The 72,089-nt window shown below is 34.2% G+C and overlaps 3 protein-coding genes and 2 long non-coding RNA genes across 8 annotated transcripts in view; 2 read left to right on the top strand and 3 right to left on the bottom strand.

Moving 5' to 3' along the window:
• Positions 1–1,462, bottom strand: part of LOC132722354 (uncharacterized) — a 3,930-nt gene extending 2,468 nt beyond the window's left edge. For all 3 annotated transcript variants that reach the window (XR_009624599.1, XR_009624600.1, XR_009624602.1), the window contains exon 1: positions 1–1,462. This exon is cut by the window's left edge and continues 221 nt beyond it. This is a non-coding gene — a long non-coding RNA (uncharacterized LOC132722354).
• A 12,750-nt stretch (positions 1,463–14,212) lies between these two features.
• On the top strand, positions 14,213–26,277 carry LOC132722386 (uncharacterized). 2 transcript variants are annotated; one of them, XM_060706885.1, is made up of 4 exons: positions 14,213–14,398; positions 18,590–20,357; positions 23,100–23,197; positions 26,025–26,277. In XM_060706885.1, exons 2-4 carry the CDS (start codon positions 18,594–18,596, stop codon positions 26,260–26,262), a joined length of 2,100 nt encoding a protein of 699 aa, XP_060562868.1. In that variant the 5' UTR covers positions 14,213–14,398; positions 18,590–18,593; the 3' UTR covers positions 26,263–26,277. The 2 variants fall into 2 exon arrangements, with proteins under 2 accessions (XP_060562868.1, XP_060562875.1); XM_060706892.1 differs by lacking the exon at positions 14,213–14,398 and adding an exon at positions 16,086–16,206.
• Positions 26,278–28,382: 2,105 nt separating this feature from the next.
• LOC132722401 (uncharacterized) lies at positions 28,383–72,081 on the top strand. The gene is made up of 22 exons (XM_060706905.1): positions 28,383–28,425; positions 28,872–29,047; positions 29,688–29,819; positions 31,736–31,902; positions 32,431–32,630; positions 34,002–34,262; positions 34,799–35,124; positions 38,005–38,149; positions 38,590–38,747; positions 39,468–39,750; positions 40,164–40,320; positions 56,431–56,570; positions 59,688–59,899; positions 60,679–60,751; positions 61,372–61,484; positions 63,280–63,436; positions 64,174–64,407; positions 65,165–65,368; positions 65,980–66,161; positions 68,553–68,754; positions 69,447–69,598; positions 71,754–72,081. Exons 1-22 carry the CDS (start codon positions 28,383–28,385, stop codon positions 72,072–72,074), a joined length of 4,038 nt encoding a protein of 1,345 aa, XP_060562888.1. The 3' UTR covers positions 72,075–72,081.
• LOC132722376 (innexin unc-9-like) lies at positions 49,470–53,401 on the bottom strand. The gene is made up of 3 exons (XM_060706875.1): positions 53,266–53,401; positions 50,445–51,491; positions 49,470–49,877 (listed from the first exon to the last, which is right to left on the bottom strand). The coding sequence occupies exons 2-3, from the start codon at positions 51,464–51,466 to the stop codon at positions 49,547–49,549; spliced, it is 1,353 nt and encodes a 450-aa protein (XP_060562858.1). The 5' UTR covers positions 51,467–51,491; positions 53,266–53,401; the 3' UTR covers positions 49,470–49,546.
• Positions 58,599–58,973, bottom strand: LOC132722369 (uncharacterized). Its single transcript, XR_009624603.1, has 2 exons — positions 58,861–58,973; positions 58,599–58,724 (listed from the first exon to the last, which is right to left on the bottom strand). It is a non-coding gene; the product is annotated as an uncharacterized LOC132722369 (long non-coding RNA).
• Positions 72,082–72,089: the final 8 nt, after the last annotated feature.

Raw genomic sequence — 72,089 nt, 5'->3', positions numbered from 1 at the left:
GAAATTAAACAGATACAATAATTATCTTGTTATGGTGACTGTCCAGCTTTACAGATAAAGGAAAATATGCCTTAATGGCATTGTTTTGGACAAAGAGAGGCACCTATTAAGAGTAGAACCACCAACTTTCCATTAACTAGCTAGCTATACAACTATAAATGGAAATGCCTTTATTGAGACTTACTTGTGACCTCAAAAACAAATTTTACCTGACCATACAAAATGTCTGTCTCTCTCCACACTGAAACAACTTCCATTCTTACAAATCTGCCAGCACAGAGGTGTAGAAAGCTATTCCATACCATATCCTTCTTGCGAGTATATAGTCACTGGACCTCTCGAAGAATTGATAGTCTTGATCAACTTCCACCATGCATGTCAAGTTCTTCATTACCATGTCACAGGTGTGCTTTAACCATCCATTATCTGACATCGATCCATCATCACATTTTATGCCACTTAAGCCATTCAGCCTCCATGGTCTAAAGGTTTACTGAAAAGTCACTGGGTTAACAAAACAACATTCCAATCTCAAAAAGTTAACATTGACCATATTTTAAACAAATTCTTAATTAAAATGATAACAATTGTTTTGTTGGTTCTCAAGTCATATGGCGACTGGGCACCTTTATTGGTAGAAAATATGTCCCAAACGTACATTGTTTCAGGCAAGGGCTGGTACCAGAGTAAAACAACGGACATTCCAGTCTACATGGTTATAGACTTTAAAGCTACAAAAGACAATTTAATCAACTAAGGAATGTGTAACTGATTTATCACTTAACTATTGAAAAATTGAACCTCAATACATGTTGCACTCAAGCTGTCTTGTGACTTACACAAATTCAAAATAGATAATTTACCAATGCTCCATCATTTCACTTTCCAGCACAATCACATTTCACCAATGTCACAACAATCATTTCACCAATGTCACACAACCATCCACATTCCAACATAAATCCTCCATCACAACTTCCGACATGAACCTAGCAATCCAGCCAACATGTTTGGGTTTTCTGAAATGTCACTGGTGTTAACAGAACAACATTGCAAAATTTAACACTTTAAGCTAAATTCTTTTGAAATTAAACAGATACAATACTTATTTTATTATAGTGACTGTCCAGCTTTACAGATAAAGGAAAATATGCCTTAATGGCATTGTTTTGGACAAAGAGAGGCACCTATTAAGAGTAGAACCACCAACTTTCCATTAACTAGCTAGCTATACAACTATAAATGGAAATGCCTTTATTGAGACTTACTTGTGACCTCAAAAACAAATTTTACCTGACCATACAAAATGTCTGTCTCTCTCCACACTGAAACAACTTCCATTTTTACAAATCTGCCAGCACAGAGGTGTAGAAAGCTATTCCATACCATATCCTTCTTGCGAGTATATAGTCACTGGACCTCTCGAAGAATTGATAGTCTTGATCAACTTCCACCATGCATGTCAAGTTCTCCATTACCACGTCACAGGTGTGCTTTAACCATCCATTATCTGACATCGATCCATCATCACATTTTATGCCACTTAAGCCATTCAGCCTCCATGGTCTAAAGGTTTACTGAAAAGTCATTGGGTTAACAAAACAACATTCCAATCTCAAAAAGTTAACATTGACCATATTTTAAACAAATTCTTAATTAAAATGATAACAATTGTTTTGTTGGTTCTCAAGTCATATGGCGACTGGGCACCTTTAATGGTAGAAAATATGTCCAAAACGTACATTGTTTCAGGCAAGGGCTGGTACCAGAGTAAAACAACGGACATTCCAGTCTACATGGTTATAGACTTTAAAGCTACAAAAGACAATTTAATCAACTAAGGAATGTGTAACTGATTTATCACTTACAGTTGAGTTCACACTAAAGGTTACACAAAGTGCACTAGGAGTGCACTAGATGTGCACTACTAGTGCACTACAAAGTGCACTAGTAGTGCACTACTAGTGCACTTCATAAGTGCACTTTGTAGTGCACCAGACCTATTATATGTATTAAGCAGTTACCTTTTATTTCACTGAAAAGCAATTTGACTTTTACAAAAAGATAGAAAATATAGATATCTGTTTAATAGTTTTTCAATAAAAATTTGAAATTGTGATTATTGGATTTTGTAAAATATGGCGTAAAATATTAGAACAATAAATTTCAAAGTCATTAATTTTTCTGATTTTGTACTTTAAAATTTAATTGTTAGAATAAGTAATTTAAATATAAATAATTATAACTTTAATGTTGATAAGTGCATAAATAAAAAAAACTTAATTGATATTTAATATGATTCTATTTTATTAATAATCTGGTAATGAAATATGAAACATTGAAATGCTAAATCAAAACAAAATTAAGTCAGTTCTTTTTTGGGGGGGGGGGAATTATACCGTAGTATTAGTTATTTTTGATCTTAACTTATGGTTGTTTTAGTTAAAGGTAATGATTTTAAGCATTAATAGCCTTTAATACATTAAAGAATTAATATATTTATAATTGGCCTAAATTTTGTCAATTTTATTTCATTTATGATCTCTCTTACCTTCTCAAACTGAGATTTACCTAAGATTAATATAAATGATATATATTATTCTGAAAATAAATATTTATATATAATGGTGGTATGTATTGATATGTGTGGATTAAGTATTGATATGTACCTGTGGGATACTAGTATACTTAAACTGACATGGATATTAACAAAAAGATTAGAAAATCTGTCAATTCCAGTTTTTGAGACGACACCAATCTTTTTTCCTTTTTTTTTCATGCATTGTAACATTATTATGCAATATGATTAATTTTATGAGTTTATTATAAATTGCAAAAATATTCATTTTTCTTTTTGTACTATTTGTAATGAAATTTATTTGCACCAACATCCAGAGAATACAGAATTTACATTGCCTAATCTGGCTTATGTTATTTTACCCTGAGGGGCTCTCTTATCAGCAGAGTACTATATCAAAACACCTATACACAGCATGACTTTTGACACTTAATCTCCTGTAACTGTTTTCTGCTCATGTATGATATTAAATTAAAAAAAAAAAAACAGAAAAAAAAACAGATCTGCATTAAAGTGAAAAGGAAGTTGCAAAAGTTTTATAATCATGTATTTAAATAATATTTTCATTAAAATATATTATCTTCTAAATGCGTAAAAACTGACAAGGCAAATTTGTCAATTCTATAATAGAAAAAAATAACAATTCCCAGTTCAAAAACTAAAAGATGCTGCAAATTTTAATGCAGAATTGCAAGAAAATGTAAAAAAATATTGATACAAAGTCTTTGAGAATAGTTAACACTGATATTGGTTTTAAACCAGTTTTTTATAATAAGATTAGAAAATTCCACTTCAAAGACAATAAATGACAATAATATCTAACGTGCGTTTATGACATTAAGATTATTTTTTACATTTGATTATACAAAAAGTATAGTCATTTATCGATGACTTACATGTATTTTGGGGGAAAAAAGGAAATTTTCAATAAATATTGCATACATCTGCATTTTTGTTATTTACCCTGAGGCCCCCTTATCAGCAGGAGACCAGTGTAATGAAAACAGTCGCTCTCAAAAAAATACCAATACACAGCATGACTCGAGACTTTCCTCTTGTATAAAATTAAACATTTCCTTTATACATTACATTTTTAATGTAGAAATCTTGAATAAAGTTATCAATTTTATTTATTTTATGGAAAAATTTTAATTATGTATATCTTTAAAAAGTATGCAAGCATTTTATGGTTGAAAAACATAATATCACAGTGTATAAAATGTTTTAAAATTAATCAATTAATATTCTCTTTCAATCTTGAACATGAGGAATTGCCTCTTAAGTTATATATTATCACGGATTTATATTAATAGTATATAGTAATATAAATCCGTGATATTATTATGCAGAATGGCAAGAAATGTGGATAAATGGATACATATAGAAAATTCCGCTTTAGAGAAATAATATCAGAGACATAGATAACATCTATCTATGTCTATGATAATATCTATTATGCATTTATGCCTTTATGTTTTTTTTGTATATTTGATTATACAAAAATTATGGTCATTTACTGAGTGCCAGGCTTATGTCTAACATGCATTTTGAGAAAACCAGGGAATTTCAATGCATTCTTATAAATCTGCAAAATTGACTGTTCTTTGTTATTTACCCTGAGGCCCTCTTATCAGCAGGAGAGTGGTATATTGAAAACAGTCCCTCTCAGAAAATACCAATACACAGCATGACTTGAGATTTTCCTCTTCAATAAAAGTATTCCCTTTATACATTAAATTTTTAATATTAAAATAATGAATAAAGATATCAAATTTATTTATTTTATGGATAGTATTTAAATTATTTGCATAAACATATGCAAGCATTACACAGTTGAATACTAAATTATCACAGTATATTGATTGTTTTAAAATCAATGTATTAATATTCTTTTTCAATATTGAACATGATGAATTGTCTCTAAGTTATATATTATAGAAATAATATTTTAGCTTAAATATAACCTTTCCTTGATTTGTTTGAGCTTATGAAAAAAGTTTATGATATAACAAACTAAATTAATCGGGCCAGAATTATCACATTGATTTATACCATTTGTACACTAGAAAAATTGAAATATATGGCCATTTAAAAAAGCTTTAAAAACACTTATTTAATTATCCATTATGGAGCATATTTAAATTTAACCTTATTAATTCTATAAATTTGATTTTAAGGGGTATTATTTTTCACTTACAGTTAAATACTGGTTAATAAAAATATGATTACAATAAATGAAAAAAACATTTTAATTTTAAGCTTCAACATGATAATCACCTAAAATGTTAAAACTGCTGATTTTAAAATTTACTTATTTATATTCATGAATAGGCCATATATATATTTTCCCAATTTATTTTTTTCATACAGCAGCGTAACAATGGTATACAATTATCCAATAAACCATTTAGGTGTCACCTTCCCTGGCCAGCCTGGTCATATGGTCTAGTGCACTAGAAGTGCACTTCTAGTGCACTTCTAGTTCAGCTCTAGTGCACTAGAAGTGCACAAGGGTGGGAAGTTTAGTGTGAACTCAACTGTAACTATTGAAAAATTGAACCTCAATACATGTTGCACTCAAGCTGTCTTGTGACTTACACAAATTCAAAATAGATAATTTACCAATGCTCCATCATTTCACTTTCCAGCACAATCACACTTCACCAATGTCACAACAATCATTTCACCAATGTCACACAACCATCCACATTCCAACATAAATCCTCCATCACAACTTCCGACATGAACCTAGCAATCCAGCCAACATGTTTGGGTTTTCTGAAATGTCACTGGTGTTAACAGAACAACATTGCAAAATTTAACACTTTAAGCTAAATTCTTTTGAAATTAAACAGATACAATACTTATTTTATTATAGTGACTGTCTAGCTTTACAGATAGAGGAAAATATGCCTTAATAGCATTGTTTTGGACAAAGACAGGCACCTATTAAGAGTAGAACCACCAACTTTCCATAAACTAGCTAGTTATACAACTATAAATGGAAATGCCTTTATTGAGACTTACTTGTGACCTCAAAAACAAATTTTACCTGACCATACAAAATGTCTGTCTCTCTCCACATTGAAACAACTTCCATTCTTACAAATCTGCCAGCACAGAGGTGTAGAAAGCTATTCCATACCATATCCTTCTTGCGAGTATATAGTCGCTGGACCTCTCGAAGAATTGATAGTCTCGATCAACTTCCACCATGCATGTCAAGTACTTCATTACTCTGTCCCAGTCCACTTTCTTACATCGATCCATCATCACATTTGATGCAACTTCATGGTCAGTGAAATACCACATCCATCATCATATTTGGTGCAACTCCATGGTCCATCATCACATTTGGTGCAACTCTATGGTCCATCATCACATTTGGTGCAACTCCATGGTCCATCATCATATTTGGTGCAACTCCAGGGTCCATCATCATATTTGGTGCAATTCCATGATCCATCATCATATTTGGTGCAACTCCTTGGTCCATCGTCACATTTGGTGCAACTCCAGGGTCTGATCATCATATTTGATGCAATTCCATGGTCTGATCATCATATTTGGTGCAACTCCATGGTCCATCATCATATTTGGTGCAACTCCATTGTCTGATCATCATATTTGGTGCAACTCCATTGTCTGATCATCATATTTGGTGCAACTCCATGGTCTATCATCATATTTGGTGCAACTCCATGGTCGGAAAGATCACATCCATCATCACATTTGGTGCAACTCCTCAGTCTGAAAGATCACAGGGGTACCAAAACAACATTCTAATTTCATAGTTTTAACTTCTACAAATTACTTTCCAACTAAACGGACAACTCTTTGTTATTTAATGGTTTAAAGTTATGTGGCAGATGAAAATATACCATTTAAGTGCAAGGAGTAGCAAATTCACATTCTGAATAGAAACACTGACCTTCCAGTCCAGCCAACTATAGACATTCAACTGTAATTCTCAATTGCATAAAATAATCTTTTTAAACTTGGTTCTTTTCTTAATTGGAAAGCCATTGAAATCAAGTAAAATACTCAATAATACACAAAATTGTTCACAAATTTACATGTTACAAAATTACAAAATTGTTTACAAAAAAGTTATCATGATAAATTCCTTAAAATAAAGTAATGTATAGTAAAATACCCAAATGCTCCATCATGCCACATTCCAACACATACACTTTGCCAATGTTATAGTTATACACAGCCATCCACATCCTCGTGTATCCACCACAACTACAATGTAGGACCAGGACTCTCCAACATCTTCTATTCAAATGGGTTTCCAGACACAAAATATTGGAATATATTATTATAATTATACAATTAGAAGAACCCGGCAGCTTCCAAGTACTGTAGATCTACAAGTACAAAAATAAAGGTATTAAAACACAAATATATTAATTGATCAGTTTCATAATACATTTAAGACTTCTAAACTAAACTAACTGCAACGAACATGGCATTGAAAGGAGTGGCTTCTACTTTAAACAACAAGTCTAAAGGGAGTGGGGATTGGGTAAATGAATGAATACACATTATTATAGCTATTTATTGGTGGGTAAGGTAAAGGCAAATATTCATATCAAATACACTAGCATCAAATCAAATACAATACAGCACTATATGGTTAAGATTATAATAATAAAGAGAAAATCAAAATTCGGCACGAGCTAAAATCACGAGTATACTGCGCGCACGTGGGAATATTACACAGACTGGCCAGACTCGCATCTAAAAACATAGACCAGCATAAACTCATTTTTATCAACAACAGTATTTATACAACCAAGAAATCTATAAACATTTTGACATATTATGTAGGTAGGCCTAGGGATCACACAAAAAGGACAAAAAAGAGAACACTGTTAATGTGATAGGTTTTATGCAAATTTGGGCACCTTTAAAATTCCTAGTAAACGCAGCGCGAGGCCATGCGAGGCCAGGCAGAATCGCATTATAAAGCAATTGGACCAGTATAGACCCATTTCAAATTTCATAACATATCAACTAAAATAACACAAATATATAATATAAATATTTGGGAAACAACAACAATTCAGCAACTAACTATAACCAGCAAAAATCACATTTAAAACAATTTTTGTACCATCATAAACCATTTCAACTTTTATAACACATCAACATACTGTGTATATGCACAAATCACACAAAAATACATTTGTTGGTAAATATAGGTAGGAAACATGCACCGAATTCGTGCATGTATTATGGGAGACATTTTAAATAGTTTGTAAAAAAACAAAAACCGCCGATGTAAAGAACGTTGCGCGACCAGAATCAGACGAACATCGGTAAGTTAGACCTTTCTCAATTCAACATATAAACTAAAATAACGCATGTATCATCATATATAAACATCAAAATGTACTCTACTTACAGCTAAAAATAGCACATCATTTCCGATAGACCATTTTCACGTGCAAACGTACGCGGCTATAAAATATAAACAGCAGGTAGCTGGAAAATAGATGAAGAATTTAAACGACACAACTCGTAAAAAATCAACACACTTACTGTTCTATCAGGGAACACCCGTCCTTCCACCTTCTCGGCGCGACTTTCCCTCCAAAAATGATGTTTGCTGTTGATATTACTCAAACGATCACGTGATCAGCGTGAAAATTTCGTCACTTTCCGCCGTACTTCGGGAAAAGCGTCGTTTCTCTGACCTTTTCATTGTTAAACAGGGGGTGTCGAATCTATAGAGGTACGATAAGTTCGATGTGAAAGGGTTAAAGTCAGCTTGGTTCAAATATTTGTTGCATGTTTTACATTTTGTTCGAATAATAAAGTGCACGCAGAGCAGGCCATATAATAGTCTGTATAACCTGCCCTTTTCTCTCCGTTCAAAAGTAACGACGGGAATCATACTAGCCATATAATTGTGTATGATGGTCAAAGTTATAGAAAGAGTTCTTTCTCTTTTGTATATAATTATGTCCGGACATATTTTTTTAACAGAAAGGTCCCCAAACTATTATACAGATGAAAGAATATATTTCATTGTAAGGAGAAAGCTATTGAGGTTAGTTTAACTTCAAATTTTGTTACTGGCCAGCAACCTGATTTTGTTTGTTTGTTTTGAGATTTACGTCACATCCACACAGTATAGGTCATATCGCGACGTTCCAGCTTTACTGGTGGAGGAAGACCTCAGGTGCCCTTCCATGCATTATTTCAGGCACGAACGGGCACCTGAGTAGAACCACCGACGTTCCGTAGACCTAGCTGGATAGCTTCCTCACATGAAAGTATCCAAAGTCCCTGTCGGGATTCGAACCCACAGCGGTGAGGGACAAGTGGTTTGAAGTCAACGACCTTAACCACTCGGCCACGGCCAGCAACCTGAGAATACAATAACTGGTAAAAGCACGATTGTGTAATACAAATAGCAAAACTATAAACGCAAAAAAAAACATAAAGAATTATTTCATATATCCACAATATTGACGTATTTCTTAATGTGCGCACGATAATTGGTTCGATAAACTAACTGTACGCAAAACTTTTGGTTTCTTACGATAAGTTTTATGCATAACCGACTGATGTCTGTTCTCAGTGCACCGGGTGTGGTGAAATAATTTACAATTACCTTAAGGTTAAGTAAGGTTACGCGTAAGGTTATAAATCACTCGAAAATAGAAACATTGAAACTTTAGGACAGTTCATATTGGAGAAAAATCTTCTATGCTCTGATACAATGAAATTACCTCTTTGGAAGACTAAATCGACATAAATTATGATTTTAGTGTGCGTGCGTGCGTTCTATACACAGCTTCATACTGAAGATTGTGGAATGTGTGTTACAAGCCCTGTTTAACGAAGGGTCTGTTGGAAAGAATATTTAAAGTCTTATCAGATTATAGTCTTAAGCTCGCATGCATATGAAACATGTTGGATGGAAATTTAGCAGCAAAATTATTTTCACCTGGACATTCCACCAGTAAGCCAGAAATTGAGAAAGAAAATCATTCCTTTATTAAGATTTTATGATGACTTAATAAGAAATTTGTTTCAAACATAAACACCAACAAGAGGCTTTACATTTATTTTTCTTTTAAACAATTAAAACTGCATGCCTCCAGATGACCCAAAATATTTCAAGAAAAAACATACTAAACTTTGAGTAAAAAAAAAACAAATTAAAGGTTCAAGTGATAATGTATATCTTATGTGCAATTAATGACTGTATTTTGTAGTATTTATCACCATATTTCTACTGCGTTATTAATGCAGTTGGGCTATTTATGCATATTCTGACCTCTTTTTGGTAATTTACGTGGATTTTAAGTGCCGATTGAAATGTGTCAAGTACTTTCTTTGTTCATTTTACAATATTTTACCTTTAAATACATTTTCAAAATTTTCATGAAAATTAGGATGAATCTGCAGGCGTGCTGCTTTAAAGTACATAGTGAAATTAACATATGAGCTGTGTCACGACAAAACCAACATATGTTAAGTTCATTATTGCCTTGGATGTTTGTTTAAATCCAACAATCAAATTCTTTCTTTTGCCCGCCCTTGGTTTTATCCTAAAACTAACAAGGGCAAAACCTGTTTTTATGCAACCTTGTAACGCTTTCTAGAATCTAGAAAGCACATAGTGTGACGTTTTCTTTTTTTCCTAACTGCCTCAGAACTCCTTTCTCAAGTTCATTGATTAAGAAATATTTATTGGAGTGAAACATTTAAGTGAAGAACGATACAAATTCAGTTATGATAAATAGTTTACCTATTCAATATGATAAATAGTTTACCTATTCAATACGAAGAAAACGTTCAAGTGTCAGACATAAACAAAAAATTCTGTTTTGCACTTTCGATAAACTGCATAGAATTTGAAGAATTTACTTCAGATATATAAAAAAGAAAGGACAGGAAATATACTGGGTGAATAAATAACTTATAACCAACTTTCAACATTAAAGGGAGGTTAATTTAGTTAAAATTTGGAATAAAGGTGACAAAATAATTTGAGTATTTATAAGTATAGGCAAGGTAAATGACGTCAGACACAAGAAGAAACAGTGAGAACATAGAATTTTTTTCAGCAAGATCCTATTAAAAATCAATTAGGTAAAAGTTTTAAGTAATAATTACCACTGCCAAAATGTTTGAACCTTTGACAGCGTACAGTAATATTATCGTACCAAAACTCATCGTACAGATTAATGTTTGGACAACAAGACGTCAATAGATATTTTTGCACAAAAGCATTTGCTATGTAACGCTATAATGAGTATTTAGATAAGTTGCAAGCAGAACTTACATTCACGGTATGGGCTCTCATCTCATCATATTTTCACCGACACAAAATCAGTTACAGCTAATTTACCTTCAATATCTTTTTTACTGTGATGTTTAGGTCAGAGCCCCACTTGATCCACGTAAAATTTGGGATTTTGATAGAAAATGACTCTAGCAATTTTATAAAATATACCCACGCTGACGGGTGTTAACATGCTTAAATCCTCCATTACTCCGCATCGTACCTTTTCACATCGCTTAAAAAAATATCGTACCTCTATACGTTCGACACCCCCTAAAATAATAATAGACTTAACCACACAAATTGACGGTAGTGAAATATTCACTCATCTGATAATTCGAATTGGACAGATTTAAGCCGTGTGGAGATTTTAACAAGAGAAAAGTATTCTACTTAACAGTTCTCAACTTTGCCAACAGCAAAAGAAACATGTGATATATTGAATTGAATTTATTTGGTACAAATTACTTTTCATTGAATAGATCATATATTAGAAGTTACCTACCGGCTCTTTTGTTAAAAGCGGTCTAGTAAACCACAACAGGTCTGAAAATATATACCGACCTATTTTTGTTCTATTGTTCTCTATACAATAGAACATATGTGAAGTCGAGAAACTCGTGCATTACACAATATTTACCGTAAACGCAGAAATTTTGAAAAATAACGCTGAATTGTGCAAACTTATATGGGGATATGACCATCCTGAATTGGAAAAATATATCGATATATATGTCGATATATATTTTAAAGTACGTTTCAATTAATAGAAAAAAATAGCGCATACGGCTGTTAGGACCCTCATAACATATATTCAAGATTATTTGTGAGAAAAACGAACTGGCTACTGTTCTGGCGTTGAAGTTTGTGTTTCGCCGATATTAATGAGTACAATAACGCACATTAAACCTTTCTTTATAGTTTGCTTCCCGGTATACCTAACACATTTTCGGCATTTATTTCCACAACTATGTCTGATTTTGCACAAACCTGCATTATCTTAACAATTCTGCATTATTGAATATATACGACGATTATATTATTGGTGCATATCGAATCAATGTCAACTTCTGCATCTTTCTTTCCCAAAATATTACTTTCAGTGAGAGTATAGTTCATCTTAATTAAATATAAGACCGTTTTTTTCTCATTTTTTCACAGTTATTTAGATGTCAGATTCTGTTACGGTAGATAATGAGAACAAGTTTAGAATACTTGATATTTAATTTGAGTTATAAATAATAAAACCTATTATCTTTACATTAAATTTTCCATTTATGTCGTGATACTGTATATAGATCAACGACTATTTAATATATGGATATATATGTCTGCATTTTTTCTCTTGCTTTATTTTATATATCAACTTGAAAATTTATATGTAAAGTCCACAAAGATGACAATTTTTTTTTAAATTTTTGAGTGATTGCCTTTTGTTAATTTCATGTTCCAAATACTAAGATCTAAAAGATACACAAATAGAAAGGGTGAGGGGTTCAATAATGAGAAGGCATACATTGTTGATAAAAATATAACATTGCGCATGACCACCGGAAGACGATGGCACGATAGTGAAAACGCGATGGCACGATGGTGAAAACGCGATGGTACAATGGTGAAAACGCGATGGTACGATGGTGATAGCGCGATGGTACGATGGTGAAAACGCGATGATACGATGGTGAAAACGCGATGGTACGATGGTGATATCGCGATGGTGCGATGGTGAAAACGCGACGGTGCGATGGTACAATGGTGAAAACGCGATGGTACAATGGTGAACTCACGATGGTACGATGGTGAAAACGCGATGTAGCATCGCGTTTTCACCATCGCACTATCGCACCATCGCGATTTCACCATCGTACCATCGCGTTTTCATCTTCGTACCATCGTGTTTTCACCATCGTGCCATCGCGTTTTCACCATCGTATTATCGTGCATCGCGGGTACAGACTAAATAAAAAGTCACGACTGTACAAACGGAACACCGTACTTTCGAGATAACCGCGCTAGTTTCTCGTTAACACGTTCGTAAACGCAAATATAACGATAGCTTCGAGTAATAATTTCTACACATTTAACACAGCTGTCAGTTTTAAAGTTCACTAAACGTAACAATATATATTTTGGTAAATGTTGTCTAAATGTTTTTATGTGCATGTTCCAAATAAAGTTTCATTACACAAAATCATCTTGTTCAAGCGCACTTTGGTTGCAAACTTGAAGTCCAAGCATTTTTTGTTGCAAACTTATGTTTATTATTTTTCAGTCAAACTAATGAGTCTATATTTTACTATAATTGTTGTTATTATTTATTTATTTATTTATTTAGTTCCATAGTAATAAAAACGCCATGTATAGATTCTGGTTAGAATTTGAAGAAAATGTTAGAAAAATACTTTTGCTTCATTTAATTTCATTTTATTCAGCTATTGAAAGTTAATAATAAGTGAATACCAAATGTACGATTTTCAAGGACGGCAAAGCCCAGAATGAAAATAAATAAGAAACTGCTGACGAGCGACTTACATGTACATAAACAAATTTACATTTTTGTGGCAAGGGGGCGTGATGGATTTTGCACTTTTTCATTATCCCTCATATTCAAACTCAATCAATCAAACCGAGTTTGCTATTTTCATGTAATTTTGCTGTTTTTAATGCTTCCGAGGATCACTTTTTTCCATATATTGATACATTTAATTGTTTGTGTTGAGCGCACAATAGCATCATAACACGACAAAGTCTATGCATTAATTGCAAAGTCCGTGATGAAAGTTTTATTTACGATGACAAGTTTACCAACTGAAATATTCTTTCAAACCGTTTCTAATCTATTCTTCTGCTTGCAACTTCATTTAAGCTATTTTGTACGGAACCGTTAAAGGGCCTCCAAAAAGTGTGGTCGGTAGATTTCAATTCGATTTATTTTAGTCATGCCTGTTTTGTCCTTTGATCTATAGTCTTCATAATGTAGCAGTTATTTATCAAATAATGATAGCAATACATAACAAACTGCTGAAAATTAACATCTTAACAGATTTCTCAATTAATTTAATATGCTTTTACTTTTATAACGTTTGTTTCATCTTTGATTGAAATAAATAAATAAAAAAAAACAACAAAAATACGAAACATCAAAAACAATTGACTGGAAACAAAATACATAATATGCAAAACAATCCTAAATAACATCTTTTTAACCTTGAAACATCTATCCATTTTTACAAAAAAAAATATTCGAAGACCGGCACAGACCGGGAGGGACCGGAGACCGGAAGTGACCGGACCGGAGACTCCACCGAATAGTATATCCCGCTTCCGGATTTAAAAAACGGTGTTTATGTATAAAAATCCTCACGTGTGCTTTCAGTTTCATGTCAATGGAATGAAAACATGGAAAACATGTCCCATACACTTCAGTTAGGATTCAAATAAAATGCACAAAACTAACGAATATCTACTTTCAAGAGTAATAAAGAACTGATCAGGAAAACAGCAAACAGAAAGTAAGATAAGCCCAGTACACTGATCATCAGTTCAGTACTGTTTACACTGCTTTAGCACCACGCTTTTTAGCATCGTTTTCTTTCATCTGTAGAGTGTAGTGACTCACAATTTAAAAAAGAAACGCTGATGTCCATAAACTAGGGTCCTTGGAACCCCGTTTTTGAGATTTTGAAAGACCATAATAGCATTGTAGTAAGCTGGTAAAATTTGAGGCATTTACCAGGTCTAGGATTTCATTAGTTCTGGCTTCCATAACTTTATATGTCGCTTTTATTTTGACGTTGCGACAGTAAAGTTATGGGTCAACCCTATTTGCAAAGGCTACCTGAATTTGGCAGTTTGTGCGCCGTACATAAAAACCTATTAAAATCACCCTTATTAATCAAATTTGGGTCAAATAAAATTACCATTTTTGATAAACAAATCAATTTTGAATCAATTCATGTTTTGTTTTTAAATGAAACTTCAATGACATTGTGTACCCAACTATTTTTTAGGGAAATATGTAGAGAATGTTTACCAATATGGAGTCTGCTTTTCAAATGAAATTTCACGGGACTTCCAAGTTTTGGAAATTCTAGCATCTATTTTTAGTAATGGACCATACACTATTTTTAGTAAGTGTATGATTTTATATAAAAACAAAAAAGTAATTCATGAATCATCACTCAAAACAATATAAATTCAACGTGTTTTTGGTACAATGTCTTGTTATTGAATAAATACACCGTTATTCATAATTGCGAACCATGTTTTTAATTAAAAATAGCATTTGGGTCATGGGTCACCAAATGTCATGCAAAGGTATCCGAACCTAAATTCTCGCTAGTCACATGATAATTAGGGCAGCAATGGCGGCAAATTTTATGAAATGTGAACCTGCTGATAAACTTTGAGGCATTATTTCATCATTCTAACGTTCTGTGTTCAAAAATATAGACTGAAGTGTCCCAAATATATCTAACTACCTGTATTAAAATAGCTTTTGTCTAGATCACCCAAATTTATTGAATTACAACATGACATAAATATGTCACGGTTCTGGTTGACTTTGATACGGGATTGGCTTCAGCGAACAGGTCTAGCAGTACTATAACACCTGTTTGCTGAAGTATCTTTAGCTAGGATTTCATGATATTTATGGACAGTCTGTACATTTTTGGAAGATCCATAATTTTACAGATTTTTTTTATCTGTAAATTTACAGACATGAAGTAAGAAAATAGCAGAAGTTGCATTAAAAATCAAAACCAGAGGTTAAGATGAATAGGTTACGTATTATATGAATAACGTTACGTATTATATGAATGAATGTAACAGTATCATCATCACTATGGTAAGATTCAGAACAATTTGATGACTTTCAATTTTCACTTTTAACAAATATTTCAAAATCATCATACAAAGATGAAACTCACCCCATTACCTTTGTAAATATAAACAATCAATAAAACAACTTGTCTGAAGCTGCGGATTTAAGTGTAAAACTAAGAACAGCAAATTTCACATTAAATATCTGTAAATTTATGGATTGAAAAATCTTTAAATTTTTAGACTATCTATAAATTTACAGACTGTCCATCAATATAATGAAATCCTAGACCTGTTTACTAGTGTTGCCTAAGTCCTTCATCTGTTCATTGAAAGACATTGCATAAAATTTTCTTTCTTTTTACATGACTGTATAGATTTTAGAAAAATAATTATGTACCTTTACGCACTTTGAGGCTAGCTGTACAGTATTACCTAAAACAATAATGAAAATGCAAACTTGTGTTTCTAAAGAGATTTGATTGACTATCATACAGTAGGTATATTAATTTTTGTGCCTTATGGGGGGTGGGGGGTCATTTATATTTACCCTTGTCCTACCGTCCGTCTGTTCTCAGGCTTATTTGCATTAAAACATTGAACCTGTCAGACATTTGTCTATTGCAGAAACTTTGATATTTTGGCCACTGAAGTCCCTATCGTTTGCCATCGTAAGAAAAGCATCTGCATGCTTAAATCACTTGTATTTACAACTATTTCACAGAAATGATCACCATATTGAGACGACATGTCGCATGCAACATTTGGGTCGCTACCTTGAAGGTCACAGCATGACCTTGCAGCAAAATTGTGTCCGGTCCATAACTTTTTTATTTGAAGTTAGATTTAACAAATATTTCACAGAAATGATCACCATATTGAGACGACATGTCGCATGCAACATTTGGGTCGCTACCTTGAAGGTCACAGCATGACCTTGCAGCAAAATTGTGTCCGGTCCATAACTGTTTTATTTGAAGTTAGGTTTTACAAATATTTCACAGAAATGATCACCATATTGAGACGACGTGTCGCACGCAACATTTGGGTCGCTACCTTGAAGGTCAAGGTCACAGCCTGACCTTGCAGAAAAATCGTGTCCGGCCCATAACTTTGTTATTTTAAGTTGGATTTTACAACTTTTTAACAGAAATGATCACCATATTGAGATGACGTGTCGTGAGCAACATTTGGGTTGCTACCTTGAAGGTCAAGGTCACAGTATGACCTTGCAGCAAAATCATGTCCGGCCCATAACTTTGTTATTTGAAGTTGCACTTTTCAACTTTTTCAGAGAAATGATCACCATAATTATTGAGATGATGTGTTGCGCGCAACATTTGGGTCGCTACCTTGAAGGTCAAGGTCACAGCATGACCTTGCATCAAAATTGTGTCCGGCCCATAACTTGGTTATTTGAAGTTGGATTTTACAACTATTACACAGAAATGATCACCATATTGAGACGTGTCGCACGCAACATTTTGGTTGTTTTTTTTTTCACATATAACTTTGTTTGTGACATAACTGACACTACAAGAGGTGAATCTTCCTGTGTCCAAAACCTATTAGGGTAGCATCGCCCGGTTCAACCGGCTCTTGTTTAACAATTTAAACTTGTAAATAACACAGAAATTCCATCGCCTCCAAATACTCTAATTAAAAATATATTTATATCTGATATATCTATCCTATATCTTATAACATAAATGGCCGAACATCCGACTTGATATTTTATTCATTCGTAAAATTACATGTATTTGGAAAATATATGTTTATTCTTTGTGAAAATGTAATAAGACCTTCAAGTTACTGACTACATCATTGCATTTATTTATTATTGGAAGAAAACGCTGTATTGCTAGTCTAAACAGTGTGTATAGGCTAGCTGTTAGTGTTCAAAATGTTAAATTCTGTTAATTTTTTTTATTTATGTCCTCAGCGAGTTTTACAGCAAGAAATGAACATTTGTAATAATCAGGAGCAGTCTTATCTGCCATATAAAATTCTTATAGGATTGTTTATTATTTTATGAACATATTCTAGAAGAAATTCTATTTGATGAAAAGAAGACAAGATAAATCAATGGCAGTGGCAGTACATAGGCAATAGGGTGCTCCCATTCCCCTTTTACACCTTCCAAAGTTTTATGGACAGTAATCTAAGAGATAATGTGTATAGCTTGTAAATGGGATATTTTGAAAAGAAATAAATTGCTATCACCATAGGTTATCTTCCCTTGTATTAATACTATGCTTTTAAATTGGTTTAGTATTTACTATAAATACTATGTTTTTAGGATAGTCATACAAACATGTTTATGATTGACTGACTGGCTAAAAAATCTGTGAAAAGATACATGTTGGGGCCAGACAAACAAACTACCAGTGCATCAAATGTACTGTTTCAAGAGGGCTAAAGAACCTACCTTCAAGCTTCAATAAATAAATTTTAAAGTGAAAGATATTTTACACATGCACATTACATTGATCATGTTGAGGTATACCGTATTAATGTGTATAAGTTTTTGTTTCTACTATTATTATTGCTATACATTGCTGTGGCAGTGCATTTCTCCTATGCATTTTAAATGCAATTTTTAGTTGTTGAATATAAAATAATTGAAACAAAAATGAAGTAGTACAGCTTGATAAAAAAACTCTGAGTGACTTTAAAGGTCTCTAGCCCTTCAAACAGAGCTTAGAATCATCCAACAGATATCCTTGAGGTATATTGCTAAAGATATGAAAGAAAAACAATGAGTTGAACTTTCAGTTCAAAACACCTTTCCTCCTTTATACTAGCTTTTAAAATCAGGCATTTTGTATAATATTGAAATTGTATGAATATTTAAACTTAATTTGAAAACTCTCTTGCAGAACAATGGATTTCAAATCACGGATGGATTACAGATTTGATCAACTGAAAAAAGATGTTATCCATGTTCTAAAGAAGCACCCAGATGGGGTTCCCAAGAGTGATATATGGTCTCTTGTGCATAATGACACTGGACGGATCATCTCAGCCAAGCAATATGGCTTAAAGAAATTGAGTAACGTCTTAGAGAGATGGACAGATGACATTAAAACAGAGTTTTCCGGAAAAACGCCACGTTTGATGTTAAAGGATACATCAGTATATTCAAATGATTTTTCAAAATCTGTAGGGAACGATTCATTTGCTTCAGGAATAATGGCGGAACTTAAAAGGCGGACAGAGAAGGCTGGAATAAAAATTCCAGCTACTTCTACAAGTGGATGCAATGATGATATGCAGGATTCACCTGATTCTTCAGAATCAGATGATGACAGTGATACTACTAGTGAAGAAAATACAAGCAACAGTGCTCTTCTTGTAAGACATAAGTGCCTTGTTAGGCAATGGGTTTTGGATTTTTTTCGCGAGGAGCAAATTCTGTGTTGTGGTTTTTCCAAATTAAAAAAGTATGTGATCAAGAGGATGCAAAAGCATTTTGACAAGACATCTTTGAAAACAAATACATGGAAGACTTTTTTATATGGCCATTGTAAAGATTTAGTGAGGTTGAAAGTTACAAAAAAATCTATCGAAGTGTATCTGTTGAAAATAGATTATAAGGAAGGAACTCAAAGAAAGGAAGTTAAAGAGAAGGAGGGACAACCATCTACGGCAATGTCTTTGTTGACAAAAATGTCAACACTGAATAGGAGCAAAAACTCTTCAGAAGACGCAAAATGTATTTCACTGCAACTTGATGAAAATCCAAGCAAACAGACTGAAATTATTGATCTTACAAACGAATCAGAACCATCTGTTTCAAACTCTCAAAAGAGTGGTAATACTAGCAAATTTGGGGATTTTTCAGTGCCTTTTAACGTACTGCAACCTATGCGCGTTGAAAGTAAGCCAATTAAATTAGGAGAGTCTTCTGCAAGTGCAACTTTTGGGTCTGGTGTTAGCAATATTAGAGAAAACTCATTTCTTGAATTTGAATCATCTCTTCCAGGAATACAAAATAGAATTATTGAAATCATCAATGCTCCGATAAACACAACTCCGTTTCCAGTAAAGAGGATAGATGTGAGACAGGTTCATGTGCCACATGGTAGGTTACCAGCAAGAGAATATGTTGATGATATAGCCAAAGAATGCATTGAGATATTAGCAGACGCCAATGAAAGCGTGACAATGGAGAGAGTGGAGCAGATGGTTTGTCAACGATTTGGTTGTTATAACATTAGACAGCTAGGTTTTCAGTACACTGATCAGATTCCTTGTATCAATGAACTTAATCGTTTGCTGAGTAAGATTAATCTCTATGTCATTGCTTTTGTGAAGGCTCGGTCCATTTGTACCTTGTATGAATTAAAGGAGGCGATACAAGATCATGAGGCTGGGTCAGCAGATTTTGAATCTCTTAGATTAGGACCATTGCAGCGTCTTCCTGTGGTATATCAGCAGTTTCACTTTCCAACAGATCATGCAGAAATTCCACAGGTTACTACCATGGACATACTGGATCATTTTCAGAATTACCTGACCAAGTTTAGATTGTGGTCAGGACGATTGGATCTTGAACCATTCTTGGATTATTTGGCAGAAGAATATGACGTTCCCAATTACAATATGATAGGATGCAAAGTAAGGTCATTGCCTTTAGCAGCTACAGTAAGTTGGTTTCTTATAAGTAACTTGAGTGTTAAATTTGCCTAACATAGTAGACATTTTACTATAAAAAAATTCTAAAACATTTTTTTACGTCACTTAACCACGAATTGTTCAAGGTGTGCTTGTGAACACCCTGTCCAGCATTCATTGATATTAGCATTTTGATACTTAATAACATCTAGACGGTTTGGCCAATTGCGATGAAACTAAACAGATTTTTGAGGAATGATTCTAAGGTGATCCTCTTAAAAAATTGCTTAAAGGTTTAAATCCACAGAACAAAATAGTTGCCAGAGCTAAAAATAGGGAAAAAAAACCCTTTAAACAACATGTGCTCAACCCCATGGCAGATTTTGATGAAACTTTACAGCAATCAGCATTAGGTAGTCTTTTTGGTTCAGGTCTGATGAACAAGATGGCTGCTAGAGTAAGCTTTGAACAACATCTTCTCAGTCTCTTCATATATTTTGACGAAATTGTACAGAAATGGTCCTTAAATCTTCCTTCAAAGTTTACTAAAATTGCTTTTATCAAGCGATAAAATCACCGATTTGGATATATCATTTCAATTCTAACATGACATCAATAAATGCTGCTGTACCTGATATTAAGCAAATGCCCCAGACTTGTTTCGTACTTATTTTCAGCATGTCGCATTTTTAGTGGTTTCGTCGAATGTCTAAGGGTTATGTCACATGTCTAGAAACAGAGAACGTCAACAGTGATTTTATTGCATAATAACACAGACTTTCAGTCCTTCTATATTCAAAAGGGATAAATGTGGGTCATGTCAGAATTTTAGATAAATTGTTACTCCCCTACCGGTTTACCGGAGGGGACTTTAGGTTTACCCTCCGTCCGTCTGTCCGTCCGTCCGTCTGTCTGTCCGTCCGTCAGTCCGTCCGTCCACAAAACTGGATCCCGCAATAACGCAAAAAGTACTGAAAATATTTTAATGAAACTTGATATATGGATAGATGGCAGTATGGAGATTATGCACGTCTTTTTCTTTTCTTCCTATGTTGAAAATTCTGGTTGCTATGGCAACAAATAGACTGAAAATATGGCAAATTTTACACATAACCTGGATCCCGTGATAACGCAAAAAGTACTGAAAATATTTTTATGAAACTTGATAAATGGATAGATGGCAGTATGGAGATTATGCACGTTTTTTTCTTTTTTTCCTATGTTGAAAATTCTGGTTGCTATGGCAACAAATAGACTGAAAATATGGCAAATTTTACACATAACCTGGATCCAGTGATAACACAAAAAGTACTGAAAATATGTTTATGAAACTTGACATATGGGTAGATGGCAGTATGGAAATTATGCACATCCTTTTTTATCTTCCTATGTTGAAAATTCTGGTTGCTATGGCAACAAATAGACTGAATTTCAAGATTTCTGATTCTAGTTTTTAAGTTTTTTCACTATAAGTTCTTTATTTCTTAAGGTATTTTCTTCAAACTTTAAATGTAAGTTGATTGTCATCAACCACATCATATGTGACAAGGTTTACAACTCTAGCACAAAATTTATCAGAATTACCTCCCTTGAACTTAAAATTTTCATGAAAAAAACATTGTTTTTTTTTTAATAACTTCTTTTTCTGAATGTATCTACTTCAAACTTCATATAAATGTTTCTTGTTGTCACTCAACATTTGTGAGTGTTCAATACTCTAGCAAGACTATTTCCAGAATTATGCCCCTTTTGAACTAGACTTTTTTTTGAGAAATTGGTAATTTTTACTCCAACTTCTTCAATCATGATAGGATTTAAAAAAATGTTACATTTTGATAACAGGGATGTTTAAAAAATAACTTTAGAGTGTCCTTCAGTCTATCTGTCTGTACATAAAAACTGTTTCCTGTGATCACTTTTCAAGAACTTTTCCAACAAATTTACTTAAAATAGGAACCTAAGTGAATGGCCAATGGCCCTTCAGAATGTTGCTTGGGCTCTTACCGGTAGGGGACTTATGGATTGCTCGCAATACTATGATAATTGCTTGTTTCATATATAATTCTTTCATAACTTGTTATGTATGATACTAAAGACTATCAACATGATTATGATATTTAAGACCTTCTATTATGAACCAATTCACTCTAAACTAATTCTCCTGCTTTACAAAAAATTGAAAAATTGCTCAAATTTATCCAGTCTGTTGAACATCTTGTCCAGGCACACCATATCCTCTGATGATCAATTAAGGACCATCATTACCTAATTGGTTTGGTTTAAACATATTTATTTAAGCTTGATTGTGAAACAAGTTTTTGTGTCTCATATTAATGACTTTTGAGTCTGCTTCCTGGAACCAACCAGTACTTGTGACATATGAAGAAACATGGTCCTGACCTGATTAGGGCTGGAACCCATGATCCCCAGCTTGAGAGGCAAGCACCTTAACCCAGGGCTACCATAAAGTTTCAAAATTTGGAAGTCTGCGAAATCTCAGATATTGACTGTTACATTCTATATGTAAAGAAGGAAAAGTATTAAATTTTGGAAGTCTATTTAAAGCTAAAATCAAGGAGTAAATGACTCCCAAACTTCCATTAACGGAAGCCCTGTTAACCACTATGCCACAGCTTCCCTTACATGTAACTAGGCCCCATTAGCATAATGAATTAATGACAGATTAAAAAGCATGTGAGCTGTTGCAAATAAAATCATAGAAATTTTTATGAATCAAAAGTAATTTAAGATATAATTTATGTGTTAAAACAGGTGTTGAAGAAAGCGCAGAGAGATTCACGAAATCAACAGCAACAGATAGTGAGGCATTTCAAGGATGAATTAAAGACACAGATAGGAGATGCCTTCAGGTAATGGTTTACCTCGGTGCCACAGATTTGAATAGCACAGAAATTAAAATTGTGTAAAAAAATATCTGATCTTTTAAAGCTTGATTGATATTTTGTAGGAGGAAGATTGTTTCTCTGTTTAAGATGTACTTAACAACTGTATTCATGGTCTTAACAACTGTATTCATGTACTTAGCAACTGTATTCGTCAAAGTCAGCTTTTGGAATTTAAGACTCTTGTACTTCAGTGATTTTCCTGCTTACATGTATTTAATAGACTCCGATAAAAGGCCTCTTCCCAATTGAAATTTTCTTTAAAATCATGCAGTTTTCCAAAAATCTGAACTTACACCAGTCCTGCCTTTTTAATTCCCAAATTAGCAATTAATTCCAAAATAAAGAGGCTAAGGCCTCTTCCCAATTTAGTGAGAAAAATCACTGTACTTCATAATACATTATTCTATATCAGTTTTGCCATTTATAGGTCAAAGGTCAACTTAAAATTACAATAAGAAAATGTTTCAGTATGATTTTATAATTTTATTTTGTTAAAAATTGAACTAGTACATTCATTTTTAGCTCACCTGTCACAAAGTGACAGGGTGAGCTTTTGTGATCGCTTTTCATCTGGCGTCCTTCCGTCGTCCGTCCGGCGTCCGTCCGTAAACTTTTACTTTAAATGACATCTCCTCATAAACCACTAAGCCAATTTCATCCAAACTTCACAGGAATGTTCCTTTGGTGGTCACCTTTAAAAATTGTTCAAAGAATTAAATTCCATGCAGAACTCTGGTTGCCATGGCAACCAAAAGAAAAAACTTTAAATATCTTCTTTTAAAAAACCCTAAGAGCTAGAGCTTAGATATTTGGCATGAAACATCTTCTAGTGAGTGTCTACCAAGTTTGTTCAAATAAAAGCCCTGGGGTCAAAATTGGCCCCGCCCCAAGAGGTCATTGATTTTCCCTATATGCATATAGTAAAAACTTTGAAAATCTTCTTTTATAGAATCCAAAGAGCTAGAGCTAAGATATTTAGCATGAAACATGTTCTAATGGGTGTCTACCAAGTTTGTTTAAATAAAAGCCCTGGGGTCAAAATTGGCCCCGCCCCAGGGGGTCATTGATTTTGACCCTATATGCATATAGTAAAAACTTAAAAAATCTTCTTTTAAAGAAATCAAAGAGCTAGAGCTAAGATATTTAGCATGAAACATGTTCTAATGGGTGACTTCCAAGTTTGTTCAAATAAAAGCCCTGGGATCAAAATTGGCCCCGCCCCGGGGGTCATTGATTTTTCCTTATATGTATATACCAAAAACTTAAAAATCTTCTTTGAAAAAACCCAAATAGCTAGAGTTTAGATATTAAGCATGAAACATCTTCTAGTGAGTGTCTACAAACTTTGTTCAAATAAAAGCCCTGGAGTCAAAATTGGCTCCGCCCGGGGGTCATTGATTTTCCTTATATGTGTATAGCAAAAACTTAAAAAAATCTTCTTTGAATAAACCCAAATAGCTTGAGTTTAGATGTTAAGCATGAAACATCTTCTAGTGAGTGTCTACCAAGTTTGTTCAAATAAAAGCCCTGGGGTCAAAATTGGCCCCGCCCCGGGGGGTCATTGATTTTCCTTATATGTGTATAGCAAAAACTTAAGAAATCTTCTTTGAAAAAACCCATTGAGCCAGAGCTTAGATGTTTAGCATGAAACATCTTCTAGTGAGTGTCTACAAAGTTTTTTCAAATAAAAGCCCTGGGGTCAAAATTGGCGCCTCCCCAGGGGGTCATTGATTTTGACCCTATATGCATATAGTAAAAACTTAAAAAATCTTCTTTTAAAGAAATCAAAGAGCTAGAGCTAAGATATTTAGCATGAAACATGTTCTAATGGGTGACTTCCAAGTTTGTTCAAATAAAAGCCCTGGGATCAAAATTGGCCCCGCCCCGGGGGTCATTGATTTTCCTTATATGTATATAGCAAAAACTTAAAAATCTTCTTTGAAAAAACCCAAATAGCTAGAGTTTAGATATTAAGCATGAATCATCTTCTAGTGAGTGTCTACAAACTTTGTTCAAATAAAAGCCCTGGGGTCAAAATTGGCTCCGCCCGGGGGTCATTGATTTTCCTTATATGTGTATAGCAAAAACTTAAAAAAATCTTCTTTGAATAAACCCAAATAGCTTGAGTTTAGATGTTAAGCATGAAACATCTTCTAGTGAGTGTCTACCAAGTTTGTTCAAATAAAAGCCCTGGGGTCAAAATTGGCCCGCACCGGGGGGTCATTGATTTTCCTTATATGTGTATAGCAAAAACTTAAGAAATCTTCTTTGAAAAAACCCAAATAGCTAGAGTTTAGATATTAAGCATGAAACATCTTCTAGTAAGTGTCCACAAACTTTGTTCAAATAAAAGCCCTGGGGTCAAAACTGGCCCCGCCCAAGGGGTGTCATTGTTGTTAACTATATGTGTATAGTTAAAACTTAAAAATCTTCTTTTAAAAACCCAATGAGCTAGAGCTTAGATGTTAAGCATGAAACATTTTCTTATGGGTGTTTACCAAGTTTGTTCAAATTAAAGCCCTTGGGTTAAAATTGGCCCTGCCGGGGGGGAGGGGGGTGGAGAAACAGGTGGGGAGGTCATTGTTTTTTATTATATGTGTGTAGTTAAAACTTAACATCATGAAACATCTTCTAATGGGTGTCTTCGAAGTTTGTTCAAATAAAAGCCCTGGGGTTTAAACTGGCCCTGCTCCGGGGGCCTATATACAGGTGAGCGACCTCAGGGCCATCATGGCCCTCTTGTCATTAGAAAATTCCGAGCATTTTAATTTTGAATTTATATTTTCATTAGAAAATTCCGAGCAAGCATTTTGGTAACAGGAGCAGGTGAGGGAATGGAAGTGCGACAGCATTATATGAAGATGAGACCTGAGCTAGCTTTATTAGAGATCTTTGACAAGTTCAACATTCTGTTTATGGTAACTCAGACAGGCAATAGGAAGTGGACCAGAAATGCTAAATTTAGACATCTTATTGGGGTAAGAAAATCAATATGTGAATGTATATTAAATGTGATAAGTGAATTGTAATTATGCCCTGGGCGAAATTGGGCGAGACCTACAGATTTTTCATCGTCCGTCTGTATGGAGTGAACCTATTTTGGTAAGTTGATTATATCTAAAGTTTTAGCTGTTCCAATGGCTTATTTATATAAGTAAGTTCATATAGAATCAGTGCATGCTTTGCTTGACTATTTGATGAATAGGGAAAGCTATTGAACTCGCCCAGGCATTGATGTCAATCACATTTTAGTTAAGCTTTTGTTATCCCCCGCCGATGGAATCGGGAGGGGGATATAGTTTTGGCGTTGTCCATCCCTCCGTCCGTCCGAATTTCGTTTCCGGAGTAGTTCTCTGCAACTACTGGCTGGAATTCAACGAAACTTTATGGGAATCATCAATATCAAGAGGAAATGCGCATATCGTCGGCTTGTTCCGGTCCGACCCTTTAACTCAGAGTTATGGCCCTTGATTAGTTATGTAGTATGCATATAGAGTAAAAATCATTTCCGGAGTAGTTCTCTGCAACTACTGGCTGGAATTCAACGAAACTTTATGGCAATCATCAATATCAAGAGGAGATGCGCATATCGGGGCTTGTTCCGGTTAGACACTTTAACTCAGAGTTATGGCCCTTGATTAGTTATGTAGTATGCATATAGAGTAAAAATCGTTTCCGCACTACTTCTCTGCAACTACTGGCTGGAATTCAATGAAACATTATGGGAATCATCAATACCAATAGGAGATGCGCATATCGTCGGCTTGTTCGGGTCAGACACTTTAACTCAGAGTTATGGCCCTTGATTAGTTATGCAGTATGCATATGGAGTAAAAATCGTTTCCGCGCTACTTCTCTGCAACTACTGGCTGGAATTCAACTAAACTTTATGGGAACCTTCAATACCAAGAGGAGATGCGCATATCGTCGGCTTGTTCGGGTCAGACACTTTAACTCAGAGTTATGGCACTTGATTAGTTATGCAATATGCATATGGAGTAAAAATCGTTTCCGGAGTAGTTCTCTGCAACTACTGGCTGGAATTCAACGAAACTTTATGGCAATCATCAATATCAAGAGGAGATGAGCATATCGTCGGCTTGTTGCGGTCAGACCCTTTAACTCAGAGTTATGGCCCTTGATTAGTTATGTAGTATGCATATAGAGTAAAAATCGTTTCCACACTACTTCTCTGCAGCTACTGGCTGGAATTCAACGAAACTTTATGGGAACCTTCAATACCAAGAGGAGATGCGCATATCGTCGGCTTGTTCCGGTCAGACACTTTAACTCAGAGTCGTGGCCCTTGATTAGTTATGCAGTATCCATATAGAAAAATATTTGTTTCCTCGCTACTTCTCTGCTACTACTGGCTGGAATTCAATGAAACTTTATGGGATACTAAGAGGAGATATGCATATAGTCGCCTTGTTCCAGTCAGATACTTATAACTCAGATTTATGGCCCTTGATTAGTTATGTAGTATGCATACATCTCATTGGCATTTCCAGATTTTACTATTTAACACAAAGTTATGGCTCTGTTATTGACCTGAATATTTATGAAGTTCAAAGAATATTACTGTTTATGCCATGATTAATATATAAATAAAGCCTTATGTCTTCAGTTGTTGTGTTAATAATAACCAGTACTCGGCGGGGGATATAAATTCAACGAATTTGCTTGTTTGCAAGTTGGTATTTCCTAAACTAATGAAGGGAATAGTTTGAAAATGCACACACTTTTTTAAGACATTCTAGGTGGTCACTGACCATGGCCTATAACTCTTGACATGAGTTTTGAATTATGGCTCTTTTTGAACTTGAAAAATTTGTATATTCTCAAGGCTGTAAATTGTATTTACTTCTCAAAATGTTATATACAAGTAATCACTGGAATAGTTGAGCTCTTGTTGTTTAAAAAATTACCCCATATAATGAAAAATATAGAATACAAAGAAGCGTCTTTGTCTAAACAATCTGCTGTAATTGGAATCTCTCCGCGGACGTTCTTACACCCATGTGAGGGCGGAATGACCCATTCGTGACCTTTTTAATTAGTCGATAGGTATTTGTCAAAGTACACAATTAGCGCAGAGCGGCAATGGAGCTTCTCCGTTCCCGGGAAGTGTAGACAGTGATTGTGAGAAATGAAACCGCGGGAACATCTTCAAATAAACCCCCACGGTAAAGGTAAACTTGAATTTGGAAGGGGTTTGTCTATTTTAGGCTGTTCTGTTTCAATAAAAGTCATCAAACGGTATTTTAGCTGCTTGTGGCGCTTAAAGTCGTAGCCCTTGTAAGTGTTTGGATTTAAGAATGTCCCCATCTTTGATGCTGGTTGATTGACAACATAGAATAATTTCAGTACCATTTCTGATTCTTGTTTAAGAACCTAGAAGTTTATCTCCTTTAGGTTTCTGAGAGGAGGAACATTATACAAATGTCAATGTCTATGTGCATACCTTTAAAACATTTTTATTGGCTATTTATAGTTTATGCAAGAAAAAAATGCTGCAGTAGCTAGAAATTTTTTGATAAATTTTAGAAAGAAAATGTGCCAAGCACTTACATGAGGAATAGTCAGATTGGTCTTGTTTATGTTACATGTGTTGATTTAATCCTTTTTTTTAATGCAGATGCATTGATTGAGTCAGCACGGACATACATTGAACGATGCTTGAATGCTGGAGCCATCACTCTTACACATCTAGATAGGATAGAGGAGAAAATGCTGGAAGATTTTGGCTACTCTTCCTTTAATATGATGGGCTATGGAAGATTTATTGAATTTTTGCTCCTTGAAATTAAACAGGTATGACTCTTTTTTTTAGTCTGCCAGCTAAGCTCAATAAGGAGAGTATTGGATAAGTAATGTAGGGGTTACTGGTTCAATCCTGGGGTGTGGCATAATTTTTTGTGACCTTTTATTTTGGACATTGAGTCTAAAAGTTATGTGTCTTTCACTGCTGAGTAATTAAATGGTTAGGTGGATAGAATGCCAAGATATGACCAAACAAAATGAGTTAAAATTTGTATAAAAAAATATATTCATAGTATTTAATTTTCAAGAAATTGTTTCGTTTAATTTAAAGCTAGATTATTAAAAAAGATAGTTAGGATCATGTCCAACTTATCCATATGTTAATGTATAAATTGGTTAAGGTTTTAATTGCAATTTAATATCTCATTTAATAGGCAAGGTGTTCACATGAAAAATAACGCATGTCTATGTTGTTATAGTAATTGAATGTTGACTCATGGCTAACTTAGACACTACCTAGTTGAGGTTTCGATTACAATTTCATATCTCATTTAATAGACAAAATAAAGTGTTTATATGAAACTTTTCACATGTTAAAACTCTAATCACTGTTGGTTAGAACAGGGTAAGGGTTAATTTGATTGGTCATTAAATGATATAACTAAGATTCAAGTTAACATTTCTATTTCAGTTATTAGAAGAATGTGGAGGTTTATCACTTGGCTCAGGATCAGGAGGGGTAGAGGCTGACTCCGCCTTTAAACCACACCTTACTGACCTAATTGATTTCATCAAACAGTGCAAACAATGTGGACAAACAGAGGTAAATTTCCACATTTCAGACACATATGCCAGCATTAATAATAGAAAAAATATTAAAATTCAGGACAAAACAAATGTATCCATAACACCATGTTAAGAATATTTAACCATTTACCTCAGGGCTAGCCTACAGAACGTCGGTGATTCTACTCGGGTACCAATTGATGGCTGAAATTATGCAAGGAGTTACACCTGAGGTCCTCCAGTGGTTTAAGTCATTTGGAAAGTCATCATTTGACCTTTACAATATTACTGAAATTTAAAAACTCAACATCAAAAAAAAAAAATAATAAAAATAAGAAAATCTTTCCCCCCTTAATAATAATCAGTTTAACTGTTTAACTTCATATGTGAGAATGCTGCCAAGCTACCACACTAACACACAGTTTATAAATGAGACTCCTTCCTGTTTTTGCAAGGTTACAGTTAATATACAACTTATTATAAGCACCCATGAAAGGTACAGTAATTGGAAGTAACAGGTGCTTGTTAGTCCCCTACCGGTTTACCGGAGGGGACTTTAGGTTTACCCTCCGTCCGTCTGTCCGTCCGTCTGTCCGTCCATCCGTCAGTCCGTCCGTCCGCAAAACTGGATCCCGCGATAACTTGAAAAGTACTGAAAATATTTTTATGAAACTTGGTATATTGATAGATGGCAGTATGGAGATTATGCACTTCTTTTTCTTTTCTTCCTATGTTGAAAATTCTGGTTGCTATGGCAACAAATAGGCTGAAAATATGGCAAATTTTACACATAAACTGGATCCAGTGATAACGCAAAAAGTACTAGAAATATTTTTATGAAACTTTACATATGGGTACATGGCAGTCTTGAGATTATGCACGTCTTTTTCTTTTCTTCCTATGTTGAAAATTCTGGTTGCTATGGCAACAAATAGGCTGAAAATATGGCAAATTTTACACATAAACTGGGTCCAGTGATAACGCAAAAAGTACTGGAAATACTTTTATGAAACTTGACATCTGGGTAGATGGCAGTCTTGAAATTATGCATGTTTTTTTCTTTTCTTCCTATGTTGAAAATTCTGGTTGCTATGGCAACACATAGACTGAAAATATGGCAAATTTTACACATAAACTGAATCCAGTGATAACTCAAAAAGTACTGGAAATATTTTTATGAAACTTGACATATGGGTAGATAGCAGTCTTGAGATTATGCATGCCTTATCTGTTCTTCCTATTTTGGAAAAATATCAGTTGCCTTGGCAACAAATAGGCTTAAAACATGGCAAATATAACAATATTTGTGATTAGTCAAAAAGAGCTGAACATTTTTATGAAATTGCATCTTTAAATTCAAGAGTTATCTCCTCTTTAAGAATTTTTGCTTTTAAAAATGGTATATTTTGGTAACAGGGATGTTTCAAATATTAACTTTAGAGTGTCTTTCAGTCCGTCTGTCTGTCTGTTCATAAAAACTGTATTCTGTGATCACTTTTAAAGAACTTTTCCAACAAATTTTTTTAAAATAGAGAAAAATTGAAACATTAGTGAATGGCCAATGGCCCTTCAGAATGTTGATGGGGTTCTAACCGGTAGGGGACTTATGGATTGCTTGCAATACTATGATAATTGCTTGTTATCACATGGTACACATAATTGTATAGGCTTGCAAGGCATGATCGAATACTTTGCAATGATTTCATTTATCCATGCCACTGTGAAGCAGCCTACATAAGGCTTTAGGTTTTGAAAAATTCTGGTATATGCCTGACATAATGTCTTCAAGGGCATTAGTACTAGTATAGGTAGAATAAAAGTAATTAGTTAGTAGTTTTTTATATTTGAAAAATAAAGTATTTCCTGGTAATTTAAAAAGACTGTTTTGAAAAAAGTAACTTTATTAGAGATAAAACTTGTGCACTACGTACATTTTCGATTATTTGATTTCAGCCGGATCAGATAAAGGAAGCACTATGTAACCAGTACAATGTTAAGGAGGTACGTCACCTTGGTTACGGGAATATAACACGCCTACTTAGCTACGCTGACAAACATGGTGGACATACACATGGGGAATGTTCAGTATCATATGAGTCTACTTTAGTTCAGTCAACAGGGTAAGAATTTTACTGTAACGAAATGTATCACATATCATTCTGCTTAACCCTGAACATGCTGAATATCTTAAATGGACTTGTCCCACTTCCATTTTTGGGACTGACCATTATCAATTTTAGGGATATCAATTTGAATATTTAAGATTTGTCAGCCAATAGTATAGAGCCTGGTCAGACTGCACTGGTGGCAAAGACTTAATGCTTTCGGGTCCAGCACTTAAAGGGTTAATACAGATACATTACAAAATAAAAATTCATGAAATTTCATACTTAATTATTAGAATAACTATATTATTTTATTGACTCAATAAGTGGATCTTTGGTGGTCCTTCTCAGGTGCCAGCTCCTACCTGAAATTATGCACAGAAGGGCACCTATGGTCTCCCTCCAAAAATAAAGCTGGAAAGTCCCGATACCATAGTCCTTTTGTCAATAATAGACTGTATCCCAAAATAAAAGGACAAGCACTTTACCCTAGTTCAGTGTAAGTACTGTTAAATTGTATTGGTAAATGTTGGTTATTTGTAGACAACAGGCCAGTTCCATCTCTAAAGTTGGAATACTCGGACATCAAACCAAAGATGCTGCCAAGATCTGCTTGCACAACTGCCCCCTACTGGAGAACCTGGCTGACTGGAGTCAGTGGAGTCTGGTGTTTGAGCCTGAACTTGGCAAGCTGAAAGATTTTATACTGAAATACGGGGGAGTTACAACAAAAACTTTAGAAGGTAATTGCTTGTAGGACAGAAAACATTGAAATTTATTGAAAATAATGATTTATCTGTTTTTAATGCATTTAATTTTTCCTTTCACTTCAATAGGTTGAAGGTATGAATTGTTGTGTTCATATTCTGATTATTCAGTCTTAAAAAAATTAAATTTTACGTGTGTTGAATAATAATAATCTTGCTTATTTAAAGTTCAATCTGGCTTATTTTAAGTTGTTTAGAGGTACAACAATTTTTTATCCAGCAATGCAAAGTTTAGAATCTAGAATATGACCTTGACCTCTCAATGATCATGACCTTTAAGGTCATATTTTCAAAATTTTGGAATTTTTACTTTAATTAGACAATTCGTTTACATCCACACACTTCTGGTGGCATTGTAACCATTTGTTGAACATATTAAGATACCAGTCTTATAATCATTTATATGTCTACAAACTACCCTTTCCGTAGTATGCAGCATTAACTGTCTGTCCGAGCGGGAAGGCGTGTTGCAAAATCATCCCCCGATGATCTGCAAAGAATATTTACATTTGTTTGCCTACTGTTTTACACACTTTCGCTTTCTTTGGATTTGGTGAGCTCGGTGATTTCCATTGACGGGATCGTTCCTTTGTCTCTGGATCAAATAAATAGAACCATGACTTATCAGTCATTACTATGCGGTCTAGAAAATATTCGCCTTTCCATCTGTACTGCTGTAGGAATGTTTTAGAGGTCTGGACCCTTCTCGTCTTGCGATCATCCGTTAATGATCTCGGGATCCATCTGGCGCTGACTTTAGACATATTTAATTATTCCATGATCACTCGCTGTACAGTCCCGTAACTGTGTCCAGTAACATCGCAAACATCTCGTATGGTTACACGCCTGTCGCTGAGAATAATGTCTTTGATTGTTTTAACAAACGTTGCATTAATGGTACATCTACGACCTTCTTTTGAATCATCTTCTAGATATTTCCTGCATTCACGGAATCGCTGATGCCATTCAAACACTTGTGTTCTTGATACTATCTTTCTATACTATGACTGTTTTACATAACCAACAGTCTATTGCTAAGATATGGAGCTTATTGTATTGATAACTAGGATAAAAATGATATATTGGCATCTTTTTGTTTGTTTAATTACTGTAGCATTTTGGTTGCAAAAAATGTGTATGATGCCCTGGAAGAGTTGTGTTGAAATTTTTTAGGTAGTGAATAAATACAGAAGTTCCCAAATTCCATGAGGCATTCCAAGTTCTTTTACATGTCTAGTGAAGAGCACAGCTGTATGAAATTATGGTGTTTTAGGTCTCATCCAAGAGACCTGTAGTATTTATGGGTTAGAAGTGGCATTTGATCAGTATCAACATTTATACTTTCAGGCGGGAAACTTGCTACCTTTGATATTCTGGCATTGGAATCAAGACCGGGTGATTATTTGAAGATAGTATCAACAACATCACCAGACCATGTGGTTGCAGCGCTGGAACAGAAGGATGCCATAGAAACTGCTGGTCATTTAGTGTCCATGTCTGTGGCATATAAAGGTGTTGAAAATATGCCCCTGGCTCTCCTGTCTGGACATGTTAAAACAGCTTTGTTACAAATGCATTCCGATGATTCCTCAAGTGATACTGCTCTAGGTAGATTTCTTAATGTCAATTGTTAAAATTATGTTTATGATTTTATTTTTCTGACATTGATACTTCAAAATAGTTAATGTTTTGAGCTTACTTTAATTATATATGGTTAAGTTGGGGCGTCCATGTTGGTTAAGGTTGTTGACTTTAAACCACTTGCCCCTTACCGCTGTGGGTTCAAATCTCAACAGGGACTTTGGATTCTTTCATATTAGAAAGCTATCCAGCTAGCTTACTGAACATGGGTGGTTCTACTAAGTTTCCTGCTCATGCCTGAAATAATTCATGGAACTTCACTATATGACATATACTGTGTCGGTGTGATGTAAAAACCCAATCAAACAAACAAATACAAGTTAATTTATGTAATTCATATTCTTTTTGATTTGATAATAAGGTTGCAAAGAATTTAGTGTTATTAAAAAAAAAATGAAAGGTTTCTTAAGTAAAGTTAGTTTTCTGTTCAAACTAATAATAATATATTTCTCTAGGTTATTAGGGTTTTAAATCAGTTTATATTTGCATTTTTTGAAATCTAGGAAAAACAGGAGATTCTTCCCAGCACAAAGCAGTCACTTTTGTTAAGAAGTGTTTGTTAACTATACCAACGAAAGTCTGTGTTGCCCTTGCCAACCAGATATTCCTTGATCCTCTTGGACAGGTTGTAGGATCGAGCAAGTCCAAGCAATTACTTATACAGTTGTGCGAAACCACCACCGAACAGAATAGACTTGTGCAGCTTGGGTGTTTACTTGGAATACATGAATGGACGGACATGATTCAGCAGAAATGTAAACTTTCAGCATCATCCATACAGATTTTACCTCCTGAAGTTGAAGAGTTGTTTGGAGATGTCACTGTAGAGGTGAGAATTGTTTTCCCCTTTTTGCTTATTCAGATCTATTTGCCCTCTTAGCTCCAAAGGGAGAGCATCAGTTTAGTAATCCAGAGGGCACTGTTTCGATCCTTGGACAAGGTGAAATATTTTAAAATATTCCATCTTGGACATTGAGTCTAATTGTCATTTGTCACTCACAGCTGATTCAGAAATCATGTGGGATAGTTGGTCACTTGCTGAAAAAATTGGTTATTTCTGGTTAATAATCCACCAATCAGAGTGCCAGTTAAGCGGATTGATCACCAAATTATTACCAAAATGTGATAAAATCTGTGTAAAAAGAACAAAAACAAACTTATTACTATTATCAGATGAATGATTGTATTTCATGGATGATTGTCAATATGGTGTTTGAATTTTCACTAGTGCTTATCTACCGTAACTACATGACTGTATATTTGGGCAACATCTCAATGACTTTCCTCATAGAATCACTATTACTAGGATATAGATTGTTTTTGAATTGGTATCCTAGTGTACTTGGTTCCGACGCACCTAAGATACAATCACTATTTACCGTAACAAAATAAGGTGACAACTAACAAATTACCTAAGCAGTGAAAAATTTATTCATTTCTTCATCTTTTACAACTTTTTTCATTAACTAAAAACTATCGTTGAAACAAAAATAATCAAAATATGACAAGCGGTGATTTCCAATATGGCGGATATGAGAGTACAAAGAAACGACGCATTTGATTGGTTTCTATATTTAATCTTACTAAAACGAAAGTGCACTTCCTTTTCACTGCGAGAATGATGTACAGCAATTTTGTAAACAGCACGAAACATTTCAAGCACAAAAGTAAATAAATAAAAGATGACAATTATTTCAGTTATTCAGGATTTCAGTTTTTTGAGAAGACTAAATTCAAACATGCTTTACAATGATTACAGGTAGACCAAAACAACAAAGATAACATCCGTTTTATTGTCCTACCACTCACAGTTGTGCTAAAATATTTTCTTTCATTAGTAGGTGGCTTTTTACATGTCAGTATGGTTTCTTTGTACAAGAAAAAAAGAAGCAGGAGAGACAGTTTTAGATATAACAGGAACAGTGTCAGTCTCAATGAGTGGGTCTAGGTTTAAATCCTGGCCCTGGCTGGTTGCATGGCTTGGTCTTCTGACTGAGATTTCTCCTGCTGTAAATCAGTGAAAGGGAGAAGTTAGATGGGTTTATAGCATTTGGTTTCAAAGGCTTTCTGAAAACAGACTGCAAGTTCTTTGATGACAGTGCTTTATATTTAAATAAGCACTGCATTCAAGCTTACATATGTAATTTCTATTTGAAAGACCCTGACAAGACATGTCTCTCAAAATTTATAATGTCCGCAAATATTGAAATGTTTTTCAAAGGCCTGAAACAACCTATAGATATCCATGGGCTGTAGAACATTGCATGTATGAGCAAGTGAATAAGTAAATAATCATTTCTTGTCTTGCCCATTGAACAATATTGAAATTGATGTGATATCTATGCTTATGGTCATAAAATATAACAACTGGGCAAGATCCAGACTTTCTGGAAGCTATCAGATGTGATTGGAGATAGAGCTTAAATCATATGCTCCAATCACTCTCTGAAACAGTACCATCTGTCACAGGAGTACTACCATTCAGCAATGCTGAATTCATGCCAATAGCTGATATACAATACAGCATATTGACAAGCAGTAGTTATGTCTCCCTGCATTTTAAAAAAATAAATAGCTGTTGTCATTGAAGTTGGTGAATAATTCCTGATCTTGACTTCAGGGATCTGTAAAAAATAACATAGATAATATTAATAATAAAGCATTCTAACACCCGCATTTTTCCCTATTGAACATAGAAGAACCGAAAGTGTGTGTTATTATGCAACAGAGTCACAGTTTGGCGTTCTATATTTAGACATGTGACGTAATCATTATACACGTGACGTAACCACCGAAAATCCAACGCGCTGAAAATAAGTACGGAAACAAATCAGGCACAATTTTGCTCAATATCAGGAACGGCAGCATTTATTTGTTGATGTCGTGTTAGAATCGAAATAATATATCCAAATCGGTGATTTTATCGCTTGATAACATCACTGTTTGTCGTTCGGATGCGCATCATTATATCACTCGGGCTACGCCCTCGTGATATAATTCCTCGCATCCGAACTCCAAACAGTGATGTTATTGAGCGATAAAATCACTGTTTGGGATATATTATTTCTTAAACATAACAAAAAAAGAACTTAAAAGAATACAAACTTTAATATTTATGCATCCATAAAGTCACACAATAATGAGCTAACGAGTACACCTTCCTACACAGTGAATTATATATTTGGTGGTCACATATCATTTCATAATACTATCTTATGGCTTTCTAAAAATAGCGACAAGTTAGGGTGTCGGCTGGTCCGACTGTCATTTTATCAATTTTGAGAAAACTATAATTTCAAAATTATACAAAATTAGTAATAAGAAAAAACATCATTTTTAAGTGTTTTTCATTAAAGAGTACGAAAAGATTACGTTAAAATCGCTAACTTTCCACATTTTCGCTGATAGAAATCCCCGAAATGTTAACTTACAAAAAAGCGCGGGAATGACGTCACACGGAAACCCCAAATCGAAATCGAGGTCAAAACAAAAATGGCGTCGTAATTAAGATGCGTCGAAATAAAGTACTGGAGGATAGTAAGTAAACTGCAATCTTAATAAAATTTACATTTGAGCTAAATAGTAGAAACAAATCCATCATTAATGAACCAAAGCCAGTATGCATACCTTAGCAGTCCAGTTTAAGTTTAATTTGTGGTTTGATATTCAATTCCTCTATCTGGCTTGATTTATTTTGATACTTGTAAAGGATGAGGACGAAGATGTAGAAATGTATATGGAAGATGGTGAAGAAGATGTGGACGAGATTCTGGCAGGAGATCTATGTAATGACAAGAAAAAGATGTCCAAAACAGATGCAGAAGTTAAGAAGATAGCAAAATCAAATGTTGAAGGTAAGGTGCAAATATAAACTCCGGGGGGGAAATACAATGATGGTAAAGCTTAAGAAATAAGAAATATAAATCGTTATAAAATTTGGTGTTAAATGAGTGATATATTAAAGTTGTTGATGATAGTAGTATTTGTTCTGCTTCCCTATGTCATACTTATAGGGTAAGGGCAATTTGCACCTCATCCAAGTCTTTTTACTACCAGTTGTTTAATTATAATATTAAAATAATTGAAACCCCTTAAATAAATGGTGGTTATCTTGATTAAATACCCCAAAAAACTCAATTAATACACTTACTGGAGCAGTGCAAGGGTTAAAACTGAAAAGCACTTTTCACCTAGGCTTCCATGAGAAGGGACGATCGTTGTTTTAATGAAAACTCTCAAATTCATATTCATGTGACATAGCTTAATTCTTAGATGTATGTGATATGAATTTCAGGTGAAGATGAAAGTGTTGATATGATAGAAGAAACTGTTGAAGGCGTTAAATTAGAGGGATTTGACACTGAACAATGTGAAGATATTGTAAAGCAGATACGTAAAGATGAGTTTGGTGTGGGTGTACATCTTAGTGAAGACGGGCAAAGACTTATGAAGGTAACCAATAATATTTAAGCTTGTGTTTAGGTTATCTGTTTCGAGGAAAAATCTAGCTATAACGATGGCTGTGGTTTCTTTTTTTTTGCAAAAATTTTAAGGTAGCTCATTATTCAATACTCTTAAAAGTAATCAACAGGAAACTTGCTTATCTTGCATTTGTTAAGACAAGTGTGACAGTATTTTCCTCGGGGAAAATATTTTTACTGTCACCAACCTATGTGTCATTTATATATTGCCAATTTTTAACAGGCAAATACTTCTAATCCAGTAGTTTAGCGCGGAGGAAGGTAGTCTAGTACTGGTGTAACTATCCAGGAACGATGGTTAGGAAACTACCCGCCTAATTGACTGAAATACTGTTGGGAAAAGGCGTAAAATGAAACAAACAAACAAAACAGGCAAATAATCTATTATCTATGCCATAGTCTTAGGGTCATATTACTATGGCCTCAGGGTCATATTATCTATGCCATAGTCTTAGGGTCATATTACTATGGCCTCAGGGTCATATTACTATGGCCTCAGGGTAATGTTGCTATGCAATATGCTATGGCCTCAAGATGATATTTATATTGCCTCGGCGTAATATTGCTATGGCCTCGGGGGAAATATTCTAGGTTTTTTTGCCCAATATCCATTATCACCTGATAGCCATGTGCTATTTATATGAATCTGTTGTAACATGTATATCTGAACTCTTCTGTTTTCATTTCAAAGATTCAACAAGAAAGACTAGGAAGAAGTTTAGAGCGCCTGTCTAAAGATTTGTACAGCAAAGACACACACTTTGTCCTGGAATTAGTTCAGAATGCAGACGACAATAGTTACCATGACAACCTGCTTAACAACACTACAGATGAATGTCCGTCTGTGAAATTTGTCATAGGGCATGATGGGATAAATGTCCTAAATAATGAACTAGGATTTAGTGAAAGAGATATAAGAGCTTTGTGTGATGTTGGAAGAAGTACGAAAGGAAAACATAAATTTGGATACATTGGTATGTATACAGTAACATAGAATTCATACTTATGTTTTGTTGTGAACTATTTTTTTGCCAATAATTAAATGAAATGTTGAAAGCTTTTACATATACCTGGTATGTTAGTCTTTTAAATATGTCAGTTTAAAGGCCAAAAAACACTATCATTTTTATTTCTCAAAAAACTTTATTTTTTTGTTGTTTTAGTTTTAAATGGCCATATAGGTGGACAATCCTTTGGTTTTCAACCCGTTTTGTTTTAATTAAATTTGTAGTGATTTTGTATGGAATGTGAAATACCACTTTTATATGCTTTGATCATCTCTTGATAAATTAACACACATTTAGGGCCCATAAGTAGTACATATGTATTACTATAATTATTTCTGTCATCCAACAAATAGATTACAAATGAAACATGTATATTACAGGACAAAAAGGTATTGGTTTCAAGTCAGTGTTCAGAATAACTGATGCGCCAGAGGTACATTCAAATGGTTTCCACATTAAGTTTGATGTCAACAGCGGTCCTATGGGATATATACTGCCTCACTGGATACCCGGTGATGAAAGAATTGAGCAGGATATGTAAGTTCTAACTTTTATTCCACTGTAGCTCAAAGGTGAAATCTATGTTGCCAATAAAAGGTGTGACTAGCCTGATAAAGCTGTTGCTTAGGTTGAAAATATTTATTTTAGCTTGATTGGTGTGATAGCTTTAGTATTAAATCTGATTTGAACAACTTGTTGTACTATTGTCTGAATGACCGATGGTCACCAGGACCACCTTTGAATATACATAAGTTTTCATGTCAAAGCATTCTATAAAACTGGTATCAATGAGGCAAGTATACACCGAGTTTAAGCAATGAGAGAGCATATCATATTAAACAACACTACTTAGTTTGTTTCTTGGAACTAACCAGTTTCGGCTTATCGAAACATGGATGTGTTCCCAGAAGGGTTTGAGTCAACAATTTCTTGTATTGGTCGACACTTAGATTATTTCTCCTGAAACCCCAAAAAAAATAGTAAATAAAAAAAAATATTTAAAAACGGCCTTTGTGATTAAAATTTTAAACAGTTTAAGATAAATTGACATATATAAAGATATTTTAAAGGCACAATTTTCCTCAGAAATGAATAACTTTTTTGTGCTAAAGGAAGGACAAACATGAGTTTTATAATGTTTAAATAATGGTTTTAGAGCATATAAAATGCTCATCTCCTGGTATAGAAGCACTGAATGTGAATGATTTGTCATAAAAGTAGCAAAATGTAAACAAAGTCGTACTTTTGACTTCCATACAAAGTACTAAATCACTGTACTTTATATTGCCAAAGGGCAACAGATCTGATGCAAAATATGGTTCAGGTAATAAGCCACCAATGAGGTAACTTTTTAGAAACTGTAAAGGACATCAGAAATAAATAGTTACTGGAAAAAAAAATTTATAGCATTTCTGGGGCATAATGAGCCTTTAATAAAATAAAAATAATAGCATTTCTGGGGCATAATGGGCCTTTCATTTTCAAAGGATGCTTAAGAAAACATAGAGTACATTAAGACTTCAAACAAAATATTCCCTCCAAGTATTTACTCCAGTAAAAAGAAAATAGCTATTTGTGAACAAGTTAGTTAGTGCATAGAGTAAACATGTTAGCAGACAGGAACTGATGAAATTTCTTATATAATTTACCTGTAGATGATTAAATCATGATATAATGGGATATACACAGGAAAATATTCTGCAGGAATTTTTATTGTAACTTGTTATTCAACCTTTAATTGCTATTCCAGTAGGAGACAAGTTATGAAAATATGAAATGCATTACTTTTAGGATGAATGCATGACATATATAGAGGATATGCAAGTTTTTATACGCCCGTTTGAAAAACGGGACGTATTATGGGAACGCCCCTGGCGGGCGGGCGGCGTCCAATTTTGTCCGGAGCATATCTCCTACATGTATGGAGGGATTTTAATGAAACTTCATAGAAATGTTCACCACTATGAGGAGCAGTGTCGCGCACATGAACCAGGTCTCTAGGTCAAAGGTCAAGGTCACACTTAGAGCTCATTGAAAAATGCTTGTCCGGAGCAAAACTTCCACATGTATAGAGGGATTTCAATATTACTTTGCACAAATGTTCACCATTGTGAGGCGGAGTGTCGCGTGCAAGATTCAGGTCCTTGCGACCAAGGTCAAGGTCACACATAGAGTCAAAGTTCAGATAAAAATATGAAGATGTGTATATGGACCATTTAGTCATCATTTATTGAGGGATTGTAACACAAATGGTCATTATCAAGACTATGGCTGTGATACATATAATTTAGGTCAATATATACAAGGTCAAGGTCACTAAAGATGATGAAATATCCAGATTTTGTAAATAGAATTTAATCAAAGGGCGACAACAAAGTTATTACTTTGTTCATAAATGACTTACACAATTACTCCCCTTGATCTACTTTCACTTTCAATTCTAAAAATAGAATTTAATCAAAGGGCATAAAATAATCCTCTTTCTTGGACTTGAGTATGTTCTAAAGAATGTAACATTTATTTACACATGTTTCATTCATTGGTCAAGATTCTTAACTGTGATAACTATGGTGTTCTGTAGACTTGGTATTTGTTCATAAAGATCATACAGTAATTACCTTATCAAATGTAAATACTTTCTCATAGAAATTTAATTATATTTTAATTTTCAAGTAAATATCAGTTCAGCTCTCCTACATGTATGGAGGGATTTTCATGAAACTTCATAGAAATGTTCACCACTATGAGGAACAGTGTCGCACACATGAACCAGGTCTCTAGGTCAAAGGTCAAGGTCACACTTGAGCTCTTTGAAAAATGCTTGTCCGGAGCAAAACTTCCACATGTATAGAGGGATTTCAATATTACTTGGCACAAATGTTCACCATTGTGAGGCGGAGTGTCGCGCGCAAGATTCAGGTCCTTGCGGCCAAGGTCAAGGTCACACATAGAGGTCAAAGTTTAGATAAAAATATGAAGATGTGTATAGGGACGATTTAATCATCATTTATTGAGGGATTGTAACACAAATGGTCATTATCATGACTACGGCTGTGACACATGTACTTTAGGTCAATATATGCAAGGTCAAGGTCACTAAAGATGGTGAAATATCCAGATTTTGTCTGGAGCATATCTCCTACATGTATGGAAGAATTTTTTATAATACTTTATGGAAATGTTCACCACCATGATATGTATTGCTCCATGCATGATCCAGGTCTCCAGGTCAAAGGTCAAGGTCACACTTAGAGCTCATTGAAAAATGCTTGTCCGGAGCAAAACTTCTACATTCATAGGGGGATTTCAATATAACTTGGCACAAATGTTCACCATTGTGAGGCTGAGTGTCGCACGCAAAATTCAGATCCCTGCGACCAAAGTCAATGTTACACATAGAGGTCAAAGTTCAGATAAAAATTTGAAGATGTGTATAGGGACCATTTAGTCATCATTTATTGATGGATTGTAGCACAAATTGTAACTATCATGACTACAGGTGTGACACATTTAATTTAGGTTAATATTTGCAAGGTCAAGGTCACTGGAGATGATTAAATATCAGATGTTGTCCGGAGCATATTTTCTACATGCATGGAGGAATTTTAATGTTACTTTATAGAATTGTTCACCACCATGAGACGTAGTGCCCTGCACATGAACCAAGTCTCTAGGTCAAAGGTGAAGGTCACAGTTAGAGCTCATAGAAAAACGCTTGTCTGGAGCAAAACTTCTACATGCATAGAGGGATTTCATTATAATTTGGCACAAATGTTCATCATTGTGAGGCTGAGTGCCGTGCATAAAATTCAGGTCCCTGCGACCAAGGTCAAGGTCACACATCCTGTGCATATCTTCCCTACTGATTTGTTTTAAGGTTCATTTAACAACACAGTGCCAAGAATAAAAACTTGCTTGCTAGATAACACTTATCCATAATGCCCCCATCTCCATCTAAAGCTTTCGTAAACGGGCGTATTTTGTGACTATGGCACCCTTGTTTTTTCTGTAAATACAGAATTCATTTTCATTGAATGGTATGAAAATAAATATTTCATGAAAAAAATATTATAATTTTCATTAATAATTATATACTTCTCTGACGTTACAATTCAAAAGACTCCCTTCAATTTTATATATTTTCTGAATTTAGAAGAAAGTAGTCCGGCAATATACCAGTGAAAATACGGAAAATATGTTTCACTGCATTGAAAAGTAAATATTTACAGCGAAAATACAATAAATGAACATATGCATTTTATTTCACCAATATTTCTCAATATTTTTTATTTAAAAGTATATTATAAAAATTCTTTTTGAGTTATTAACAATTAATATTCTTGGTCATCTTTTTAAGAATTATATGAGAATATGTCTTATTCTATTCACCTGTCCACAAAATTAATTATATGCGACATAATACATATATGTAAGGACAAATGTTTTCCTGAACAGTTATACTTTTAGTTCAACCATTTTACAATTAACTCTGGAAAGGAAAAATTTCTTTTTGACAGATCACAATTAAACTGACATGTTGAAACCTCAGACCTAATTTGAAAAGTCTGTTCATTAGAGAGGAGAATTAAATTTCACACCCCGCTCACACACCTACCACTTAGTTTAGCAGTACTCTGTATTTCAGACATACAAGTTTCTTGAGTGAATGTCACCGTGGAGTGGGAAAAAATAACCATCTCTTAAAAGTGGATTTCATGTTCACAGGATCTAATGGAATCACATTGGAGGTCACCTCAATTTGATCCTTGTTTAGCCAATCAAATAGTTGGCTTCAGAACTTTTGATATGTAACTCTAGCTGTTAACTTCCATCATTTTTCAAACAAAAATTTCAATTAATGTGGTTATAATCGAGGTATTTTAAATCCAGTTACAAAAGGGCAGCTTCATAAACATAAGTGATTTATTGAAGAAGAAAAAACATGAATTCAAATCATTTCTTGGTTTATCTTTTTATTTTGCAAAGAATCATGCAAATTGTTCAAGGATATTTGTTTATAAGAATATAAGAATAATTAACAGTACTCAATTTTTAGTTTCTTCTCTACTTTAATTTATTACATTTGTAAGCCATTATACAACAGTGTCAGGGCTTACTCTGGTTAAAAATTTCTTTTCATTCAATATTAAAAGTATGATTTGTTTTATTTCATACAAAGTTTTTATCAAAATAGCATAATCCCATAGCCAAAATTAAAATTTCTGTTGCCAGTTTAATGAGGTTTTAACAAATGGCTAAAATGGCAGAGTGAGCCCTGATTACAAAAGTATAAAAATATGAAAGGTTTAGTAATTACAATATCTAAATGATTTACTGGGGACTAACATAACAATATGGACATGTAAAATCTACTTTATGTAAAAGGATAAAATTAATTGGTTTCCAGCGCTATATTTGAGGGTTAAATTCATATGTGGAATTTTATTTCCTGAAAATATGTTGAGCATTTAAGTGTTTAAGCAGTAAATTCAATAAGATGGTAAGCATATACATCGTAAGATGATGATATAAAATGACGAAAGATATACAGTGCTTTTTTTGGGGTCAGTATGGAGCTGAATTATTTATTTTTAATTCCCCTGCAAATGTAAAAAAAAATTAAATAGTGCAACAGTAAGACAGAGATAGACATGTAGTTTGGAAAAAAAAAGGTATTATATCAAAATTTTACTCAAAATTGACAGTTTAGTCTGTTATTGAATTTCTCAATTTGCCCTCTATGTCCATGGGCCCTGCCACCATTCTGTAAAAGTGAGAAGCACTGGATATTAACCTTTAAGATACAGAATAGTTACAATAACAATGTGGCCATACCACGTGACTTTTCGGGTACGGAACACGCCGATTTTTCACCCGATTCAGGTATGTTTTTTATTCATAACTTGTTTATTACTCAACCGATTTTGATGAGGTAAGGCGCAGAGTACCCGTAATTATATCAGTTATCCACGGTATATCAAACTTCTGAAAACCCCTGAATGGTTTTTGAGAACATTCGAGTACAGTTTTCTTTTCATAGCCTGGGCCGAGGGGAACGGTACACACTCAGTTGGCATAACAGGCGATTTCTAGCAAGTCATATGTTTTTTGACACTATTTCATAGAAAAATATATGTTAAATATGATATATTTACTATGTCCAATGTATTGAGTGAATGCAGTGATGTTTTAGCATATTTTCATAAAGTTATGTTGAAATGGTACGGAACACACTGTTATTCAAAAGATACTGTACACACACAATTTCTGTCTTTGTAATAATTCTAAAATAAAATATATTAAAATTTAATTTCAATTATAATGTGAGTGATTTTTTTCATAGTTATACATTTTATTAATTTAAACTAGAACCCTGGGACTGTTTTGCAATGTATCATAATGCTTACTTTTAATGTTTATATGTATTTGTGCACTATATTTCAAGAGATCACGCTTAACATTTACAACCTCCATGTAATTGTCCTATTTAAAATCACCTAGGGTATGTTAAACACTTCGATCTTCACAGAATCAGGTAGTTGCGCTCTATAGAAAGAAAATGTTGTTATATAATGCTGTGTTTATTGTTGTTTATTGTTGTTTTTCATTTCTTTTAGTTTTAGTGAAGTAAGATATGTCTTTTTGCTTCATCCTGAAAAAATAAAACAAGGTCATGACCTAAATCGCTGAAAAGTATCATTACTTGATAACAATTTAAATATATTTATATTTTGTTAATGATTAGCAAGTCATTAGGTACAATTTTGCAATATCATGGTCATGTTTAATTAAATCAAATCACAGAAGGCGCTGAATTTGTTTGGGTCTTAGAATGTCAGAAAGGTGAAGGCTGTGAGATTGTAAACCAATTTGTTTTGTATAGTGCCACCAATGTTGTTTCTAGTGTCATAACTGTAGTAAATTGGCTATAAGGCTTATTGCAACACTGATATGTAATTCATTGTTTATTTGGCTTAAACAATTAAAAACAAAAAAACATAAGTTGCCTTAACTTGGATTTGAACTCAGGACATCTCTCTTCCTAAACGAGCGTGTAACCCCTCGACCACGGGGAAGTTATAAGATAACAGCCTGAAGAAAACCATATCATTCTAAATTAGGGTTTGTAACCCTTATTAATTTCGTTTGACACTGTTGTAAATAATCATGGAGCTTAATATTACATGTACATCTGTAAAGAATTACACAATATTTGAAATCTTTGACCAATCGAGAACTACTTTTTCTTCTCCCGAGAAGGCTTGAAAATTAATGCACCCGTCATTTGACAATCTTAACACAGTGATCCCCCCTTATTTTTTCAGCGTTAGAGTACATATAAAGGTAAGTAACCGCTTCCAGGGGTTCAGACTACTTTCTTATTTTGCAAATAAGCATATCAGAACCTGAAATTTCGCTACCATTATTTGTTTGGTCTGACGACCCAAACAAAAAAAAATGTAGTCGCCATTGCTTAAATTTTTAATGTTTAAAGGCATGAAGCTTTAAAAATAACTTTTAATTCATGTAATTAGGTCATTTTTGGTTTGGTTTCACGGCTCATAAAACTGACATTATCATGTGGCATCTTTCGAGTTTTACAAGTGCCCCTTTGGGTATAAATAAAGGAACGAACGGGCACCTGAGTAAAACGACCGACATTCTGTACGGTAGTAAGAAAACTTTCTCACATAAAAAATCGAAACATCGAAGTCACTTGTGGTCTCGTACCTACTTCATGTAGTATATAAAACAGAACGCAGCCTCCAAAATCCATAGCATTTGATTGACAAAATGGGTATTATTAAAATATCATTTTATTTTTAACACAAACACGCAAGCACACATATCCATGAACTCAAGTGTTAAATGCATCTTGAAATGAAAGTCCAAGATAGGCATAATTTTACCAAATTTCCTAACATGTATATCCTTACATGTATATGTAACAAGGTTACCTTGTATAAACTACGTTACGATATATAACAGGCCTTGTTCCCATATGGGTTCTTCAAATTATCAAATTATTAATTTTGATTGCACGTAAAACTGCGAAATATATTTGTCCATATGTAGATAATTTGATAATTTAGATACATGCAGTTAGTTTGGGACCCTGGCAGATGATTCATACCAAATATCATGTGGCCGCAAAAAAACTTTAAACTTTCCGTGATTTAAAAAAATCCACTTACATCAAAACCAGCGTTTTTTCTCCGAATTAGATTATTTAAACAACATTTTGCAAGGAACATATATTTCCAACTTACTCCTAACTTCTTGTTTGTTTATATATTCATACTACTTTTAGACAGTCATTTATATATTCGAACAAACAAATTAAATGAAATAATAATCGCACATAACAGATGTCCATGAATTTCACAATTCGTTTTATAATCCAAAAGAATATACCTAATTGTTTCAAAGAAAATGAAAACAAAACCAAATTTTGAATGAATTCCGTATCCCTCCCTAAAATTTTAACATTTTATAGCCAAATATTAATTGCTGAACATATAATATCGAGTTTTGCGCAACGTACTCTCAAAATGTTCTTTTATTTTTTGAAGAATCCTGTTTACATCAAACTGTAGGCATAATGATACATTGCAAAACAGGTCCCAGGGTTCTCGTTTAAATTAATAAAATGTATAACTATGAAAAAAATCACTCACATTATAATTTAAATTATTTTTTTATATATTTTATTTTAGAATTGTTTTAAAGACAGAAATTGTGTGTGTACAGTATCTTTTGAAATAACAGTGTGTTCCGTACCATTTGAACATAACTTTATGAAAATATGCTAAAACATCACTTCATTCACTCTATACATTGGACATAGTAAATATATCATATTTAACATGTATTTTTCTATGAAATAGTGTCAAAAAACATATGACTTGCTAGAAATCGCCTGTTATGCCAAATGAGTGTGTACCGTTCCCCTCGGCCCAGGCTATGAAAAGAAAACTGTACTCGAATGTTCTCAAAAACCATTCAGGGGTTTTCAGAATTTTGATATACCGTGGATAACTGATATAATTACGGGTACTCTGCGCCATACCTCATCAAAATCGATTGAGTAATAAATAAGCTATGAATAAAAAACATACCTGAATCGGGTGAAAAATCGGCGTGTTCTGTACCCGAAAAGTCACGTGGTATGGCCACATTGAATAAGTTTTATCATCCAGATGATGCTATAAAAATGGTGGCTAAAATAGTTTTATGAATACAAATTAATTGAAGCATTCCAAATAAAAGGGCATTGGTTTGAAAAAGTTGAACATATACTTTAAATAGCATACATGTGAACTCTTCCACTTTTAGCGGGAGACTTCCACTTTCTGCAGCCATATTTTCAAAGATTTTTCTTAAAATAAGGGGTATCTTCACAAATTTAAAGGAATCTCCCTCTTTTTGGTGTCTGAACTTCCTTCTTTGTTTAATGCAAATTCTAAAATCTCCCTCTTTTTGAAGAAAATCTCCCACTTGATCATCAAAAAAAGTTCACATGTATGTAAATAGAGCAGGTAAAAGTTTCATTTTACATTCTGCATGCTTTTGTGTGACATAAAAACCTGACAAAAATAGTCAAATATCCAATCATCAAATAGATAGTTGTCTGTTTCTTGTTATTTTTCTTGTGTCATACCAAAAGGCTATAAAACGAACTATGATCAGATTTCCAATGTTAAATTTAGACTAACTACTATTAATTGTGCATACGTAAATGGTATTATGTCACTAAACATTTTTAGTCGGCCTTTTTGACTACATCAGAAGCTGGAGGACCACTCAGTTTTTCTTGGGGGATGCCAGGTTGAGACGGTGCGGTGCTCGGCTGCACTATAACTTCCGGTGCAATAAGTACTTGTCCTGAACCTGGAATATTCAGGTCATTTACTCTCAATTTCCACATGTTGCAGATGACATTGCTTACAAGTAGGTCGGATGTGTTGGCACCAATCAGCTTCAAGGTCATGACCCCATCCTCACCAATGAAGTTACAAAATTTATCCATGTGGTACGATGATACAGACTTCATATTAGGGTCGTCTTCCAGTTTGATTGCCTTCTCAATATACCTGAAGATATTGTACGGGCATATTAACATTTGAGCCGCGTCACGACAAAACCAACATAGTGCGTTTGTGACCAGCATGGATCCAGACCAGCCTGCGCATCCGCGCAGTCTGATCAGGATCCATGCTGTTCGCTATCAGTTTCTCTACTTGTAATAGGGTTGGTAAGCTAACAGCATGGATCCTGATCAGACTGCGCGGATGCACAGGCTGGTCTGGATCCATGCTGGTTGCAAACCCATTATGTTGGTTTTGTCGTGTCACGGCTCATTTGATTAAATGGCTTAGCTTCCATTAAGTCCCTCTGTGCATGAAAATGAGCTCTAGTCATTTTCTGATACTGGTTAAATTTTTTTTTTTCTTTTTTCTTTTAGATTCTGAAGATTTTGATACATTAATGATAACAACAGAGTTCAGATTTATATTTATATGCCAAACATTTAGAACCTGAAATATTCAATATAGGAATAATGTTAGCAATGTTATATCAATAGAATATATTTTCATAAACTTAAGTTATGCAACTTCATATTTATATTGATTTTCATGACCATCAAATGAATGACTTACCGCTTTCGGAAAATCGGTACAAGTGTTTGTACAATCCACATGACAAGGCTAAGGCACGTTACCAAGGCAACAAATAGAAGCCACACCCATATGAACATATAGACATACTCATTGAAGTAGTTTGCTGTGAGATTACATTGAACGGTCCATCGTTGGATGTTCATAAGTTGGCTTATGGAAAAATCGCAGAAAACTTTACGCGGAAAGGCTGGCGATTCTTTCCAAACTGTAGCATTGTTTTCTAGTAGATTTCCGGAGATTACGTCACCGTATGAAGTGGAATTGTCTATAGGGGTATCTGTTGTTTTTAGAAGGGAATCTACCAGACTCATTTGTGTAACAATGTTGACGCAATAAAGTATCTTGACGAGAAGCCAGAGAAGTGATAGTAATCTCCATGGTAACCAGTTTCCGCATTGTCCACACCAGTTCATCAAGTAACGTGCAATTTTTCTGCCAAGAATATCCCTTTCTTGAAGGTTCAAGTTCTTGTATCCACTTGTTAATCCAGATATCTTGTCAAAACTTATCCCAGAATAACCATGGAAAATATACATGAGCAGATTGGGCAGCTTGAAAAGTAGAGCTTGAAAGCAAAGGATTATGGGTAGCCACTGATATAGTGTCCTAGTTGTTGCCATTTTCTCTTTTAGATTGTCGGTCAATTCTATCGGCTCTGATGATACCATTGGGAAATTATTGAACTCAATGAGAGAATTTGATGGGAAAGAGATGTTGAACATCTCAAATATTTCCTCTTTAGCTTTCTCTTCATCACGTGGATAAACAATAAAGTAACTATTCCAGCATGTTTCTTCTGTATATCTAACCATGGCTTCTGTATATGTAGCTGGTGCCCAGCAGTTGATAGCTTTGTTGTATCCCTGTTTCCAGCTGATGATGCATGCCAGTAGAAGCAGGAGACCAAAGGTCCAGAAATGATTTAACCTGTCAGCAAAATCCTCAAGGGTGCTTCCTCTTCCAATCAACCATTTGTAAAGACCTTTACTCACTGTAGGCATTGTTTACCAGTGGTTGTTTTCCAAACTATAGAAGAAAAAAGAAGAAAATAGTAAATTAAGTCACATATCTCCATAATATACTATGTACATGACTTTTGAAGAGAAAGATGAAGATATTGTCATCATGGTCTATTTTCAGCATTGGTTAACTTTTTTATTGAGGTTTGTTTTCAAGCTATTCACTTTAAGCTTAAAACATTTTTCACTATTGCAACTGGACAGCATTTCTTATGTTCAGATAACCCTGACTGTAGTTTGACAGTTATAATTTACCTTTATTTAATGTAGAACATTTTGTTTTCTCAAAAATCAGCAAAGGTTTCACTTCAAACTTGACACCTGTGTTCACTTTAATTGACAAGTTCCCAAGCACTTTTGCAGAATTAATTTCTTATTTCTACCTTTGCTGTACTGCAAGGGAAAAGTAGAGTTTTCTTTCACTGGGTCAGGACTTGCTTAATAACTTATTTATTTAACACATGTCCTTTTGGATAAGTTTGTAAAAATGCCTCTGTATCAGGTAAATAAACTGGGGGGAATGGGGGGGACATGAGTGCCCTATGGACTTATTTCTAGTTGTATTTTGATACTGAAAACCCTTCAACTTGTAATGGATTGTTCCAAATGTAAAACATGGCGAATATATTTTGCAAATTCATCACATTAAGAGAATAAACAAAAGGTATATTCTGATAGTACTTCTAACTGTACACTGTATACAGCTAGTGGCAGGTAATTAACACAGGCTGTGTTCCTAGAGAGTCTATACCTGTTTTATCCATACCAAAGGAGAACTAATCTTGACTGTATGAAATATAAATGTTTCAAGTATAAGATTATCTCTCAAGATGATCTTGATTATTTCCATAGAATCAGCTAGCTGTATGATAACAGGCACTTAACAGCAAGTGGCCAGCATCCAAATCTATGAGAGAGACATATAACTTTAAAAGAATTTAACATCTTTCAACAAAATTTATTACAAAAAAATAAAACCTAAGAAAAAAATGGCTTTAAATATATGATTAGCTGAAATTTCTGATTGCTTATGTTACAAATTAATATCTGACGAATCTGATAAATTTTTAAATAAGCCTGCAATGTTTTCAGTTTTGTCATTTTGGATTCTTATTTTCTTTTTGTCCAGATTCCAGATTTTGGAATGGTCTATTTTTAGATTTGGGGATATACCAAGATGAAAATTTGAAGTCTGAATCCGCCAACAGTATAAGGCGTGGTCAGACTTTTTGCCATGTATGCAGGCTGGCCTTGCTCTACTAATTATGAAGGCTAATTAACACTTTTACTAATTAGATCTAATTAGCAGTTCAAGGATTGATGTCAAGAATAATGTACACATGTTTTAGATGTTAAAATATAATTATAAGATTTCATACAGTTGAAAACAATCCTATTTTATTAGTCTACAATTACTGTTAATAAACATTGAAAATAATTTGTATAAAAACTTGAATTAAGAATTAATTTAATAAATAAAACAATAAAGGTGTTAAAAGAACAGTTTTAAGTTATTGTTCAAAAATTATTATTTGTTCAATTAATTTAACAGAGATCAGTAACTGTTACTTTTGCATTAACCCAATGAAAAATTTGTTTCAAAATCAGTAATTTGAATAAGAAATGCATAATTTTAGAGCTTTGCAAAAATAATTGATAAATACAGCCAACAAAGCAGGAATTTTGTATAACATAAATTGAAATTATTGAAGCTTTTTGACCAACTTGATTACATCACATATAATTTGAAAACTCATGTATACATAGAGAAAAAAACTTACCAATTAAGAAGGAAAAATAACTCCAGATTTCAATCACAGTATAATATACGTGGGAATTTCTGCTTGCAAGAGAAAAACCTGAGCAGTAAAGCTTTGAATAAACTTCTTAGCATGCAGGAGCCTATGGCATTACCTGTATCTTAAAGCAGGAGCTGATGGGAATTTTGTTGTACTGGAGTTGATGGGAATTTTGTTGTACTTTACTGTAGAATTATAGAACCTAGTCATGAAGAAGGTGGTACAATCATAGGGATATCCCAGCTGGAATACCAGTCTTAACCTTTGATTGAACCTTGGATAGTTTATACAGTTTATAATACAATGTAAACATCTGTTATGGTGCTGGTCAAAAATGAAAAGAATGACTGATGAAAAACAGGCATGGTTCTTTTATGACTGGAATTTTGCACTAATAACTAAGAATGTTAAGAAATTTTGGTTTGGGGAAATTGAGTTTTGAAATGATTCTTTTTGTGATATTAATATATTTTATGTTTCTTGAAAATAGATTTTATTTAGCAATTGTCATATTTTATAACAAAAATGGCTTTACTTTTAATTGTTTTAAGTATTCATTTTTTGAACAGTTTAAGTAAAAGCAAATTTGATTAACACCTTAATGTTCAAAATTTCTCAGACATTGAAAATCCAAAAAAAAAGTTTTTTCCCCCCATTTTCCAGGTCAAAATTCCCTCTTCACAGGAAAATAAACTTAGAAAATATAATAAATCATAGCATCACATAGTGATCACATAGTGATTGCCCTATGCAACAGCAAATTGTATTTTCTTCCCCAAATTTCTAAAATTTGCTTTAAGGTGAAAAGACTTGAATGAACCAAACATTTGATTTCTTTTGTTTTATGTATGTAATACAGTGTGAGTTTTCTCATTTTTTATAAATGATGCGAAAATTCCCAATCCTGGGGTTTGGGTCATGTTCCAAAAATGTTAAGGAAAAAAACCCTGCATGATTGTGTATGCAACGCAAAAAATGTTGACATCAAATGTTGTCTTGTTTTTTGTTTAATTAAACACCCCAATATAATAAAGCTTCTAAAGTGATCTTTGAGAATTTTGTTCATTTACGGTATTATGAAATTTATAAAATGTACCGAAAAGTTAGAAGTATTCACAACAAACAACTAAATGTGGGCTTCAAGAAATTTATTTTACTGATGGATCTCTTCTTTGCTGATTATAAACTGATAGTCTGTTCCTGAATATATCATCTGTTTGACCAAAAAGAGGCGGCATGGCCGAGTGGTTAACACATCAGACTATTAATCTGCATGGGTTATACTCTGTCAGGGGCAAGTAGTTGTTTCCTTGAGTAATAAACTTTACACTTACTGCTCAGTACTGGTTGGTTCAAGGTGTGTCTTTAAGCACTAAGCTTCCTACACAATCAAACTAAAATAAATTCTGTATAAAACCAACTGTTTGACTTATGTAAATTTCACATCACCCATTATTACATATTAATACATAAAGTGCAATTTTATTTTGTACAATCCATTAATAAGAAATGTTTTATTCATAGCAAATCATTTTTAGCTCGACTATTCGAAGAATATGAGAGCTATTGTAGTCGCCCCGGCGTCGGCGTCCGCGTTGGCGTCTGCGTTGGTTAAAGTTTTTTGTAAAGTCAAATATCTCAATTATTACTTGAGATATTCAATTGAAACTTACAATACTTATTTATAGTAACAAGGTTCATCAGATTGACAAGTTGGATAACTCTGCCTACAATATTGATAGAATTATGCCCCTTTTTAACTTAGAAATTTTGGTTAAAGTTTTTTGTAAAGTCAAATATCTCAATTATTGCTTGAGATATTCAATTGAAACTTACAATACTTATTTATAGTAACAAGGTACATCAGATTGACAAGTTGGATAACTCTGCCTACAATGTTGACAGAATTATGCCCCTTTTTAACTTAGAAATTTTGGTTCAAGTTTTTTGTAAAGTCAAATATCTCAATTATTGCTTGAGATATTAAATTGAAACTTACATTACTTATTTATAGTAACAAGGTACATCAGATTGACAAGTTGGATAACTCTGCCTACAATTTTGACAGAATTATGCCCCTTTGGAACTTAGAAATTTTTTGGTTAAAGTTTTTTTGTAAAGTCAAATATCTCAATTATTGCGTGAGATATTCAATTGAAATTTAAAATACTTTTTTATAGTAACAATGTACATCAGTTTGCAAAATTGCATAACTCTGCCTGCAATATTTGCAGAATTATTTGCCCCTTTGAAACTTAGAAATTTTTGTTAAAGGTTAAAGGTCTTCAAAGATATTTACTTGAAACTTTACACATGCACTTAGGGTTATAATTGGAGGGTCATAATTGTATGTCACTGACCAAGTTCCATAACTCCATCTTGCATTAAGGCTGATTCATATCCCCTTTCTACTTAGTCTCTTGGTTAATGTTTACATGCAAGTTTTACAAATCTCAATAACTATTAAAGATATTTATTTAAAACTTCTCATATGCAATAAGGGTCATAATTGTAGGTCACTGACAAAGATCCATAATTCTATCTTGCATTTAGGCTGATTTTTCTCCCCTTTTTTCAACTTAGAAATTCATGGTAAAGTTTTGCTTGTAAGCTGTTATCTCAATAACTACTTAAGGGTTTGTGTTTTTTTGGGGACAATTTTATGCATTCATGATAACAAAGCAGTGATTTACTTGATAAAACATCTTAATAACAAGCCTTTGTACCTTTTCTGTCAAATTTATGTATTCATAGGTAATTAGTATTATTATACTCAATAAAACACCCTTGTGACATTTCCTTCTGAACAGTCAAGGCAATACTGTATAATTAGACTCTCTCTAAGGCCTATAACATGAATTTATAAAAAAAAATTAGCCCTTTTGTGAACTTAAAAAATTATACATTATCAAGGCTCTTTTATTATCAAGCACTTAGAATAGTCGAGCGTGCTGTCCTACCGACAGCTCTTGTTATTATAATAATACTAATCACATCTCTGGTGTTACTAGAGTTATTTTGAAGGTTGAATTTACTGTTATGTACTATTTAGAAAAGAAATTTTCTTGCCATCATTTTAGCACTTTTTACATTTTTTTTTTTTTACAAAAATACAATAAAATATGTGTCTTGTTTTTGCTTTTGCAGATGGATGACTCATATAGTATTGGGGTTAAAGCCAGAAATGAAGGCACAGACGCGAACCTTGGCTGCGAGGTTCAATGATATACACCCATCCCTTCTCCTCTTCCTGCACAGACTTAGGGAAATAACTATAGAAAACAAGGGTGAGAACAATAGCTTATAAAATTACTTCTTCCTACAGAGACTAAGGAAAATAACTATAGAAAACAAGGTTATAAATTTACTCTTGATTAGAATAAGTTAACAGATGTGTAAAAAATCTGCACAAAAAACTAAAAAATTATTGTTATTATTTCCACTTTTTGAACAAACAAAGTGGATTTGCTCAGTCTGAGTGCAACTTAGTGAAAATATCATTGTCTAATGAGTGACCTCTGAAAATATAAGAGTAGGTTTGTTAAACTTGGTTGAGGCATTGTCCATGACAAGTAGATGACCTGGCCAGACCCGTAATAAGACGTATAATGTCTAATTTATAGAGTTTCCCCACTCATAGTATTGTGAAAAATAGTATTTATAATACTGTATCATTAAATAAATATACATGTACAAGGTATAACTAATTAATGTTACACTTCACCTTTACAAAATATAAATTTGGCAACGGCAGGGAAAATGAAGTGGAGGCACAAGTGTCCAGTGGACGCTTTTCTAGTTTAATCCTGAAACTACTGAATTTGTGTTATGAATTTGTCATTTAATTATGCCCCCATTTCGAAGAAAAGGGGGTATATTGCTTTGCACTTGTCGGTCCGTAGACCAAATGGTTTCCGAGTGATAACTAAAGAACCCTTAGGCCTAGGAACTTCAAACTTGGTATGGTGATTGGTCATGACCAGTAGATGACCCCTATTGATTTTGGGGTCAAGGGGTCAAAGGTCAAGGTCACATTGACCTTGTAAGCAAAAACGGTTTCTGATCAATAACTAAAGAACTTTAAGGCCTAGGAACTTCAAACTTGGTATGGTGATTGGTCATGATCAGTAGATGACCCCTATTGATTTTGGGGTCAAGGGGTCAAAGGTCAAGGTCACATTGACCTCTTGGGTAAAAACGGTTTCTGACCAATAACAAAAGAACCCTTAGGCCTAGGAACTTCAAACTTGGTATGGTGATTGGTTATGACCAGCAGATGACCCCTATTGATTTTGGGGTTAAGGGGTCAAAGGTCAAGGTCACATTGACCTTGTAGGTAAAAACGGTTTCCGATCAATAACGAAAGAACCCTTAGGCCTAGGAACTTCAAACTTGATATGGTGATTGGTCATGATCAGTAGATGACCCCTAAAGATTTTGGGGTCAAGGGGTCAAAGGTCAAGGTCACATTGACCTTGTAAGCAAAAACGGTTTCTGATCAATAACTAAAGAACTTTAAGGCCTAGGAACTTCAAACTTGGTATGGTGATTGGTCATGATCAGTAGATGACCCCTATTGATTTTGGGGTCAAGGGGTCAAAGGTCAAGGTCACATTGACCTCTTGGGTAAAAACGGTTTCTGACCAATAACAAAAGAACCCTTAGGCCTAGGAACTTCAAACTTGGTATGGTGATTGGTTATGACCAGCAGATGACCCCTATTGATTTTGGGGTTAAGGGGTCAAAGGTCAAGGTCACATTGACCTTGTAGGTAAAAACGGTTTCCGATCAATAACGAAAGAACCCTTAGGCCTAGGAACTTCAAACTTGATATGGTGATTGGTCATGATCAGTAGATGACCCCTATTGATTTTGGGGTCAAGGGGTCAAAGGTCAAGGTCACATTGACCTCTTAGGTTAAAACGGTTTCCGATCAATAACTAAAGAACCCTTAGGCCAAGGGACTTCAAACTTGGTATGGTGATTGGTCATGACCAGCAGATGACCCCTATTGATATTGGGGTTAAGGGGTCAATGGGCAAGGTCACATTGACCTTGTAGGTAAAAATGCTTTACAATCAATAACTTAAGAACCCTTAGGCTTAGGAACTTCAAACTTGGTATGGTGATTGGTCATGACCAGCAGATGACCTATTGATTTTGGGGTCAAGGGGTCAAAGGTCAAGGTCACATTGACCTTGTAGGTAAAAATGGTTTCCGATCAATTAACTAAAAACGCTTAGGCCTAGGAACTTCAAACTTGGTATGGTGATTTGTCATGACCAGCAGATTACCCCTATTGATTTTGGGATCAAGGGGTCAAAAGTCAAGGTCACATTGACATTGTAAGTAAAAACGGTTTCTGATCAATAACTAAAGAACGCTTCGGCCTAGGAACTTCAAACTTGGCATGGTGATTGGTCATGACCAGCAGATGACCCCTATTGATTTTGGGGTCAAAGGTCAAGGTCACATTGACCTTGTATGTTTAAAACGGTTTCCGATCAATAACTAAAGAACCCTTAGGCCTAGGACCTTCAAACTTGGTATGGTGATTGGTCATGACCAGCAGATGACCTATTGATTTTGGGTCAAGGGGTCAAAGGTCAAGGTCACATTGACCTTGTAGGTAAAAACGGTTTCCGATCAATTAACTAAAAACGCTTAGGCCTAGGAACTTCAAACTTTGTATGATGATTGGTCGTGACCAGCAGATGACCCCTATTGAGTTTTGGGTCAAGGGGTCAAAGGTTAAGGTCATGACCAGTAGATACTTGATAACCCTTATTAATTGTTTGATCACTGGGTCAGAAGTCATGCATAATAACCTTATCACATGACTAATTGGCTGCAGATAGGGGGCATACATGTTTTACAAACATATCTTGTTTAGATGATTCCATTTAAAACTTAAGGGATTTCTTTATCAGAAGACACTTATTGAGCTGCCAATAGTATTAATCCTAGACAGACTGTTTGCAAGTGGTGGTGGTGTTGGTAGTTTACCCTCCAGATCATGGCAGTAAGCCACTTTGAATTCACCAGAGCGCAGTTTTGCCACTGCATTGTTCCTGGGCAGGCTGTCAAGCAATTTACCTTCTCTTTCGCAAGGAACTGATCATTTCTGTACATGCCAGAGCAGAGGTACAGTTTTAATGATCGTACAAAGAATTTTATTGATCATTTTCCAAGAAAGTGACCTGAACTGTTTAGGAATTGAACCTGGGTCACCCGTTCACAGTCTAATGCTCTATGTGTTATAATTGAACTCAAGTACAGACTGGTCTCCTTTTATACTGGTGTTGGTAAAGACAAATCACTTCTAGTTTTACAGATCATGGGTTTAAGTTTTTTTTTAAATGGCTAATCACTTGTAGTATTAAGTTTAATGGACATTGTTGCAGGTGAGAACAGTGTACAGATGATGAGGAGACGAGATATAGGTGACAGTGTTGTAGAAATACAACATTCACATGGCAGTGAACGATGGCTGGTTGTTAAAAAAATGTTAGATGCCAGAAAGATTTCTCTACAGGCCAAGTCAGGAGCTGATGTGGAATCCACAGAAATAGCCCTAGCATTTCCTCTAAAACAAAACAGTGAGCAAAATCTGCAGGTAAGATATTAGTTAGTATTTATGTGTGAAATACAAATTCTTAAGCTATCATATCTTTTTTTGACTGTAGACCATATACTATGTATTGTTACTGTGTTTTGAAAGGCACATTACACATAAAATTAGGATGATTCAGGTAATTGGTAAATAAGTAACTTTTTGGAAACTATAACATGACATCAAATATAAAAAGCATTTGAGAAATTAAAAAGAAAGCCTTTCTGGGGAAATATGGACCTCATGTTTCTCTTGTTCATTTCAAAGAATCTTCCATGTTAAGTGTGTGGCAGAAGCAATCATCACTAGAAAACTATATAAAACTGTTATAAATTATTTGAAGTAGAGTAGACATTGACGGTTATGGACACACACCCTTGGAAATATCTCATACAAAAAATAACCAATTTTCCCCCAGTTTCTAAAGAAAAAGTCCCAACAGCTGCCAAAAAATCCAACTGTTTTGTTTCAAATTTTGAGAAAAAATAAACTTTTGTCTTGTCTCTTAAAAGAAGTGGCTGCACTGTGCTTGTATAACTAAATATCCAACCGTTGGAAAAAAGAAGAATAAATTCAACTAATTTTCCTCTCAACCAAAGAAAGGGTTTGTGAAGTATTATAATTTGTTAATAAGATTTATATCTTATATGACTGGGTTAAATCTTTATTTGCTATATAACATTTAATCACCTAACAGCCATACATGTTTATGATTGGCAAAAATTATAACCTTGTAACGTAAGTGTTTATAGATGCACTATAGTGAAAGATATAATTTTCAGACTATGCCACCAAAGCAACCAGTGTTTGCTTTCTTGCCACTAAGAAGTTACGGGTTCAGATTTATCATACAAGGTACAAATCTTATTTTATCTGTAGTATATTAATATGATTGATTTACTATCATAACAATCATTCTTGAAATACATTTACTTATTACAGGTGTGTTTGCTTTTTTACCTTTGACCGAGTTTATTATTGCAGACTGTTATTAAAAAATAAATTTTATGGATTTCAATGAATATGCTGGCCTGATTAATAATGGTAGCAAAGGTTTTGCAGTTATAGGTACAGGAGTGTAAGGGTTTTGTAATTTTGAAAGTATTTTTTTCATTACTGGTAACAGATGGAAATTCAGAATTTATTCTGTTAAAGTATAAAGGGACTTCACTGAGGGTTTTTGACATGAAGGAATTAGACATATTATTTCCAGATTTTTGTGTCATTTGAAGTAGGTTTTGTCAAATAACTTTTTATGCAAAATACATTTCAATTGTGCAAAAATGAAAAGCGTTTGTTAGTATATTCCTTTAATAAAAGCCCATGGGGTGTTACATTTTCAAAATGGGGGTGGGGGATGGCATGGCCTTCATTATATGAAAGAGCAAAAAAAAAATTTATTATCAAAATAAGCAAAGATTTTTTTACTTCTTTATAAAATATTTAATGTTACACATAGTGTCTGTTGTTTTCAGGAGATTTTGATGTACCATCAAGTCGTGAAGATGTAGACAGAGACAGTCCATGGAATCAGTGGCTGAGAAATGAAATACCCATGGCATTTATTGATGCCCTTGATGCCTTTAAGGTAGGTTACCTCTAACAAGAATAATTTCTTCAAAATAAGAAGAAAATGGAGAAGTACAACAGGTCAACATCAGAGCTGGTCTAGTTAATTTATTTTTTACCAGTTTCAGTTCTATAAAACCTTCATCAGGAAATTTCTTTTTAGATGCCTGCCACAAATTTTAAGGACATCAGTATTTTTCATTTGAGAAAGCTATCTAGCTAGTTTATGTAATGTTAATGGATCTACTCAGGAATCCTATCATGATTGGAAATGATGCACAGAAAGGCACCTAAGATCACTCTTGACTAGTAAAGCTGGAAAGTCGACATATGACCATTACAGTGATTCTCTGTGCTGAAATATTAAAAATATTTATTCCGTGACAGCTTAAAATCCATATTGTCAATATTGACTGTATTTTAATGTCTGTATAAGATTATATAAAGGATAGTTTCACTAAAATCATGTTTTACGAACTCTATTAATTCTGTGTGAAATTAGTGATTCCATGGGTTGCTAGGGCAAGCTTTGGGTAGAGCGAAATTTCTTAGTGACAGTTGATCTTGAACGTCCAGTCTAATGGTCATTTGTCTCTCATGGCCAATAAAGATATCATGTGGAATAAGTAGTCTGTCACTTCCATAGGAACTGGTTTGTTACTGGGTAGTTATCCAGGAAAACAGGTTAGATGGATTAATTGCTGATATGACCTAAACAGTGTTCAAATCAGTATAAAAACCAGGAAAACAAACATAATGAAACGAAAACTATCTTAACAAGGTAAAAAAATGGCTTTGGGTTAATTAAAAGATTGTCGGACATTAGTCGTTTTACAGTGTAACTTCTGAATTCCGGAACTTCTAAAATCCGGAAACTTCTTCTTTTTCAGGGTCCCGAAATTTCTCCTTTTGTTTTCTATGAAATCAAAACCTCTGAATAACGGAAATTCTAAATTCTGAATTCCGAACGACTTTCTGGTAAAATTTGGGTTATATCAATTAAAATTTACTTCCAAAATCCGGAAATTAAAAAAGGTGTGAAGGAATATTATACTTGTAATTGAAAAACCTTCAAAATGTCAGTATCTTCCAATTTACAGTACCCATTTATCTATTACAACTTGTCAAGCATATCAAACACTTGTTTAAAGTGTGAAAATTAAGAAATTGAGAAAAATAATGTGATGCAATGAAAAAATATACATGTAAATAGCAGGTACTACATGTATATGAAATGTACTAAAGGATAAATTGTGATAATCAACATTATGCTATTGTATCAGCAAATTCAGTTATAGATGATAATGAAAGGGCTTGGTTCACTAATCCCATAAAAGTGCCCTAAAATTTTAAAAAAATGAAATAGCTTAACCAAATCAAATGTGTTTGTTTTATGTAAATCCAACGCAGACCTAAGCAAATATGTAGCCAATTATGATGGTAAAAGTCCTATAATTTTGCTATTTTATTAATTTAATCAGCTTCATATATTTTTCATCATGCCTTACTATAAAACAGTTGATGTATAGTAATTGTACTTGTTTTCAGATAATTCCGAACTTCTGAATTCCGGAAACTTTCAAATTCCGAACTTTTTGGCTAGTCCAACAGGTGTTCGGTTTTCAGAAGTTACACTGTATACAGAATGATAAGGCTTAGTAATCTTTAATTAATATGAAATTGAATTGTTCGGCTGTAACTATTGCATTTGATATTTGTAGGTAAACATAAAAGTACTAATATTTAGCCGAATATAATTAAACCCAATACTCTTAATTAGTCTAGATTGTAAAAATATTTGCATTATTTTGCAGACACATCAAGAATTTAGCAGTATAGAAGCAGTGTGTAAATTTCTTCAGTTTGTTCCTATGGAAGATGAGGTCCTTGATTTTTTCAAACCAGTTGCGTCGGACATTCTGAAGAAACTGCGGGCAAAACCTTGTGTGCCTACACAGCCTAATGATCAAGGTATGTCCAAACCAAAAAAAAAAAACAAATAGCACATCCGACTACATACTGGTTACATGAAATATAAAAACATACTACTCTACTTTTCATGAATATAAGATTTGTATTACAAAATGACCATTGATATAAGAATAGCTAAAGTTGGTTTATACAGAATTTATTTTAGTTTCGATTGTGTAGAAAGCTATAAGCTTATAGACACACTTTCGAATCCGTTCCTGGAACCCATCAGTACTGAGCAATGAGTGTAAAGTGTCTTGCTCAAGGAAACAACAACTTGCCCCTGATGGTGTTTGAACATGTATGGCTAGCGATCATAGATTACTAGTCCAATAGCTAAAGTTACATAGACATAGAAGTATAAGAAGTCTTTTACTTCCTTGTAATATATTTTCCTAATTCTGTTTCGCATACAAACATATATTTATCACATAAACCACGATGCAGGAGTGAAATAAACCCATCTTATAAAAACAATATTATACAAGTGTTATACAAAAATTGTGCTAAAGTGCGCTAATGTTAGCATCACAGTATAAGTGAAGCAATGAAAAATCACTTTAACTGTAAACAGTTCATATTTTAGATATGTGATAAATAGAATATTATATTATTGTAGATTCAGTACTAAATTTATTTAAAGGCATGCATAATTTTGTTATATTCAACTTGTTCAATAAAGTTTGTATGAAATCTACACTCCTTCATTATTCTCTATATATGTTATATATTTAAAGGTGCTATAAGTTGGAAGATCCCCTCACAGACAGTGATCATCAGGGACCCGCTGGTACATAAAGTGATTACAGCTGATCTACTACAGACCCACTTGAACCTGTTTTACCTGCATAATGATGTGGCCTCAATACTGAACCAGAGTTTGAGCTCTTGTCTAGGCATTGAGACCTTGACTTTTGACCATTTGTTTCAGCTTGGAAAAGCCCTTGTAGTGGATATGGGAAACACATGTAGTGAGTTAGATATGTATTTGTGAAATATAATTATGTCTTATTTACTACATTGATACGTATCTGGTAACACTATGAGACTGCTTCTTCCTGAACAAAATATATGACAATACCATACCTTGACTTAGTAGATTATATGAGCCGTGTCACGACAAAACCAACATAATGGGTTTGCAACCAGCATGGATCCAGACCAGCCTGCGCATCCATGCAGTCTGATCAGGATCCATGCTGTTGGCTTACCAACTCTACTACAAGTAGATAAACTGATAGCGAACTGCATGGATCCTGATCAGACTGCGCGGACGCGCAAGCTGGTCTGGATCCATGCTGGTCGCAAACCCATTATGTTGGTTTTGTTGTGACACGGCTCATATCTTGATGCATGGTCATGAGCTCTGTAAGTTTTAACTTGAAGCATTTGAGTCTAGGAGGTTTTAATTTGAGGCATTTTAGTCAGGTAGGTTTTATCCTGAGGCGTTTTTAATCTAAGAGGGTTTTATTTTGAAGCATGCTCATGAACCCTGTATGATTTACTTTAAAGCATTTGAATATTTTAGGTTTGTCTTCAAACATGCTCAGTAGTATAAGAGGTGTTTAACCTTGGGCTTGTAATGCTCACACTTTTACCAGTGGTTATGTGCGCCACTTCTCCGATGGGGCTTATTATGAATTTATCAGTGCAAATTATGAAAATTTGTGTTTGTGTTTGAAAAAGTCTTTGACAATAGTAAATCAGTATGATTTATACACTTTTCAGCAAAGGAAGAAGATGTAGTGCTGATAGCACAGTGGATGGCATGTTTGTATCGTAGCTTGGATGAGTTTCATCATGAAGATACCATATTAAACACACTGAAGTCATGTCGTATAATGCCCTTGGCCAGTGGAGAACTTGTAGCTTTAAAAGATAAAACAGTTTTCTATCCTGAAGATAATACCACGAAAAAGAAAAAGCCTTCTGGTATGTTAAAATATCTTCCTTTTTTTTTACATTTAGTTAGTTTTATGTTTCAAGTGATTTTCTACTCTTTTTTGCCCCAGCTTAAAAAGTGGGAGCATGCTGTGATGGCCAGAAGAGTAGATGACCCTTTTGATTTTGAGGTAATTTGGTCAAAGGTCAGGTCACCATGGCCTTAAGATTAAAAGCTTTGTCTGACCAATAACTAGGGAATATTTATAAGTGTGGGGGTTAGTGAAGGCTAGTAGATGACCTCAATTGATTTTATATATTGTATTTTATTTGCTTAAAAGCTATTTGATAAAAAATAAAGTTTTCCAAATTGAATATAAATTAATACAAAAGGTGCTTCATGTAAAACCTCAAAGTTAATGCAGTATTTTATTGATTGAGACAAAATAATGATTTAAACCAAATTTTGTAAAATGGACTTGCCTTGAATTGAATTTGGAACTGATCATTTTAAATTTCATTAGGAGTTTCAATGTAAAGCAGCGAGCAGTATAGTTTTATGTATAGATTGTATAGATATGCAGCTTAGCTTAGCTCTACACTGGTGGTGTAGACCTGTCAATAATTTAATTATAGCTGACGGAGTAAATGTATGATTTCAGAGACGTTATCCCTGATTCATCAAGATGTGAACAGTCTGAACCCATTGTTGATGAACACAGATGATGATGAGGTGAACAGTCAGGTTCACAAACTCTTGTTACGACTAGGAATTAAACAGTTGTGCCCCTTTGATGTGATTAATTATCATATGTTACCTGTGCTGAGGACGAATGCACTGGAGGTAACGTATAAAGATTGTGTACAGATATTTCTCAAAATTGAAATAATATTTCATGTTATATAAATATTGTTTTGGTACATGTTTTAAAAGTGAAGTTAAGTTATGTAATCAGTATCTGTCAAAGATCTTGTTCAGTATTCCATTTATATGTTTGAGATAAGGTGTTTCCTGTTTTCTATTTATACATTTCAGCAAAGCACTGCTCTATTGTCCATTTATATGTCTCAGCTAAGCTCTGTCCCATTTTCCATTTACAAGTGTCAGTTAAGCTCTGCTTCGTTTTCCATTTACAAGTGTCAGCCAAGCCCTGCCCTATTTTCCATTTACAAGTCTCAACTAAACTCTGCCCTATTTTCCATTTACAAGTCTCAACTAAACTCTGCCCTATTTTCCATTTACAAGTCTCAGCTAAACTCTGCCCTATTTCCATTTACAAGTCTCAGCTAAGCCCTGCCCTATTTTCCATTTACAAGTCTCAACTAAACTCTGCCCTATTTTCCATTTACAAGTCTCAGCTAAGCCCTGCCCTATTTTCCATTTACAAGTCTCAACTAAACTGTGCCCTTTTTTAGCTCACCTGTCACAAAGTGACAGGGTGAGCTTTTGTGATCGCTTTTCGTCCGGCGTCCGTCCGGCGTCCGTCCGTAAACTTTTACTTTAAATGACATCTCCTCATAAACCACTAAGCCAATTTCATCCAAACTTCACAGGAATGTTCCTTTGGTGGTCACCTTTAAAAATTGTTCAAAGAATTTAATTCCATGCAGAACGCTGGTTGCCATGGCAACCGAAAGAAAAAACTTTAAATATCTTCTTTTAAAAAAACAAAAGAGCTAGAGCTTAGATATTTGGCATGAAACATCTTCTAGTGAGTGTCTACCAAGTTTGTTCAAATAAAAGCCCTGGGGTCAAAATTGGCCGCCCTGGGGGGGTCATTGATTTTCCCTATATGCATATAGTAAAAACTTAAAAAATCTTCTTTTTAAAGAACCCAAAGAGCTAGAGCTAAGATATTTAGCATGAAACATGTTCTAATGGGTGTCTACCAAGTTTGTTCAAAATAAAAGCCCTGGGGTCAAAATTGGCCCCGCCCCGGAGGTCATTGATTTTCCCTATATGCATATAGTAAAAACTTAAAAAATCTTCTTTTAAAGAACCAAAAGAGTTAGAGCTAAGATATTTAGCATGAAACATGTTCTAATAAGTGTCTACCAAGTTTGTTCAAATAAAAGCCCTGGGGTCAAAATTGGCCCCGCCCCGGGGGGTCATTGATTTTCCCTATATGCATATAGTAAAAACTTAAAAAATCTTCTTTTAAAGAACTCAAAGAGTATGGCTAAGATATTTAGCATCAAACATGTTCTTATAGGTGTCTACCAAGTTTGTTCAAATAAAAGCCCTGGGTCAAAATTGGCACTGCCCGGGGGTCATTGATTTTTTCTTATATGTGTATAGCAAAAAACTTAAAAAATCTTCTTTGAAAAAACCCAAATAGCTAGAGATAAGATATTAAGCATGAAACATCTTTTAGTGAGTGTCTACAAAGTTTGTTCAAATAAAAGACCTGGGGTCAAAATTGGCCCCGCCCCGGGGGTCATTGATTTTCTTTATATGTGTATAGCAAAAACTTAAAATCTTCTTTGAAAAAACCCAAATAGCTAGAGTTTAGATATTAAGCATGAAACATCTTCTAGTAAGTGTCTACAAAGTTTGTTCAAATAAAAGCCCTGGGGTCATAACTGGCCCGGCCCCAGGGGTGTCCTTGTTTTTAACTATATGTGTATAGTAAAAACTTTAAAAAAATCTTCTTTTAAAAAGCCCAATGAGCTAGAGCTTAGATGTTTAGCATGAAACATCTTCTTATGGGTGTCTACCAAGTTTGTGCAAATAAAAGCCCTTGGGTTAAATTGGCCCTGGAACGTTGGGGGTGGGGGTTGGGGGGCCTTTATACAGGTGAGCGACCTTAGGGCCATCATGGCCCTCTTGTTCCATTTACAAGTCTCGGCTAAACTCTGCACTGTTTTTCATTTACAAATCCTGGCTAAGGTCGGCCCAGTTTTCTATTTAAATGCCCCAGCTAAGCTCTGCCTCATTTTCCATTTAGGTGTCTTGGCTAAATTCTGCCCTGTTTTCCATAAGGCTTGACCCTCTTTTCCATTTATATGTTACATCTAAACTCTGATTTACCCACAATATGCCCTTAGGAGAAATGTGACTTAAAAGTGTTAATGAGCACTAATAAGTCACTATTAATATAATAAAATAATACAATAAAATCCCACCACTGTTATCAGATAAATATTTATACTGTATCTGTATTGAATACAGACATTAGTTGTTAAGTACATGTAATGGAAATTTTGTTAAACAAATTAACAACTTTTTTTTCAGACGAAATCAGCTGAAACACTAGTTGCATATCTGGTATACATCAAAGAACAAACAGAGAAACAGTCGTCTGTCTGCAACCTTGAGGAGATCAAGGACGTTGCCATGGTGAAGACCAATCAGGGCTTCAAAATCCCGGCAAAGGAACCAGTCCATTTTTCACCAAAATACGGAAACCCAGTCAACTTACAGGAAACATTTTTTGGTGAGGGCAAATAAATAATAATCAATGATTACATGTTATGATTTTATGTACCAATGTGTAGGAACATCTGTGTCTCACTCAGCAACATTTAGATTCTAATTTTTACGCCACAACAATTTTAGGACAGAACAGTTTTAGTGCCACAACAATTTTAAGCCATAACATTCGCAACAGTTTTAGGTTACAAAAGTTTTAAGCCACAAATTTTAGGCCACATTAATTACAACAGTTTTAGGCCACATTAATTTTTAGGCCACAACAAATACAACAGTTTTGGGCCACAAAAATTTTAGGTCACAACAAATACAACAGATTTAGGCCCCAGCAAATACAGGCCACATCAAAAACCACAGTTTTAGGTACTTAGTTAAAATTCATAAAGCTGGAATGTCGCCATATGACCTTTACTGTGTCGGTGTGACCTAAAACCCTATCAAACAAACATTCAAATTCATCATGATTGTAGGTAAATAACCAAGACCCATAAATTATGAGTGGATATTTACTGAATTATTCCCCATGATGAAAAAGTATACATGGTTCTTAGACTATCAGAGATGGTCAGACAGGTGGTTCCATGGAAGCAACTCTTTAAACAATTATGAGACAACAAAATCATTATTTCTCTGAAAAGTTGAAACACTGCTTTTGCTATGGTAACAAATACAAAAATGTTTTACTGTGTTCCCCAGGATATGATTGGACACTGTTAGATGATTGCTATTTGCCAGAGGCGTGTTCACAACCAGTTCGTGCTGGTTGGATGGACTTTTTTAAGAAGCTAGGAGTGGAAGAGTTCTTGTCTATTAGACAGACAGAAATTAAACTCAAAAGGGAAGAACTGGTATGTTACATTAAAATTTAATACCAAAATTTTTTATTTGACCTCTTGACCTCTTGTTTGCTGATGACAATTATTGTTGTTTTTTTATCAGCTTTGTAGAGCAACCAAAATTCTTGGTTTGGCGTCCTATGACCTGAACTGTGCTGGTGCACCGTAAAATTAAACCAAACAAAGTAAACAAATATATTGTAGAGCATCAGTGAGATAGATTGCACTTCGAAACCTGACAGATGGTAAACATTTAACTGATAAGATAAGTCTAAGAATTACTCTCTAGAAATGATAATGCAAATGATATTAGACACTTTCAAATATCCATGTGTACAGACTTTTCGGCAATTTTAATGTTATGGTAAGAAAATGCTATCATTGCCTTCAAAAGTTCTTGGTAGTCAAAGAAAAAAATATTTGTTGAAAGAAAAATAATATATAATTATTCTTTAATAGTTTAAATATACTTATGGCAGTTTTTGGAAGAGATGTCTTTATTTTTAGCTCACCTGTCACAAAGTGACAGGGTGAGCTTTTGTGATCGCTTTTCGTCCGGCGTCCGGCCATCCGTCGTCCGTCCGTAAACTTTTACTTTAAATGACATCTCCTCATAAACCACTAAGCCAATTTCATCCAAACTTCACAGGAATGTTCCTTTGGTGGTCACCTTTAAAAATTGTTCAAAGAATTTAATTCCATGCAGAACTCTGGTTGCCATGGCAACCGAAAGAAAAAACTTTAAATATCTTCTGTTAAAAAACCATAAGAGCTAGAGCTTAGATATTTGGCATGAAACATCTTCTAGTAAGTGTCTACCAAGTTTGTTCAAATAAAAGCCCTGGGGTCAACATTGGCCCCGCCCCGGGGGTAATTGATTTTCCCTATATGCATATAGTAAAAACTTAAAAAATCTTCTTTTAAAGAACCCAAAGAACTAGAGCTAAGATATTTAGCATGAAACATGTTCTAATGGGTGTCTACCAAGTTTTTAAAAAAAAAGTCCTGGGGTCAAAATTGGCCCCGCCCCGGGGGGTCATTGATTTTCCCTATATGCATATAGTAAAAACTTAAAAAATCTTCTTTTAAAGAACTCAAAGAGCTATGGCTAAGATATTGAGCATCAAACATTTTCTAATAGGTGTCTACCAATTTTGTTCAAATAAAAGCCCTGGGGTCAAAATTGGCCCCGCCCCAGGGGGTCATTGATTTTCCCTATATGCATATAGTAAAAACTTAAAAAATCTTCTTTTAAAGAACCAAAAGAGTTAGAGCTAAGATATTTAGCATGAAACATGTTCTAATAAGTGTCTACCAAGTTTGTTCAAATAAAAGCCCTGGGGTCAAAATTGGCCCCGCCCCGGGGGTCATTGATTTTCCCTATATGCATATAGTAAAAACTTAAAAAATCTTCTTTTAAAGAACTCAAAGAGCTATGGCTAAAATATTTAGCATCAAACATTTTCTAATAGGTGTCTACCAAGTTTGTTCAAATAAAAGCCCTGGGGTCAAAATTGGCACCACCCCGGGGGTCATTGATTTTCCTTATATGTGTATAGCAAAAACTTAAAAAATCTTCTTTGAAAAAACCCAAATAGCTAGAGTTTAGATATTAAGCATGAAACATCTTCTAGTAAGTGTCTACAAAGTTTGTTCAAATAAAAGACCTGGGGTCAAAATTGGCCCCGCCCCGGGGGTCATTGATTTTCTTTATATGTGTAAAGCAAAAACTTAGAATCTTCTTTGAAAAAACCCAAATAGCTAGAGTTAAGATATTAAGCGTGAAACATCTTCTAGTAAGTGTCTACAAAGTTTGTTCAAATAAAAGCCCTGGGGTCAAAACTGGCCCCGCCCCAGGGGTGTCATTGTTTTTAACTATATGTGTATAGTAAAAACTTTAAAAAAATCTTCTTTTAAAAAGCCCAATGAGCTAGAGCTTAGATGTTTAGCATGAAACATCTTCTTATGGGTGTCTACCAAGTTTGTGCAAATAAAAGCCCTTGGGTTAAATTGGCCCTGCAACGTTGGGGGGTGGGGGTTGGGTGGGCCTATATACAGGTGAGCGACCTCAGGGCCATCATGGCCCTCTTGTTTAAGATGAAAGTTAGAAATGTTTTCAGTCTGAAAATAAAATAATGTTGTGTTTTTCCCCTTAAATATATATCAGATTGATTCACCATGGAGTGAGGAGAGCACATCATGGCAAGTCGAAAAGTCCGAGTTTATTATACATGATTATCAGTGTGCGGAGCTTGAGGGTCTAATTACACGGAACCAGGCCACCAGCAGGGAAGATTATGCCAAGCAGATGAGAAGTTTGTGTACGTACCTGGACAAAAACTGGGAAAATAATTTATCTAAGTATTGTTTGACCCATGTTCATGATAAAGATGGAATTCCTATTAAAGAAATAGATACTTCATTCAGTAGTTTGCTGAAAACTGCATCATGGTTGCGGCGATCCAAACAGATACAACTTATGATATAGTGGAAAATGTTACTC

The sequence above is a fragment of the Ruditapes philippinarum genome, unplaced genomic scaffold (assembly GCF_026571515.1).
Source record: "Ruditapes philippinarum isolate M1 unplaced genomic scaffold, ASM2657151v2 ctg6096_1_1_1_1, whole genome shotgun sequence".
In the NCBI taxonomy this organism is placed as follows: Eukaryota; Metazoa; Mollusca; class Bivalvia; order Venerida; family Veneridae; genus Ruditapes; species Ruditapes philippinarum.
The sequence above is the reverse complement of the archived record's forward strand: the minus strand, read 5'-3'. Positions and strand labels throughout refer to the sequence as shown.

Excerpts from the sequence above, each read along its gene's own strand:
- LOC132722401 (XM_060706905.1), top strand. The coding sequence starts at position 28,383 with ATGAAACCGCGGGAACATCTTCAAATAAACCCCCACGGTAAAG. Across the intron at positions 28,426-28,871 it reads AATAAACCCCCACGGTAAAG|ATGCATTGATTGAGTCAGCA; the intron begins GTAAACTTGAAT and ends TTTTTAATGCAG. Across the intron at positions 69,599-71,753 it reads AACTCAAAAGGGAAGAACTG|ATTGATTCACCATGGAGTGA; the intron begins GTATGTTACATT and ends AATATATATCAG.
- LOC132722376 (XM_060706875.1), bottom strand. The coding sequence starts at position 51,466 with ATGCCTACAGTGAGTAAAGGTCTTTACAAATGGTTGATTGGAAGAGGA. Across the intron at positions 49,878-50,444 it reads GTACCGATTTTCCGAAAGCG|GTATATTGAGAAGGCAATCA; the intron begins GTAAGTCATTCA and ends CAATATCTTCAG.
- LOC132722386 (XM_060706885.1), top strand. The coding sequence starts at position 18,594 with ATGGATTTCAAATCACGGATGGATTACAGATTTGATCAACTGAAAAAA. Across the intron at positions 20,358-23,099 it reads CATTGCCTTTAGCAGCTACA|GTGTTGAAGAAAGCGCAGAG; the intron begins GTAAGTTGGTTT and ends GTGTTAAAACAG. Across the intron at positions 23,198-26,024 it reads CAGATAGGAGATGCCTTCAG|AAAATTCCGAGCAAGCATTT; the intron begins GTAATGGTTTAC and ends TATTTTCATTAG.